Raw genomic sequence first — 72089 nt, 5'->3', positions numbered from 1 at the left:
CGGTTTACCGAACGTCTAGCATCCAGTGCATTACTATTGAAGAAGTGACCTCGAAGTACTTAGTAATACTGCATGGTCGCGTATTTAGGGAGAAATACAGCTTTCAGCTAGAGGCCCCCGTCTTCTGCTGTGACAAGAAAGGACAGTCGAGCAATTTATGTTGTAATGCCTGGTACACTAGATAGCGCTCACAGTTCAGGATGTACGCACGATTGAAAAGGTGTGAGTGGCGCCGTGTTACGGCAAAGATCAGGTGAAACCTGCGGAGCATAGGTCGGCAAAAAATGTCGAGCTCACTCAGACTCACTCATGAAATATATTTTGCCCTTTGAGCTCACTCGGACTCAGACTCACTGAAATGTTCCTTAGCCGGACTCACTCGGACTCAAACTCACCAACATGTTGCTCAGCCAGACTCACTCAGACTCACACTCACGGCTCTATCTGAGTCTGAGTGAGTCGACTCATGAGTCCGTTAGCGTATAACTGGCTTCTTCTATCATGGAGTCACTGCTCTTCAACACCAATATCTCGCAAAATTGGCGCTCGACTTAGCGCCTTTTGATCTCGTACCTTCAAATATGAGTTATGAGTGGTGGCAATCCAGTATGGACATTCTCATTGAAAGAGGTGACTCACACGAGATATTTTTGATCAAGAACTTCCTGTGAAAGAGTTTGCGGGTGCATGTTGCTCAGCCAGACTCACTCAGACTCACACTCACGGCTCTATCTGAGTCTGAGTGAGTCGACTCATGAGTCCGTTAGCGTATAACTGGCTTCTTCTATCATGGAGTCACTGCTCTTCAACACCAATATCTCGCAAAATTGGCGCTCGACTTAGCGCCTTTTGATCTCGTACCTTCAAATATGAGTTATGAGTGGTGGCAATCCAGTATGGACATTCTCATTGAAAGAGGTGACTCACACGAGATATTTTTGATCAAGAACTTCCTGTGAAAGAGTTTGCGGGTGGAGGTCAACCTGCCCCCCCCCCTTTCTACGTAACTCACGCCTCTGATTAATAAATATAGAGCTGGTGTATGAACGCTAGTGCTTTGAAGTGTAAGTCAGCGTGAGTATAAGCGTGAGCCGACATAAGGGTGCTAGTGACGCTGAAGTTGTGTACATAGAACAATAGGTCGGCAAAAAAGTGTGGAGCTCACTCAGACTCATTCAAGAAATATATTTTGCGCTTAGGGCTCACCGGACTCAGACTCACCAAAATTTTCCGCTACCGCACTCACTCGGACTCAGATTCACTAAGATTTTTCTCAACCGGACTCACGCGGACTGAAGCTCACCAAAATATTACTCATGTGGACTCAGACACAGACTCATGGCTCGATCTGTCTGAGTGAGTCTGAGTGAGTCGACTCATGAGTGAGTTTGTCGACCTATGCTGCGGAGTATACTGGCGCAGCTGCTGTTTTTTCTAGCCGGGAGGCAGAAACTCATGTCACTCTATTTCCCGTAATATTAATTAGAACTAACAGACAATAATGCCAAGGGAAGTATACAGGATGTTATTTGTAATAATTGGGATATCAATGTGAAGAAAGTAAAGTGGACGAAAAGATAACTTGCCGCCGGCAGGGACCGAACTTGCGACCTTCGAATTCCGATGCTCTACCACTGAGCTACGGCGACGGTCATCCCCCCGTCCACTTCATAGGGTACACATGTGCATTTAAACCTAAGAGTGTTAGTCAGCGCCGATCGCAGCCATGGCGGCGTGTGTGGAACACTCTTTTTCTGCCTTTTGGCGTCACGTAGCAAGTGACCTTTTTTTTACGAGCTGGCAGCTGACCAATAATCCCTCGCATACTACCTGAAGGCATCAAGTCTGCCAGAACGAGACCCTCGCTATGAATGAAGGATATAAGATTACTTTTAGGGGCTCTTTTTTCTTTGTTAGACACAATATTAATTAGAATTAACAGACAATAATGCGAAGGAAAGTATAGGGGATGTTAAGGGTGTATGACAAAGAAAAACGAGCCCCTAAAAGTCATCTTCTTTCCTTCATTCATAGCGAGGGTCTCGTTCTGGCAGACTTGGTGCCTTCAGGTAGTATGCGAGGGATTATTGGTCAGCTGCCAGCTCGTAAAAAGATCACTTGCTACGTGACGCCAAAAGGCAGAAAAGGAGTGTTCCACACTCGCCGCCATGGCTGCGATCGGCGCTAACACTCCTAGATTTAAAAATGCACACGTATACCCTATGAAGTGGACGGGGGGATGAGCGCTGCCGTAGCTCAGTGGTAGAGCATCGGACGCGTTATTCGAAGGTCGCTGGTTCGGTCCCTTCCGGCGACAAGTTATCTTTCCGTCCACTTTACTATCTTCAGATTTATATCCCAATTATTGCAGATAACACCCCCTATACTTTTTCTTGGCAATATTGTCTGTTAGTTCTAATTATTATTGTGTCTAACAAAGAAAAACGAGCCCCTAAATGTCATCTTCTTTCCTTCTATTTCCCGAAGTTGCCTGTACGGATGGTCTGTTTAAGGCCAGTATATTTCTGTGTAATCTCTGCATAGGTGACCTCAAGAAAAAGATCGCGTCAGTCCGCAATTATAGTATTATGTAGGGCTTCCACAATATCTAACCGACAAACCGAGAAAAGATGCCTTGTTTACTAGAGCGAGCGTCTTATTTAATTTCTCCTCGTCTCTCTTTTACCTTTCTCGGGATTTCCTCACCCTCCGCCACACTGCATGTTTCAGCTGCGACTTTTCAACCAGTGTGGTCCCCGAACGCGCCTCCAGTTTCGATGAGCTCGAGTAGGCAGGCTTCGAGAAAATACGACCTGCTGGCGAATAGTCCAGGGATGATGGCCGCAGATTCTTGAATCCGCGACATTAACCAACGACGACGGGCTCCTTGTGTCCAGTGTGCGAAAGTGTGAATTTTCGCACACTGGACACAAGCGGCCCGTCGTCGACACTTTCGAAACTGGGAATTTTGGATTGTCAACGCGTCTAATAAAAATATTTGGGCCCATATCAAACACGAACGATTCCTCTCAAACAAATAGATATCGGTTTTAAAGCACCCATTAAAAATGTCGATTGATCGATTAATCGATTAAAAGATTCCACTGAAAGCAATTAATCGATTGAAGGCTAAATCGATTAACCATTAACGATTAATCGATTAAAAATTTTAATCGACCATCCCTAGTATGCGTCAGTGATCAGTCGAAGGACGCAATGCTGAATGTTCTCGATGTTCGATAATGTTCTCGAATGCGCTATGAAGTCAACCTGAACACCGACTGCAAAGCTAGCGCAAACAGTCAACATTCACCAAGTGTCGAGGTAAATGGCATCTCGCACGGTCATTACGCTAATGCAACTATACAGCCCCGGTCCTTGCGAACACACCCGGCCGTGAAACGAAAAGAGACCGATGAAGCCACGAAGAGAGTTCGCGAGCACATGGCAACATTCGCCGCACGTTTCATTAGCTACACCGCTTACCCCGCAGTCAATTCATGACTGTCGATGACTCGAAATCACTTCTAATATCCTTTTGAAGAAACACACTCACACATATTGCAGTTACGCCGAGCGTAACATGGCATTGAGGCGAAAAGATCGGTCACTTCTCAACACACGCTACCAACGCGCCGGACGGTCCGGAAGGGAAATGGCCGCCGCCGCCCAATGTTGCCCGCGCGCAGCCTACCTTTGCGGTACTCTGAAATTTTCCAGTGACTCTAGACGGGCGCACTTAAATGCGTCGGCCAGCTTTCTCGCTTCTTCTCATATTTGCGCAAGGAGAACCTTGGCCTTGCGCTGTCTGCTCGCGCGGGCGCTCGAACAAGCTACCACAGTGTTCATGATTCTTAGCAAATGGAGCTACGTGGTAGCTCTCACCGCGCGGCGAGTACGTGTAGCTAAAAGCGTTTCAGATGTTGTGCACGTAATGTTTGCGTATGAGAAGTCCCTACGCGCGTGAAATTAAAACTGTCTAGTAGCTGCCGGGTAGTACAGTACGGTAGTTGCAGCGCGTCCATAACGGGCCGCTTTCTTGCGATCGCATTCATTGCTTCGCCCTTGCGGCGAAACTGTGACTTTTTTCAAGACAAGACGCAGCGATTATGGTGTCTGCGTTCGCGCGTAATCTGCAGAGAACAATATGGAGCGATGCCAACAACCAGTACGGACCGCTGCACAGAATAGACCCGACGTGTAGCTTTCATATGCCATAGGGATTAACCAGACCAGATGAAACTTGCATTCACCGGCTGAGACTTGACGTTGCCTACACAAAATACTTCAAGCACAAGATCAGGCAGTCGGACTCACCCACGTGCACCACATGTAACACTCGGGAAGACCTAAAGCACGTACTCTGCGACTGTTCCCATTACGACGCAGAACGACAGATTCTGAAGGAGGCACTTCATTTGCAACGCGGCTCGAGCTTGGAGCTGCGGCACCTTCTCGGCCCGTGGCAAGACAGCAGTTGTGCAATGCGCAGCACAAAAGCGCTGTTGGCGTTTTTGAGGAACACGCAGCTTAACCAAAGCCTGTGAAGGACTCTTCTTATGTATATATTGTGGGCAGGAATATGACTTCGACATAATTTACAAGTCTGGTAGAAAACATCAAGACGCCGACGCACTTTCTCGCTGCCCGCTTCCTACTACCCAGATCAGCGTTAGCGAGACCTCGGCCGTCACTTCTACCGCAGTTCCTACGCTCGCCTCAATAGGCCGTCTATTCTCGGACGACAATTCAACATTTCGCTCCCGCCAGATGTCCGATCCATACTGCAGGCGTATTATGGACCAACTTTCGGGAGCCTCCCATCCACCTAATGCGCGACTTCGTCGTCAACTCCTGCAATTTAAGCTGGGAAATGGCGTTCTCTACCGCCACATTTACCATCCTGACGGTCAACGCTGGGTTCCTGTGCTACCACGCGCTCTTCGACTACATGTGCTTAAAGCCTTCCACGATGATTTGACTGCTGGCCATCTTGGTTTTCGAAAAACTCTGGACCGCATTCGATGTCGTTTCTACTGGCCTGGCATTTCTACTAGTGTAGCGCGGTACGTCGGTTCCTGCTTCCCATGCCAGCGCCGTAAACTCCCGACATCTGCACCTGCCGGGCCTCTACAGCCAATTCCGTGCCCCACAATGCCATTCGAGGTTGTAGGTGTCGACCTTTACGGGCCTCTTCCCGTCACATCTACTGGCAAAAGATGGATAGTGACCGCCGTAGACCACTTGACGCGCTACGCTGAGACAACCTCTGTGATTACTGGCTCGGCTGCGGAAGTTGCGGACTTCGTTCTTCACGCCATAATACTGCGTCATGGGGCTCCTCGTATACTGCTTAGCGACCGTGGAAGGGTGTTCCTGTCACAAATGTTAAATGAAGTACTGCGCGCTTTCGGAACTACTCACAAGACAGCTTCAAGCTACCACCCTCAGACCAATGGTCTCACCGAGAGATTTCATCGTACTCTTGCTGACATGATAGCTGTCTACATCCAACCAGACCACAAAAACTGGGATACCCTGCTACCATTCCTCACCTTCGCCTACAACACGGCCGTTCAGCGCACAACCGGCTACTCGCCGTTCTACCTCGTTTACGGACGTCCCCCTGCTACCTTTCTCGACGTTTCCCTCTTCAAGAGCGAAGACTTCAAGAGTGAAGACTACATTTCTCGATTGGCCCAGTCCCGCCATCGTGCTCGCATCAACACGGAAGCGAGACAACAAGAGCGGAAGATAATTTACGACGCATCCCATCGCGTTGTATCTTTCCGACCTGGTGACGAGGTACTGCTTTTAACTCCTATTCGCACACCTGGTCTCTGTGACAAATTTCAACCACGCTTCATCGGGCCGTACATAGTTTTGGAACAGACTTCGCCTGTCAATTATCGTGTTACACCACTCGTCATCCCAACAGACCGCCGTTACCGCAGCACCGAGATTGTACACGTTGCTCGCATGAAACCCTTCACGCGACGGTCCTCGTCACCTTGACTTGCAGCGGCCAGGATGTCCGCTTACACGTGGGGGAAATTAGTGTGGGCACTAGTTATGTGCTTCTTTCTCATCTGTGCATTATCATAATCATCATCATCCGTTTGTCTCTCTGTCCTCATCATCACCGTGTGTCATTGTCATCATCATCGAGTGTGCGCGCGCTCGGCCCATTCTCTTCCGAGGACTTGAGCTGAATAAACGTCGCGTCAACCAAGACGTCATAATATGTGTGTTTGTGACTGTATGTACTATTTGTGTGTATATGGTGTATATGTGATCATTGTATATACCATAATCACCCGACACCTGGAGTAGCAAGCCAGGCGACAAACCAGGCTAACCTCTCCGGGCATTTCATTAAAGAATCTTATCTCTCTCTCTCTATCCTACCGCTGTTCACACATAGTTTGTGATACTCAGAAACATCACACACCGTGACGGCGAAAGTGCTCTCTTTAGGTTCTAAATGTCCTCCTGCATGCTGTGAGAGCGAGCTCTCATTTTCTGAGAATAATAAATCACAATATATTACGACACTGTCGTCGAGAAAAATGGTGATGAATGAATATAGCGAGAACGGTTCAAGTAACTCTTGGGTCGTGCTAAAGATGAGCAACAAAATTTTCATACTTCTCGCAGTTGGCAAAATGAGAAAAAATGATGCATCTTCTTTCCATCTTTAATCTAAACTTGGCTTCCTCGGCTTCTCCACTTCTTCGTCCAAGACACCGCTTCTAGCTCTACGATGTCAAGCTCGAGAATTTACGCTTGGCTCGGAAATGGCCATAGTCAACGTTCCAGAGCAAGCCTAGTGCCAACTCGAGACTATTTTGCATACGTCGTGAAACTTTTCCCGGGAATATTTACAAGGTATAATAAGTTCGTAGCTGCACTTGAGATGGGCACATTCATAACCATTCCTCATATGAATGTTCGGAGGTGACGTCACGCACTGGCGCCGCCCTCATTTAGCGCCAACGCATATGAGAATGACATTTACGATTTCAGACTTCTCTGCGTGATAAAAGAAAAAAAGAAAAAAAGAAACAGGAAGTGCGTGAATCAGGAAGAAGAAACCAGGAAGTGCGTGATCAAAAAAAAAAAAAACAGGAAGGGTGCAAGTGTATCCTTGCAAAAATTACGGGTAAATAAAACACGTTTTACTCCAGAATCACTGCTTGCACCCGTCGAGCTTACACGAGGTGCACAAGTTTATAATACTGTCAGTGACAGATTGAGAGAGAGAGAGAGAGAAATAATAATCTTTAATGAAAATCCCGGGAAGGTTAGCCTGATCTGTCGCCTAGCTTGCTACTCCCGGTGTCGGGGGATGACTATAGTATATACAATGAATCACATACACACATATGGTACGTATAAATAACGCTTGTGTTATTTATAATTATTTTAATTCGTGTACGCAGTCGCAGGAACAGACACTTGTTAGAGTCAAAGTGGAAGAATTTTATAGTTTCAACTAAAGAATACAAGTGAACGGAACGTCCTATAAGTGCAACAATTCCCTTCTTTTGCGTACGTTAGTTAAAAATCTAGTGCTGGCCCTTTTCGTGTGTGACCACTGTCTGTTCTTCACCTAATATGCACAAATTTCAACAGGGAAAAAAAACATTCTTTAATAGAAAGGCATTTTAAAAAATAACTTATCAAAAATGAAATAAGCCCATGCTTACCTTCCTATCATCTGATCCGTCCTTCTTAGTTGCACGTATGATGCAAATAAAAACTATGGATTCGGGCTAAAGGAGATAACGGCGCTGTAATCAAACACAGCCCGCGCTCGAAAACAACGGCTGTTTTGCATGAGATACAACTGGGAAAAAATTCCAAACATGGGTAAAATTTGAGGACATTAAGGCCACACGATGCATTTATGACAAACACGTTTCACGAGTGCCATGCGCGAACGACTTGCATTGTGAATGCAAACTTTGGAAGGTCCTGTATGTATCTGTTCCTCCAAGCAGAAGCCGTATTCGTAGCAGTGGGATGTAAAAACCATCCATCTGTTTTAAATATTTTGCAGCCTTCCCCGAATCGTGCTTGCTTAATGCCCTTGTAAACTTGAGCATGCGGGTTTTGTACTAGCAAATTTTATCGCACTTACTCGCCCTTAAAATCGAGTGTTCTAAACAAAACTGTCTGATTGAAGCATGAATCAAAGACTAGGTGGTTAAATGTGTCAGAAGAATATTCCGCTCAGACCGGCAGCAAGTTAACGCCTCGTTAAACCTAAACATATATTAAATTTTTCAACAACATTGGCGTTGAAGACGTCATTGGTTGCACCCTGTTCTTAGACGCCCTTATTAAACACTCTCGTTTACGTCTAGCCTTCATATCACATATAAAAAATTACACCATCTCCCACTAAAGGGAGCCATGTGGGGATGCGAAGCAGCGCATGGGTCGGGTTAAAGTTCCCTTTATCACGGGCACCTTGCCCGATGTTAACGCGGCCTTGCAAGTGGAGCACACCATGAATTCACTGTAGTTGCTGTTACTGTTACCCGTCCCGATTGTTGTATCACGGCAGGTGGGTTCATCGCGCGTCTCTAGAACATCGTGATAGAGTGTAAGGGGGAGAGGCCACAGCGTCTTACCCAGCCCCTTACACAGGCCCGAACGCGCTAGCGTGTGTCAGCATACATGGTTCCCGAGCGGACGGTTGCCGATGGAAGGACGGACACAGCCCCGAGCAAAAGCTGCTTCACATCTAAAAAATTTGGCAGATTTCACGTACCGTGGGAATCGACGTCATGCGAAGCATGCAAGGGATGGTGACTGTGGCGTATACTTGTTCACATTGAGCGAAACGTTACGGAACGACGCTATAGAAATATGGAAGTGGTATACGCACACTCATATGTTGAACAGTCGCACATCTATTACATAGCCAGTTGTTTACAGTTGCGTAACGATGGCAACAGCAATATGGGTGTTACCAACACCAGACGCGGTAAGCTGATATGTAGTGCTTACATTCTTGAAAACTGCATAACGCGAATCCGAAGAGGACAAAGAAGGAACACAGATGCACAGGACAGGCGTTCCTCGCAACTAAGCTTCATTCAGGAAAGTTTCCATAGATATATAAACAGCCGAGTGGCACGCGCAGGCGCACTGCACGTACGTTACAGTAACAGTTATAGTTGTTACGCTTATACTTGTCCGTTATGACGGAGAACGCACGCGCGTTTCATGGACCCGTGTGTATGTGTAGAAGGGGTTCTTAACAGTTCTTGAATAAGGTCATCATCACCGTGATCAGTGAGCACCAGCAGCTGGATCGGACTTGTTAATCGGATCCGTTCGTGATCGCAGCTATGAGGAGTCTAAGCGTAGTGAAGTGCGAGGTATATTGCAGCTGGTGGAAATCCTGGATGCCTCTTACGATGAAATGATCTGTGATGCCTCCTATCGTGAACTTGGCAGCGAACTCTTTTGATGCCCTCTCGACATTTGCGTAATCCACGTGTTCCATGTTGCGGACAACGTGGACGAGTAGGTGGTAGTTAAGCGTCTTCCACGGGTGTTCTGTCTTCAGTTTCCTCACTTTCCTTGCGTCCCCTGCGGTGGTGTATCGGTTAAGCTGCTCGGCTGCAGACACCGAAGGTCGCGGGTTCGATCCCGGCCGCGGCGGTCGCATTTTGATGGAGACAAAATGCTAGATGCCCGTGTTCTGTGCGATCTTGGTACACGTTAAAGAATACCCGATGGTCAACATTTCCGGAGCCCTTCGCTACGGCGTCTCTCATATGATATCGTGGTTTTCAGACATAAAACCCCAACAGTTAATATTATTATCACTTTCTTTGCCTGTCAACATGTGTGTTCGCAGTTCCTGTGTTGGTTGAGACTCTGTATCACCTGTCACACATACCCGCATAACATTAACTAAGGTTTACGGGTATGTGCCACACGTGACTGAGAGAAAGGGTTGCATGATGTACGCGGCAGGTATTTTGCGCTATTCATGTCATCACCAGTGAATCTTGTTCGTCATACACCGATCCCCTGCTGTGCCAATTTTGGTATACTACAAGTTATGGAGACGACTAGGAGAACGCCCAGACGTAGGCGGCTAGATGGATAGATACGTAGGTAGAAACGGCCGAAGTGGCCGAGTTTCGCTAAGAAATGCTTCACATTTAAAAGCTAACCATTACGGCAGATACGTGGGTGGCAGCTCTACACAATCCATAACTGAAAATTGTTCCTTCGTCATCTCATCGGTGAACAAAAAAAGACCGCACGTATTCTGTCTCAACATGCTCCAAGCAAAAAATAATGAGCAGAAGTGTCGCGGTGACCCCGTAGGTAAGACATGCTGGTATACTGTATACGTTCCATGTACCATGTACCAGCGTTCCATGTTTGCTCATGTCCTCAGCAAACGTGGTGCAAGAATCTGAGCACATGCTAACAAGCAAGCCGCGATGCCACCCGTGTGTATGTGAAAGACGCGACGGATGACCAACTCTGGGCAGTCCGGCTGGCCGAAGACGCCGCCACGACCCAAGGTCTGGTCGCCGCCTGAGGAAAGGGGGCTACGGTAGGGCCATTCACCCGTACCCTGCCTCCCTTGACCCCAGCAAGGACAAAAATAAGGTTATCTCTCTCTCTCTATCTCTCGAGGAAAATTTTCCGGTGTTCTGTATATGATGCCGTGGCGCCGAGTGCTATAACGTGGGCGTCGTTGATTTGGGAAATTTTCCAAAAAAAAAGCCCTCAAGAAGCATTGCGAGCAGGTTTATAACTTCAACGAACATGCCACTAACACTGACTGTCATTTCCTAGCGTTCGCACCCTCACCCAGTCATATTCGCGAACATCGCTTACATTCATACGTCGTCCCCCATTCGCTAGGGTTCACGTGCGTTCCTGCTCACGCCAAGTCGCATCCCATTGTGCTAGTTCCAATGGATGCTCACGTACATTCCCCCGTACTGACACGACTGTGAAATGAGTGAATGCCGAAGGCACTATGCCTCGAGCAAATGTTCCGGTAGTGTGTTATACATAAGTTATACACACGAGTTACGGACTAGTTATACACGACACTGAAAACCTAACCAATATTGTAACAGGATACGCAATGCAGCATTTACATCCTTATTGATTGATTGATTGAAATCACTTTAATGAGGTCCTGCGGGACGCGCCCTAGCGCGCAGTGGGCGACTCCCACTGCGCGCTTATGTCTAGCAGGATTAGGTAAACTGTACTTGGGAGCGCATCCGCTCTCAGGAGGGTCCCCTAATTGAGCTCTTGCCGTATTCATCAATAACGTAAACTGTCCGGAAGAAAACAGCGAGAGAAAACACAACCGCAACAGTAACCCTCCGAACAACGGCGCACGTCCTTATGGCGGAGGTACCAGTTGAAGCCACGGGAAACTTAGGCGTCCCGGCGGAAAAACAAAGGCGCGCTGGAACGAATATCGATCGTGCATGTGCATTCGAGCGGCGGCGTGTTTTGTATCAAAGCGCGATTACAAAAGCACGCAAGAAGGACACGCGAAACCCGGAAGGTTCAGCGTCTCAGCATACGACGTCAGCTTGGAAGCTGTTTACAAAACTCAATTAGTGAAGTTGGGAGGCACGCCAAAGTTGATAACCTGTTTTTTTTTTCTTTTGGCCATACAGTATAACTGAGTGGTCGGCCTGTTTACTGCTTTTCTAAACAATTACGGGCATGCTGTTGCGCGGTACACGATACCCTTACATTGTAACTCGCACTCAAGCTAATTAACTGCCACCGCTTTGTTACGCGGCAGGTAATTACCTGGAAATTGAGCCTCCTCCGTAACCTCGCCGCTACACCTATTGCCCCTGATTATGAACTTGAGCAAAGTTCGTGGCATTAGAAGAAAACCTGAACACAAGAGTAACTCATTATGGTAAGCGTTGGGTTCCCTTACAGCGGTGACTCCCAGCTTACAATGACAGGATTGTGTTACACTACATAATATAATAAGTGAAGAAAGACCGCTCAATGTATTGTTTAGAACGATGTATCGGGAAAGATAGATTAGCCAAAGAGAGATATGGCTAGCCACCGTCGGATTAAAAGTGACTTAAAGCTCTTTAAGAAGAAGGCAAGAAAAAAATATCTGCGCGAAAAGAAGTAAAATATGAACATTGTACTTCCATATACAGTTAAGACATCAGCATTAAAATTTAAATGTTCTGCGGCACAGAATCATAACGAACACAATTTTGCCATAGACGGTTAGCCAAAGAGAGAGAGACATTACAAACTTATGAACGTCAGTACATGCGTTACTAAGACATTACGTTGTTATAAGCGAACAGTGTAAGCCCCAACGAGTACTTTTTATGTACTTTTTTTACGTGTTGTGCTTCTGATTTTCAATGGTATGCGACAATAAGCTTACCGTAACTTTTAGATAAATATTTGTATATGTTATACCTTCGTAGTTAACTTAAATGCAAAGCATTGAGAACAAACTTGTAAAAGAAAGGAATAAAAATACAGGTGTAACTATATTCACTATATTTGCAGCCTTCATTCTTCAACTGGATGTCGCTGCATCAAAAAAAAATTCATGATAATGATTCATTCTATTTGTTCGTAGATGTTTTGTGGCTATGCAGCTGCTGAAAACTTCTAGGATGTGGTCATTGATACCTCAAATTAGAAACTAAAAACATTGGCGACAGGTACGTTTTACGCAAACACCACACCTACAGCTGGCTTCTCAGTGAGAAGAGTTGTTTTATATTTGCTCGTTCAATATCGCCCCAATACTCATTAGTTGAATGCAGCTCTCGAGACGAAATACATTAAGGTGTCCTTGCTCCCGACCCACAACCAAGAACAAGCTTGCAAAGGCCGAACTGAATCTTGGCTTCTAGGAATATTCTTTTCCTTGAAGAGCGCGACGAAATTTCTGGTAGCAGCAATATAGAGGCAAACAAAGTCTATATCAGTGTCTGCGCTGGGTAGAGAGATGTTTACCAAATTCCAGTGGCGCTAGTGATATGCAGTTTCATTAAAAAAATTTAATGAGATATTGCAGCCCCGTGAAAGCGCCTTGCGTGCAGTTTACTTTATGGTTCGCAGAAAGAATGCTAATATTTGTGCACCGACTGAGAAAATGAAGACCAAGCGCAAAGCATAGCACAGGACTGTGCCCGCTGGTCTTGCGTCGTCTCTGAGCACCGTCCTGTCCTAAGTATTGTGTTTGTCCATACTGAAAGTATGAACAAACTACGCCAGCGACACGTCCTACTAATCTAAAGAAATATGTACAAAATAATGTTTCGAGAAAATTGAATCCAGGTTTGTGGACACAGAAAAAACAAGCAAGCGGTAACATTCTCTCAGTTATTTCATGAGACTTGATGACACTCTGATATCTAACCTGGAGACGGTGTGTTGTATTCCTCTTCAATCCGAACGTCAACGACAGAAGATTACCGGTAATGTTTAGCGCCAATGTTCAACCGCAATTAAATGAACGTGTCATTTTCCACTCAGACGGGCTCCTCTAAGTTTCTTGATTTTGATGATGTATGAGGAACACAATGTCGTCTCTAGTATTCATAAAATATATTGTAGCAAGTAACATTCATCTGAGCACACTGCGCTGGCGGATACACCATCTGGAATCTATTCATTAGCCAAGCAAAACAAATAGTGCCAGGCCAAATTACTCTTTTCCCGTCTGAAGAAGCAACTTGAACCTTCCCTCCCCTATTTTTTTTTCAACGCTACCTCGACTGTTAGACTATGAAGTGTCACTATTATGCTGCATAATGTCGACCAGGACTGTCGTGTGTCCGTTGTGTGGAGGGATACAGACGCCGCACCTCCTGTCAGAGAGTGTGCCATCTGTATACGGTACACATCGTTGCCCCTACCATGTGCCTGTGTGTGCAGTAAAACCACTAAGGTACTTAAAGTGGCATGTTGGTAGTATTGCATGTTGTCAGTTGTCGGGCTGTGCATATAACAAACATTGATGAAATAAACCTTTTCCACTTCTGAATTTCGCAGGCTGGCAGTAGCCAAGTACAGCTGTGCTATGCGCCAAGCACGCTTTACAGGCCCCATGTGTGATAACTTCTTTTGCTGGCGTAAGAACGTGCCAATATATCTACTACAGTCGAAACCCGCGATAACGAAATCCCGATGGAACAAAATTCTCACCGCAACGAATTATTTTCGGAGCACTGGCGAACGCCCATAGGAGTCAATACATTTCGTATTGACTCCTACTCGCGACTACGAAAGATATTCATACCGCAGTCCCTCATTAACGAAATTTTTGAAACACGAGTGCGCAAATAATCTACTCCCGCAACATTAACTACATTCGAAAAGTGCTGAAATGCATTCATTCTACACTTAAATTGTGCGAAACTATCGCTACAGCGCACTTGAGAAGCAGCCACCATCAGTGTTTACAAAAAAACAAAGCTGGCGACAATGATGATGATTATGGCTAGCCGAAACACCTGCTCGTTATCACGAACTACGTAGCCAAATCCACATTCCTCATGGAGTTTCGTTCGTTGACTTGGGTCTGTGCTGGGCTTTGTCGGAGTTGCGCGCACATGGTTGCGTTGGAGCCATTTGTAGACCGTTTGCTTGGTCGCTTGGTGCAACGTGAACTGTGTGTTGCGATTTCTTCGTCCTTGGAAACAAGCAATAAAGCAAAAAAAAAGATTGCTTCGTCCGATTTCACTGCCTGCGAAGATGCCACCTCCAACGAAAAAGCGGAAGTTCATCACGCTGAAAGATGGAAGGAAGGAAGAAATACGAAAAGGAGAAGGCAGGGAGGTTAATCAGACAGCAGTCCGGTTGGCTACCCTACGCCGGGGGAAAGGGAAGGGGAGTGGAAAGATGGGAGAGACAGACGCTGAAAGATAAGGCTGAAATCATCAGTGAGGTGGAAAAGGGCAGGAAAAAATGGACATCGCCGAAGAATTCGGCGTGGCGTGCAGCTCGCTGTCCACGATTCTGTGCTGATCCGCGCTGATTTAGCGGAACCGAAAGAAGGTTCGCCTGTAGGCGCACTTGATGACTGTACTGGTGACAGCGCAGTGCCGCCGTCATTGACCAGTGCATGGGGCGAAATTTGTGACGTGGCAAACGAGATTCCCAATCGTGAGGCATGAAACTGCTGCATGGTAAGGCCCGCCAAAGCAACCTTACTGACTTTTGGAAATAAAATGTGTGTTTTTTTATATTTCCATGTCTTTTCTGCCGCATTCTCGCGTCAACGAAATTCTCGCAAGAGCAAAATTTTGTGCTTTCTTCGCCGATTTTGTTATTGCAGGTTTAAACTGTATTTATTCTTTAAAAATACGGAGAGAAAATGTCCGCGTCGCCTTTATTCTTTCGTTATTGCGATAGCAATCATACGGACATACTCGGTACATTTCTGTCGTCGCCGCCGTCGCCGTCGCCGCCGTGAAGTTCCGTTAAAAGCCCAAATCGATAACATCATACCGCAAGTAGAATGTTCAGTGTGCAAGGGCTGCCCTTTGAGTACGGGCGTGAAGAAGAGGGTGAGACCCGTACTCCGCACCCGTCTTGCGGCGATTCTGCCAAGCATGCACGGTCTAGACGGGGGCAGGTGCGCGAGACGAGTTCGCTGCCAGTCAGTGCCGGGCCCAATTTGGTTACTTCTTTTCGCTAGGCTACGGGTTTTTTCGCTCCTGCCTTACCTCGAAAACTCTATTGCACGATGCCTGTACGACACCGCCCGGACACGGAGCTTCATTCCACACATTTATGGGTCAAACTAGGCGTTCACCTTCACATTCATATAAAGTTGTAAGCATCCCAGGTGTTCCTTCTGTTTTCCCTGTCGGCTCTATTTCGCGCCTTTTTCCGTACTACTTGCGTCACATAGGCTCGCTGAAAGGCATTGAAGACTCAGGAACGATTTGATAATTTTAAACGAAAAGTGTAGAAAAGCCAACTCTTACACTTCTTCCCCATTGACTAACCACAGCCTTCCCACAAATTTATCCCTTTCACGTAGTGAGAACCCTATCGTCATCCCTTCCTTACCACCTCTATATCTTTTTTTTCGCATGCCTCCTCTTTGTGTCCAATGCTTTCCCCCTTTCTATTCCCCATTGTCAGCGATACAAACACAAAGTTTATCCACCGGCTTAATTCCCCGTCTTTTCTTATCTCTTCTCTCTTTCCTCTCTTTCTCTCTGCCGGAACTGTGAAGTACTTCCGCGACGGAACTCCCTTTAGGGCATATTTTGATCCTCCACACCCCAGTATCAAGATCAATAGCCATCGAGCTCTGTTGCTCCTTTTACTCAGCTCAATCCCAATACGGCCGGACAAAGCGATTCCGTTGAATGTTCCCGATAAGAAAGGCGCGCGGAGAACAAAAGGAGCCGATGGAATGAGAATAGTTCTCACCTATCGTCCCTAGATGAATGGCCTCTTGCTTTCATGCGATGAGCGAAGCTTGTTTCCTATTTTTCTTGAGCACTGCAAGCGTTATTCTTGAAATAAGTCAGTAAGAAAAAGAAGACAAACAAGCAAATCTGCCGGCTCGAGCTACTGCAGTAGACCTGCAGCAACAACGAAGAAATGAATTTTCATAGAGCGCACAATGTAGAACGAATAGCAGAAAGAAACAATGAGAATCTGGTAAACACAAAGCAAAAACAACGTGCTGACCTCTTAACAAAACAACGCAAAACAATTATGAACAACTAAAACGTAACAATGCAGAGAACAAAAGGACACTACCAAAGGGTGAGAAATGTGCTTCGGAAGGTGTAGACGGACCTTCAGGGCACACACGCTAAGAAATTCCTTTGTACTAGTATTTCCCAGGTGCAAAGCGATAAAACAGCTGAGAAGCAGCGCGCGCGTGAGCAGAGACCTCTGGGCTTTTGCGGCTCCAAGGTTTAACTGTGAGCATCTGGGGCGCTTTGTCTTCTGAGCGATTGGGTTCTTGCCGGAGCCAGTTGCAGATACGATAGAAGCTTGCTAAGTAGTGTTTCCAAATTTAGTTACACTTTTTTCCGCGTAGAAACCCTTTCCATGGCCTTCGGTAGGTCGTTTTTGTTTATTGCAAATTGAAACAGCGTAATGTGACAGAGATAGTGTAAAAGTTGATCAGTGCGAAAAAAAAAGATAGTTGATTCCTCCTTCATACGAATCGGTATAATACGAAAGTGAAACGTGTCGTCACAGAAGTAGTTTATTGTTTATAGCATAGAGTTTCCTAAAAAACTTGAGGGGACCCTGGCGCTGCGATCGTTCAGCCACCGTGGGAATGATGGGTAGTACAGGGATTTGCCTAGTCTTCGTACTTGCGGGCTTCGAACGCACTTGTGGCTTTGTTTATTACTGTGTTTTGGTTTTCTTTCGGATGAAAGAATGGACCGTTGTGAACTTCGTGACCCGATTTGAATTGGTGAGGCTAAAAAGGTCAAAGTGGTGAAGTGGAACTGTTGACTTTTGCTGAACTTCGTTTTGCGACAAAGCGCATGCAGGCGACGCGTAGCCAAACGGAGCCGAAAGAACGAAGTTTAGACAAATCCGTGTACTACCCATGATTCTCATGCTGGCTGAAGCGCCATGCGTTGCAGCTCCCATAGACACTAGCGCCAGAGTTCCCTCTAGTAAGTATTGTATGAAACTCTATGGTTTATAGTGCATTGGTATATAAGAGCTTGTACAATGTCTACTGTTGTTTGGCAGATGTAGCATCGCTTGATGTGGACACATCACACTCACGTTGACGCCTAGTGGCACATCTCCGTACCGACGACAAACGCACATGATCATGATTTAACCCCTGCGGTAGCTGAAGTTCTTAAAACATACGTGGACACCGCATATGGTGAATCCCGCGCAAAGATGGCACCAACAAGCACATAATAAACACTAGTGCTCGATATGCGCTCCTTAAAAGCGTCGTGAAACGCGAAGAGAAACGCTACGCGCGTCGTGTCTTTCCTCTAGCCTGGCCGTTACTTCTCACAGGGCGAGCAGGGAACGCGGTGCGACAGCCAGGCGAGTGTCGGAGAGCTATTTGTCGATATGGATGGATGCTATGAGCGAGGCTTGCGATAAAGCCGCCACCTCAGGGTGTGTTAAAGCGTTGACGAAATTAAACTTGTATTGAAAACGCGCCGAATGGGACGGTCGTTGCTACGGCGCGTTGCTTTTCTTGTTTCTTTTTTTCGAGCCTGCTGGCACAGATGTCGCCGCCCCGTTATACAGGGGACGCTCATAGCATCCATCCATCCAAGAGCATTGTGAGAGGCAAGTGTGAAAGATAAAAGGCGTGTTCATGTAGCCTCCGTAATGCATTTGGCGGTAGCTCAGTGGGCTAAACGCCCGCCAGCCATCGTCGCGGGCCGAGAGTTCATGGATTCGATTCCCGTCAACGGAACTTTTTCTTATAGTTTTTTTTTCTTTGTCATCTGATGGCGTTCATTTTGCTGACCTACTTCCGTTACGAAAATACGTCATGTAAGTCTTGGGGGACCTCATCACTTTCGTGTTAAAAACTTGATTTATTTCGACGCCTCACAAATAGGAGCTACGTTGTCGTCTCATGAATGGAAATATTTACACACGAAACTGGTTCACAGATTTCATCGGTTGATATCAACAATGATGATTTTTTTAACAGAATAGCTTATTCAAAAATCAGCAAGCAGTACACCAACCTCGTCTAGGGCCAAATGGTAAAGCAAAAAGAAAGCTTCAAATAAAGTCTTCATAAACGAAGCTCAGAGGGTCCTTTATGCATTCGCACGAGAGGACTCGCTGGCGAAATTCATCTTTTTCTTAGCCGTCGAAGTACTGATCCCTCCCCGCCCCCCTCCGAAGGCTGCTCTGAAATTAACGTGATTTTGCACTCCCTCCAAGAACGGAAGCATTGCAAGCTTTAAGCACTTCACCAGGTTTTGCACTGCCTCCGTGATTGGCCCTCCTTCGAACAAGCGACGATGTCCTGTGACGACGTTTCGTGTGGCGTCATAATGATGTAACAAATTTTGGTGACATGTGACGCCATGATGACGTGATAAGGTGATGTCATCCCGTGATGATTATTTCTTGCATCACTCCTGTTGACGCCGACGCCGCCTACAGTACATTATCGCGTTTATTGAGGCATTTAAGGCTGTTGCATTTAAGAGAAGGTATTCTGTTGATGCGCAGGACAAAAGCGAATTTCACGTTTACTAACAAAGAACCCACGAGATAAAGGCTCAACGTCACGCAACTATGGCGGCACGACTCTGGGTCAGCACGGGCTCTGCTTGCAAAGAGAATGCATGCCGGGCAGGCAAGCCTTATTGGTCGCACGCGTTTTGTTTTACTTATTGTCGGCAAGCTTTAACGCTCGAATAATTCGCGATAGTTCCTTCAAAGTAATTGTTTCCCGTACGCTTGCGGCTTGTGCAGCGCTTTCGCAGATGGAATAACCGTGTCTCGCCGAGACGCCCGAGTTTCGAAGTACACTTTATCGTCGTCTTCCTGTCTCCATTCGGGCAGCTCATTCATTAACAAAGCCGCGTACAGAGGGGACTTGTTCCACTGTCGAATCGCCCACGGCGTATTGCTCAGTTCGGTGAGCGCGCGCGTTTCGCAAACTTTGTGAGGATCCCGTTTCCCGCTGCAAACACTGAAACCAACGGAGGCGGAACGACCGGTCCTTTCAAATATACCGCGCAAGGAGCGCGCTGCACTTAACCAGTTTATCAAAGGTTCACTGATGCGCAACTCAGCATTTCACGTTTCGTTAAACATTATAGTTAATCTCCAAATTGCCCATGTGTGTTGCTGTTCTTTTTTTGTTATTGTTGTTGTTGTTGTTCAATGTATATAAAGATAGGTTGCTGCTTGTGTGTAGCACCGGCAACTCCTTTTGTGTTGCATGATAGTTGTCATAGTAAAGTAGTGGACCATCCCATAACTATGCATTTAGGCACATGGCCGATCACCCGCGCACTTAGACTGTATTTCAGCATTAACAAATGTTCATTCAACAGGAGAGTTCACAAAACATAAATATTCACACAACCGAAACATCGGCACTTAACGGAATAGTTAACCAAGATGTTCACACAGCAGACAATGGACACTTCCAGAGTTACTCGCAACAGCGTCGCTCATTGCCAGCGCGTCGCGGGTAGCTTCGAAGCCTTAATTAAAGCTTATCTTCAATCAATATTTCTCCAATGCTTGGCGAGGTACTGGCCTATGACAGATAAGGATTCTAGCTCACAAAGATGTAGGAAACACGCTAAAAAATATTAAAAAAGCAAAGAGATATTGTAAGGACCTCGAAAGCAACTAGTATGTCGTTGGCTGCTTAAATGTTGGAACAAAACAACCGAAACGTGACTCAAGTCGCTTACGCGCGCACCCTTCGTCAGTTGTAATCTCGGCCGGTTTAAACAGTGCGCTATGGCGCAGGTAATACGTTGAACAACAAAGGAAAGGTGGAAGGAAAGGCAAACACAGCGTTTCGCTGCACTGAAAGGACACTTCACCCACTCCGCGAACGTGTAACTGCCTCGGACAGCAACACAACAGGGAATTAAATTTATGGCGCCATTAAAACGCCTCGCGGAAGCGTGACGCACTGTTTTAGGTGCGGGGCGCCCGGTTTCCGGCAAGCGGCACGCCTTTGTGCGCGCGCACTGGAAGAGTGCAGGCGGAAAGTATGCGTCGTAAACGTTCACGCATTAAATGTTGACGTCGCAAAGAGAATGCAGAACCCAGAGGAGATTTACGGGCGCTTTGGAGAGCCGAAAGCTGTTGACAAAAACGCTTTACTCAAGCTGCCATCCCCGCTTCCTTGCCACGTTTCTTCAGCCTCAAACAACGTGAGCGTTTCTTTCCGCGACACGAGGTACCCTGGAGAATTACGGCGAGCGCGTCATAAATCAATCGACACGCGCGCTGTATCTGTTGGCGTTCGCTTTCGAGGTCCAGTCTTCAACGAGGTTACTGGGCCAGAAACTGGAGCCATCGCTGAATCCTTAGTTGTATCTCCTGGAACTTGGCGCAGCTGTAGAAATCGATAAGTTATCTGGATCTTGTTCTTGTTCGGCTAATTGCCGTGGCTCACACTAACAGTTGGAGATTGGCCAAGGATTGTTAGGTTTTACAAATTTATATAAAGCTTAAGAATAAGGTCATTTCAGGAATAGAAAAATAACGAATCCATCTAGTGCTCTTTCTTCCTAGTTTGCTCCTGAGTTGTTTGTGCTACTCAAAAACTCCTGAATTACAGTGGCATAACAAGAAACACGAACTGTGATTATAGTTCCACTCTGTGCATTCGTTTACAACTGCGGATGCGCCCTTTCACATGTTTTCCGCCATAGCTCACAGGCATAGGTCGGCAAAATCAATAGACCTCACTAAGACTTACTTAATGAATATATTTTTTGCTTGGGGCTTACAGGGACTAAGACTCACTAAAACGTTCCCCACATGGACTCAATATCACTAATATTCAGTTTGGCCAAGTTCTCTAACTCACACTCCACAAACTGTGGCTCAGCCACACTCACTGGAGCTGAAGATTAGTAATATTCTGCTGAGCACAGTCTCACTCACCAAACTTTTGTTCAGCCGGGCTCACTCTGACACAGTGATGCGCACCGACTCCACGCACAGACAACAACTGCCCTTGTTGTCCGGAAACATTCCCGGAAACCCTGCGAGCATTGCAATACCGGTTATGTGGAAGCTGCCCGTTGCGAACAAAGTCTAGCGGTCGGTGCCTCCCATGGTCATTGCGTCAGGGACTCAATGCATTATTAGCTTGTAGTTACGCGAAACACAATTTGTCGAAGAATTGTGTAACGTTGTGTCTAACAAAAAAAGGGAGCCCTCAAATCATCCTCCTTTCGTCCTTTCGTTCATTCGTTCTGGCAGACCTGATGCATTCGGATAGTATGCAAGGGATTATTGGTCAGCTGCCAGCTCGCAAAAAGATCACGGGCTACGTGACGCTAGCAGGCAAAAAGAAGAATGTTCCACACTCACCATCATGTCTACGAGCGGCGCGAACTAACAGGTTTAAATGCACATATATACCCGATAAAACGTACGGGACGACGACCACCGCCGTATCACAATTGGTAGAGCATCGGACGCGTTATTCTACGGTCGCAGATTCGGTCCCTGCCGGTGGTAGGTTGACTTTTCCTCCGCTTTAATTTCTACACATTTATATCATAATTACTATAAATATCGTCCCCTATACTTTCATTGGCTTGACTGTCTGTTGGTTCTCATTAACGCTGTGTCTAACAAAGAAAACGAGCCCTTAACTTCGCCGTCTTTCGTAAAATTTGGCGAATGTCTTACGTGTTGCGACTAGTCGCTCGCTGAATATGAACATACAAAAAATGTATAAACTGCAAGTTCTGATCTGTCACGCTACCGTTTTCCTCTTTAGTTATTAAAATATTCACCACTGTCTCGAGAACCTGGCACCTCTCCTCCACGTGCCTTTCCGTATCGAGACACGTCAGCGAAAGGTGACTGTGAGCAGTTCTTGTACATAGGCAACATAGGCATGCGTTGAGAGAGAGAGAAAGGAAAGACAGAGAGGTTAACCGGAGAAAGCCTTCGGTTGTCTACCCTGTACGTAAGGGGAAAGAGGATGTAAAAGAATGAAAAAGAAAAAGAGTTTGTGACGACAGCACGTGACAAAAAAAATTCATGACCGTAGTCCAAGTACTACACCGCCACATTTTCTGTCAACAGTCACAGTTTGTCATTCAGTCCGGTTGAATTGAAGAAACCGCAACAACTCCCTCATAGCGGCTCGTGTTGAAGACCGCGTAGGCCAGAGCCCTAGGATTTTGTTCTCCACGAGAGGGCGGGTGCACCCACAGAGAAGACTAATGCGGCTGAGAGGGCCTCTCTTTCGGAGTTGAAGCGGGTGCACTCACAGAGAAGGTGCGCGACTGTTTCGCTGCACCCGCAGACTTCACATGACGGGCTCTCAGCCATTCCAATAATAAATGAATTTTTCTGTCAGAATACAGCGCAAAATGTTCCACGCAACGTGAACTACAACTGCTGAAATAGTAGCCCTCCGTGCTGCTCTTCAGTTTGTCATAGAACAGACACCTAATTCGTGGTTAACTTCTGCGATAGCAAAGCAGCCCTCCAAAGTCTGCCCTCCGCTTTACGTCATGGCTAACATGAGCAGCTAGTCGCGGAAATCAGGCAAGTCCACCATGAAGCGATAGAAAAAGGGCACGAAGTAATATTCTAGTGGCTGCCTAGTCACTGTGGCATTCAGGGAAATAACCAAGCGGACGCGGCTGCCCGATCCGCTCACGACGTTGTCAGCAGTACCGCCATTCTACTGTCAAGATCGGACGCCGAAAAACAACTTTGTGTGCTAGCCCGTCGTCTAACGTTGGACTTGTGGAAGTCAGCCACATTTACAAGTGCACGGCTGCATACCTTGGACCTTGATCTTGAACTACGCATCCCGTCTAGCCTATCACGACGTGACTCTACCCCGCTAAGCCGTCTATGGCTTGGAGTGGCACGCGTTGAAATGTGCGAGTGGCCAGTGCTCTCTTTCTTTGTGTTTTTTTAATCAAGCATAAACATCTTGGTGCACAGCTAGACTAGAAAGATAGCTGTAGGCGCGGCTCTTAGTAGAAAGATGAAGCGACGCAGCAGCGATGACTTCAAACCTAGTTTTCCGAACTGTGTGTGTCTGCGCATTCAGGAGCCCGTGGATAACGAGATTCCCTAATGACGTGAAACGCCACAGCTGCAATGACGGTGGCTATTTTTATAAGCCAAGACAATGTGCCGGTACAGGTAAACACAGGTAGTTGTGCAGGAATCGCGTACATAGAAAATGACGATAAAAGAAGGTGTTGAGAAACCGGCTTGCCAGGCTACGCGGATTGCGTCGCTCGTTATAGGGTAGCGCATCCGCCGCTGGAGATACCGAGGCGACTAATTACACTTGTTGACAAATTGTTAGAAGGTGCGCTGTCTCGAATCGCGCTTAGAACGAGCCCATTGTTAATTCCGCGGATAGAGAAACAATGAGGCGCCGTTTGTTTAGCGTTCACAGCTGCGACAGAGAAGGACGGCGCAGAGAAAGCGCCGCCGTGCACTTCTTCCGGAGGAGCGCTTGCAAGGATCCTCGCTTAGATTTGTAGATTGCAGCTCATACTGGCGTCGGAGCATCTACAGCGATTCCGCAATATTAAGGTACTTGCGATGTACTCAGCGAAGAACATTTGCAAGGGAACGGACCATTAGGTGAATGATATTGCAAGATATATGATTCATCCGCGAATTATCGAAGCTAAACCTTCGGACTATTCTAAATCTTGAACTTGAAGAGGTGTAGGTAGAGAAAAAAATCCTACTGTAGAATCCTTTTAAGAGCAAAGTTTCCCTAACTGCGAATATCTTAAAGACAAGACTGGAAAGTGAGAACTAAATGAACAAAAAAAATGTATCGCCGCTTTTCCTAGTTAACTGGCTTTGCATAAACGTTGTGCATCTTTTACTGAAAGGCGACATGTGCGAGCACCATAAAAACCAAAAGTTTCTTAGCCAAATACTTCTATAATTCCATAATTCTTTTCGTCTTGTCTTAGTGTTGAGCCAGTGCAATGACTAAGTAACTATGCCATTCTGCTTTGTAGTACTTGACCATGGGTTCGATCAAAGGCAGTGGTTGCTGCAGTCCTGAGAAGAGCAGTGTGAAAAACTTTGTGTACAGCCGTTCAGGACATTGTGTAAAAGCTTCAATCAGACATAGTTCTCGCCTGTAGGTTTTTTTCTTTATTGTGCCAATCATATTTCTTTGACAAGCACGAGTGCTTCCGGATGGATGGGTGATCTAGATCATGCGAGATGTGACGTCACACACACACGCATACAAACACACACGCGCGCGCGAGTGATGTCAGGAGACAGCGTATGCAAACTGGATACATATACATAAAAAGGGTAATATTGTTAGAATGTCTCACCCGCAACCAAGCCCGTTCAGACGCTTGGCGCGTTTCCACAACACACCCATGCAGCCGAAATTATCCGGAGCCCCCCATTACAGCGTGTCTGATAGCTTGAGTCGCTTTGAGACGTGAAAATCACAAACCGACCAACTATAAATTGATGGAGGTGATATCCAATTAGATTGGATTAGATAAACTTTTATTTGGTCCTCCAAAACACAGATCACTGTGTCGCGGGCAGCTCCCATGTGGGAACCGAGAGGCCGAGCCCCTCAGGCGCCTCGCGGGCTTCGTGGACAGCCCAGATCCCGTACTTAGATTTAGTTACAGGTGAAGTAGCCACGTTTCGTAAAATTCTGCCGATATCACCCGTTACGCCTTGCCGTTATTATAAAGTGCGATTTTGGTCTCGTCGTTGCTTAGATTCCTTAATGCACAAGACAAAGTGCCTAAATGCGAAAAAAAAGCCTGCATTGTCAAAAAAGAAAAGCTGCGTCTTTGCCTGCGCTGGCTTTGTTACGTACTATGACCAGATGGTACGAAAAAATGTGTTGTAGATTTCTAAGCCCATTCGGGACGCGCTCTGCTCTATAGACGATATTCCGTAATACATATGGGCGTCGCCACCTTGGGCTGTTCAACGAATGTGTTCTTACTTTTGTATTTCGTGACGTGAATTGATAACGCCGTGAAACGTCGAATGCACCAACCCAATCGTTTGCATGCCGTGCGTCTACCGTGGCACTGTTGGGTTGAGTTGTTCACGATACAAAATGGCACTGTTAACCACCCAATATGGCGGCGCCGAAACCCATCCGCAAAACAGTCTACAATGACAACCGCGATAGTGCGTTGCATAGGTTTAACTAGCAAGCGCAGCAGGACAGGCGAAGCACGGTGCTTAGCCGGCCGCGAAAATAATTACCTCGAAAGTGGAGCGTTCAACCTCTTGTGTTGCTCTTCTCGTTCAGGGTTGTGCGGACGAAGCGACCACTTAACATTCTGTAGAGGTCACCTGTTGTCGCGTCGAGCTGCCACGTCGTGCGGGTGACGGTTGCCTGGTAATTAGCAGCCGCGCAATTAGTAACTAGCATTGCAGCGTGAAAACGGGCGTCTTCATTCCAACGCAATGCGCGGCACCACAAGAGGAAAATATAAAACGAAGAAGCACGCCACGTGCTTACGTTGCGCCTATCTTCCTGGCCCTAATTTATCATTCGAAATGGAGAAGTTCACCGGAGTTAAGAAAACTACGCGGATCTCGGGTAATTCTCCCGCAGTAAAGATTAAATCGTAATTATAAGGCCTTTCCTTGGCACTATAGTTCACAACATTTTTAACAGAAATTTAAGCAGCAATAAAAGCTTGAGTTCGCTCTTATTTAACAACTACTTCACTAATGCGCTCTGTGTACATTCAGACAAAAAAAAATTAAAAAAGGGCACAGTTTCTCCGTAGCGGCGAAGCAAAAAAATGCGATAGCAACAAATTGGAATTTCACACTAACCAAGGCTAGCCTCTAACTTTAGCGTCCGACGTGGTGAGTCTCAAGAAAACACTGGCGTAAGCGAAAATGGCACTTGCAACAGCTCGGTTACAAAAAATAAGCAGGGCACATTACGCTTTCTGAAAGAGCCACAGCAGTCAAGAGAAAAAAATTCGCCCTGTTCATGACAACAATATACCTTTTTCTGAACGATTGCGCGTTACACAACGGCTCCCCAACACACTGAAGAAGTTGCGCTTTCTTAAAGAAAGTGAAAACATACTTCGACGTGGATCGCGGATTTAATCTGTTACAGAGCGTTGACGCTGGTTCCTTTTCCACTACTGTGCCCGCTCAATTCGTGCAGGTGTGTCGCAGGCCGCTTACGCTGCCTCGTTCGCAGCGCACCCCCCACCCCCCACCCCTATACACCCAGGATAGCGATGCTTGCGGTGCGGTAGGCGAAGGCATCGTTCGAGATGGAGAAAAAGCCCCGTTTGAACTTGTAGGACATTTACCCAGGGAAACTTAGATACCGGAGAAAAAGCAGTGCGAATTACATTCCTTTTAGTTCATTCTCTCTTACCTCCAGTTTCGAAATTGGTTACGAGAAGAGCATAGAAATTTCTCATTCGTACGCATTAACAGGAAATCAATAACGCGGGTGTCTGTATAACACCAGATTCCCTGTACTATTCGAGGTTGCAAGAGTTGTTTAAATCTCACAGCGACCGAAAAGGTGTTCTTAACTTTGTTCCAGAAATTAACCACCAGAACATTTAACCGGCGCGAGCAAAAGACTGCACGCAGACATCGACGTACCCGCGCGTTAAGCAGACAGTGGAGGTGGAATTAATTTAAGTACTCCATGGTCGAAATCGGCTTTGTTCAAGGAATAAGTGCGTCTGTGATTGCAGTTTCTCATTACAAACCACAAAGCGAAAGTTTTACGAAATCTCCCACTTCAGTTTTCAGTAATATAAAGCAAAAGAAAAGGCAGCGTCTAAGACTCTTTTATGAAGAACTACGTGCGGCAGACAGATCATGCAGTGTTGCTGTATTTAACGCCAAATATAAGGCATTTAGCGGGAAAAGACTGATATTTTTAAGCCTGCGAAATCACGCACCGATCGCCTTCCTCCGCCGCATATATCGGCGAGCATTAATCCCGAAGGCTCTTGGAAATAGCACGTCTCTTTGTGTGTCAGTCGTGGAAGCACCAAAACTCTGGAATTCCCATGAATAATAGCAACAACAATATCTGGGGCCGTACGCCTCAAAGCCACAATACGATTATGAGGTACGCCGTAGGGAAGGGCTCCGCAGATTCCGACCATCTGGTGTTCTTTAACGTGCACTGACCGCCGTGGCAAGGATCGAAGCTGCGACCTTCGAGTCAGCAGCCGAGCATCGCAGCCACTGTACCACCAAGGCGGACGGAATTTCCGCGTAGAACTCTACGGTTGTCAGATCGTAGCAGGCAAGATGAAGAATCTGGCAAAGATAAAATAAATGTTATGTATAATATAGATGGCATTCACATACGGCATATATAAAATTAGAGTGAAGTTGAGAGTGCCTGCCAGCGCACAGACAGGTTGATATACAAGTGACAAACAATATGAGTACGAACATTTCACTTCAGCAACTTGCTTGCCTTTCTGATTAAACGCTTCCAGAGATCAGCGACGGCGCCGTTGAAATGACGGCGCCGTGACCCTTTTCTACAACGAAGGAACGAAAAATACTTTTGAAGGGCTCGTTTTATTTCTTTGTTAGACACAATATGAATAAGAATGAACAGACAATAATGCCAAGGAAAGTTTCCACAACGGTCATTCAGAAGAAATTGGCTGGATCAACTTTCGTTGTGCGAGAAAGAGAAAGAAAAACGCATCAGATTTAAACAGCTTTCGTAACTCTAGTCATTTGGATCGCCCCTTGAAAGGACAACCCATCTATAAGGCAAGGTCAGAGAAGGTAGAGAGTGGGGGTGAAAGGCGAGAGGCTGAGGAAAGCGCGTGAGGGCGACAGTGAGACAGGAACGATAAGAATAGAAAGCAAACACCTCGGAAATCGCACTATACCAATACGGTTCAACAGGACAGAAAGAGGATGGTTCGTTACAAAGACGCTCTCCTGCAAAAAAACGCCAAGCCTGCGCTGAAACCGCAGCACAGCCGCAGCGAAAGCTGGAAGAGCGGCATTTCTAGAGCCCGTTGTAAGCTCTCTGGAGGCCACTGATACAAGTACACTAGCATGGTACCCACTACGCCATAAATCACAATTTTTGTGAAGTTGGGAAGCACCTACTAAGCCATTATTCGTCATTCTGCGGAGAAGCGAGGTACCAGTTACACGTCTGTAAGGCATTATGTGCACGTTGTTGACGCGACGACTGATGACGATGAAGAATTATGGCTCAGCCATTTGTAATGGGTTGGAAGCTTGAAACGGCCCACCAGTTATGCAATTTGCATTGCGTGACGCCCGGTCGCTATTTCCCTCTCCCGCCATGCTGTATAACATACGTTGACGTGGGAGCGAGAGGCGGCGGGGGAAGGGGGTTGCCCACCAAGAACTTTACTGAGACCCCGAGGATATGGATCATGTGCGCTTATGGGCTTCCTTGGCAAACAATACAAGTGCACTTGCGAGGAACCCACTACGCTATAAATCATTGTAATTTCTGAGAAGTAGGGAAGCAGGCACTATGCCATTTTTCGTCATTCTACGGAGAGCCGTGGTACCTGCTAAACGCATGTAAGGCACTATGCGCACTTTGTTGATTCTGTGCCTGATGACAATGAAGAATTATGGCGGATCCCTTTGTTATGGGTTGGAAGCATTCAACAACCTACTCGTTGCGCAATTCGCATTGTGTAATGCCTGGTTACAGAATTCACGTTGTGCGACGCTTGGTGCTTATTTTACTCTTCTACCACGCTACAGTGCATATGTTAATGTGGTTCCTTCCCGACATGAAGCCTGTATAGGACCTTTTTGCGAAGCAGTTTCAAGCACCGGCATGGCTCAGAGGTTGAATACTGGGCTCCCGCGCAGAGGACCCAGGTTCGAACCTCGTTCCATCCTGGAACTTTTTTTTTCGAGCGATTGTGGTTACGGACACCGGCGGCGGCGGCGGCGGCGGCGGCGGAGGACAGCTACGGCCCCATAAACGGCCGCTTAAATGATCTCATAACAGCTTTCGCGGTAAAACTTAAAGGCGGTGGTTCAAAGTACCCTGCCCTCCCTCTACTGCTAACTGCAGACATTGATCATGCAGGGTAGAGCCGAGGGTGACGTTTCAAGGCATCGCCTCGAAGCTGTCGCCGCTAGAAGCCATCCCAGCGATGACTCTGCAGCCTAGCCAAATGCGTCGGTGTCCTTTATTTTCTACACTTCCATGGTTATGGGAGCCAGTGTCTTAATTTAGTTTGTCACGGTTACAAAAGCAAGAAAAATGCGTCTTCCTTCCGGACCAAGCAAGATTTGCGAATCTTCCGACATGGATCAAATGACGAAGACACTCCATGATTACGCGTTCGCTGAACAATGTTAAGGGGAGGCTATATATCAGAAATATTGTTACGGGGAGAATATATTTACAATATATATACAGGGAATAAACTCGATAGCCTTTCAAGGTGCGTCACAAAGGATGGAGAAAAAACGATTACGTCATCCAGGTAGCAGAGGCAGATGGACCACTTGAAGCCATGCAACAGGGCATCCATCATACGTTCAAACGTGGCGGGCGCATTGCACAAACCGAACGGCATCACTTTAAACTGGTAAAGGCCGTCGGGAGTGATAAAGGCCGTCTTCTCACGGTCCATCTCGTCAACGGCAATTTGCCAGTACCCGGAGCGAAGGTCGATTGAAGAAAAATATTGTGCACCGTGAAGGCAATCCAGGGCGTCGTCAATGCGTGGCAGAGGATAGACGTCCTTCTTTGTGATCTTGTTCAAATGCCGATAATCAACGCAAAATCGCCAACTGTTGTCCTTCTTCTTAACAAGTACAACAGGGGACGCCCATGGACTGCTGGAAGGCTCGATGATATTCCGAGAAAGCATTTTGTCGACTTCTTTTTGGATGATTTGTCGCTCAGTATGGGAGACGCGGTAGGGTCGCCGATGAATTGGTCTCGCATCGCCTGTGTCAATCCGATGTTTAACAACTGACGTTTGTCCGAGAGGGCGGTCGCCGTGGTCGAAGATGTCCCAAAAGGACGCAAGGAGAGCGCGCAGTTCATCAGCATGTTGGGTAGGTAAATCGGGTGCAATCATCTGAGTTAAGGCACCTTGGTCTGATGGAGTAGTAGGGGAAGGTTTCTCTGCACACGAATCTCTGTCGTAACTTAGAGTTGAAATGTGGCAGTCGGCCGCCGGCATGATTTCCGCAAGTGAAATGCCACGAGGGAGAACTTGTGGACATAGGCCAAAATTCACGAGCGGTAGACAGGAGGCGTTGTCCGTTATAGTAACGAGAGTGTGCGGAAACGCAACGTTTTGCGAAAGCAGGACTTCAAGATTTGGAGACACTATATAGTCACCGTCGGGTACAGGTGGTACAGGTGAGACGCCGACGTAAGTAACTGTCCGTGGAGGAAGGCGAAGGTGGTCTGCGGAACAGAGCCGGCTTGGAGGGCAACCGGGAGGGTCAACAGCAGTAGGTAGAGCGAGTTGCACAACGCCGGCAGAACAGTCTATCAAGGCCGAGTGTTCCGACAAGAAATCAAGTCCCAAAATTAGGTCGTGAGGGCAATGTTCTAGGACGTAAAACATAACCGATGTGTGGTGTCCGGCGACGGTCACACGAGCTGAACACACGCCAATCACGGCAGCTGTTCCACCATCGGCAGTTCGGACCGCAGGGCTTGGGGCAGGAGTAACGACTTTTTTTAGGCGTGTTCTGAGGTCAGCGTTCATAACAGACACGTGCGCGCCAGTGTCAATAAGGGCCGTAACTGGTACACCGTCAACGTCTACACTGATAAGGTTCCGATGTGCGGGCAGGGTCAGTAGAGGATTTTGGCATCGGGTCGTGATTGCAGCATCACCTCTAGGAGCTGCTCCCGTCAGTTTTCCGGAGGTGAGCGCCGGAAGGAGCTTGGGGACGGCGGTCGACGAGATGGGGGTTCGGTTCGGTGTGACAGCAACAGGTGGAGTTGGTGGAGCATATTCAGGTCGATGAATTGAGCAGATGTTGTTCAGGCCGACGTTGGCCAGTTCCTGACGCACGACGGACTGGATGAGGGAGACGGTGGCGTGATGGTTGTCGGAGTTGAGGGTTGGTGACGTGAGCGGAGCAGCGGCTTCGATTTCTCGGCGGACAATACGGACAACATCACTGGAACTTTCCGTAGAAGGCAGGCGGGGGTCTTCACAGGTGGATGTAGCAGCCGTGTTAGGTAGGCGTGTAAACTGGTGGAGAACACGGCGGCTCTTAGCTTCCTCAAAGCGCCGGCATTCGGAAATGATGTCTTGTACGGTAGACGAGTTCTTGAATACAAGCAGGTGAAAGGCATCATCTGCTATACCCTTGATGACATGGGCAACCTTATCGGCTTCCGACATCTGCGAATCCACCCTGCGGCACAAAGCAAGCACGTCCTGAATGTACGTAAGGTAGGATTCGGTGCATGTCTGAACGCGAGACGCGAGCTCTTTTTGGGCGGAGCGCTGACGTCCCAGAGGTCTGCCAAATAGCTCCCGAAGCTTTTGCTTGCATAACTCCCAGCTGGTCAGCTCTTCCTCGTGCGTTTCATACCAGACCTTCGCGGTGTCGGTTAGGTAAAAGATCACATTGGCCAGCATGAGCGTTGGGTCCCATCGCATACGTACGCCCACACGCTCGTATGTCTTTAGCCAGTCTTCTACGTCAACACTATCGGTGCCCGAAAAGGTACCTGGGTCTCTCGGGGGCTCCAAGATGAGGGTTGACGGCCCGGTTGGAGAACGCACAGTAGCCGCTGAAGGGTCGGCATTGTTGACTTCCGTCGCCATTGAAGAGGCAACTAGGCGCCCGCTGCGAAGCTTCGTCTTGCGTGAAGTTAATACCCCGCACCTCCACCAAAGATGTTACGGGGAGAATATATTTACAATATATATACAGGGAATAAACTCAGCGGCTGGCAAGAATATTAAATTGTGATGTAAAGGCAACATCAACTTTACTTTCAATACAGCTGCTCTTGCAGCGCAAGTAGAAACTTTGTGAGGTAGAACGTGCGCAGAATGTAGTGGCGAATAAGAAAGGGATATTGACAACCACCTATTTGTATAGCACGAAGTCACAAGAAAATCCAAACGGAATTTTCAGGAAGAAAGCTTCTTAGTTGCCGAAAAATACGTCCTGGTTCGGGGATCAAACTCGGGACCAGCGCTTTCCCGGGCCGGACGATCTAGCTATTGAGCTAACGAGGAAGCTAACGATTGGCAGCGCGATGGTGAATTTCTCAAACAACTCGAAGCACATGGACACGTATTGGAAATCAGTTATGCAGAATCCCGCAAGGTGGCGGATGGGATAAGAAAGAGAAGTTGACAACGACCGGTTTGTAGCACGAAGCCACAGGAAAATCCATACGGATTTTTTAAAAAGAAAGCTTCTTCGTTGCCGAAGCTTCTTAGTGGTTGTCAGTTTCCCTTTCTTAATCCTTTCGTCACCAGGCGGAATAGCGCAGAATTGACTGGCGAATGTGCGACAAAAAATGTGTGACAAGAGGAGGTCCTTATCGAAAAAATGCGTACACTCGCCAAATAAAAGTCATATAATTATCTACTGACATTTATACAGCGACAGCGATCCCCTCTGATATGTACCTTGATCAAAAAAGGCCACCATTTTATTTCTAATCTCTTAAAAGGACCGACAACTGGTCGCCACGTGTGATTAGATCCTGGCAAAAATGATACGACACTGAAATATAGTGACAGATTCCAGCATCCTTTTTGCCTTGTGAGTACGATTTATATGTTTAAATTGTGTTAAAAGTAGCAAGAACCGGTACGTGGCGCAGCCTAGCGGAAGAGCCTTGTAGCTGGTATGGAGTCGATCACTTTTTGCTGTACGTAGTCTGATGCCGTCATGCGCGCCATAATTAGTCCTGAAAATTAGAGTATGTATATTATTATCTATCCCGGCTCTATCTTGTGCTGCTTACGAGGTAAAAGGAGTTGCACGGTGAGAAGCGGCGCTGCCTTCGCAATAACCAGTGGAACATGTCGAGCCGCGGCACATGCGCGCGGAGTGCACGCATGCGCGGCAAACCGCCACGCTCGAACACGAACCGCTCTCGCGCTCACTGTTTGCAGCATGGGTTGTCACTTGTGTTTAAGACTTCATGTTCGCCGCAGATTGAAGAATTCTTATTACGAACGTTTCACAGCGTTCTCCACCTTACCGTTCCGTGATTAGACAACCTCACCGGTAAGCTTTCCGTTGCGCTAAAGAAAATGGTCACCATAAAAATTGGTTGTTGGTCCCTTTAAAAGCACGCGGAGAGTTCTATCCACCATAATTACTTTGTATAAGCGAATCAGCTACAAACAACTGTTCCGTCTGAAATTCTTAAGAATTAGACCAGTCGCTCACCTACAATGTCCTCATACGCATAGCAGCACTTGAGTAAGGACTGCAACAGATACATTTATATAGTTCAACTGTGTCAAACATGTATATCGGGGTCAGATAAGTGCAGTACTCGGCAACTGAAACACGATACTCGGAGCGCGTGGCTGCTGGTAATGAAGGCGATGGTCAGAGCGAGAGCATTGGTGACGCACGGTGACTGCATCCGGTAAACAGTCGTTCAATCTGTGATTCTCGGTGGATCTGGCGGAGCGCTGCAATCCTTCGCCCACCAGTTCCAGCCACTTCGCGCGACGCGGCACTTGAGCGCAGTGTTTTGAAGCCATTGCAAGCAGCGCTTCGCCGGCGCCTCTAATAACCACAGGCTGAGCGGTTGTCTACAAGATAAGTCACCAGGTGTCCGGAACGCTCTCACCCTCACCGTCATCAGCCACGCGCTCCGTGTACGCGCTTCAATCGCCAAGCACTGTACAAGCTGCATAACACTTGGCGTAGAAAAACTTTTTTACGCCTTCGTGTGGTTCCACGACTTCTCAGATGGCAAAGAAGGAACAGGTGCCACGCTTACACATACGCACTGTCACAAAAGGAAGAAGCAAAAGTACCGCTTTAATAGAGGTGCCAGAGACCCCGGAGAGATAAATGTGGAGATGAGGATACGGAAGGAGAAACCGTAGACACTAAACAGCGACGCGAGGACGGCAAAAGGGAACCCCGGCCCATTCATTCAGGAGGGCACCCGCTGAGCTCCACCGGAGCGTGCTTTCAAAAGAGCGGCTTTCGTGGCAGGGACAAGGAAAGCGCCGGAGAACGAACAGCAATCCGATTTCGGTACCGCTAGCAAAGGATCCGTGCGTCGTGGAGAAGCCCTCTTCCTGCTTCTGGAACGTGTCTGCCGGGCGCCGCGTTTTGTTATTGCACCCAGCTGCGTTTTTCGTTCATGCCGGTAGAATACGACGACGAGATGAATAACGCGATGTCCCGCCTTCGAGCGCGAGAACGCTGCTGGTAGTTTCGGGGCTGATACAGACAGCACCAGCTATGCGTCAGGACCACTTTTAACGTTTTTTAGTCATGCATGGGACGCCACCTATTCAAGGTACTTCTACCCTGTGTCGTTAGTTGAGACGTTAATGCATAGATTAGTGACACTCGCATGGACATTCATATCGATGAGTATCACTGCATGTCGATATCTATGAGCGCTCGTACTCATATCACGTGCTAATCGGTATACTCAGCGCCTGTGACGTGTTCTTCTCTTCGCCTGAGTGGCTGTCCTTTCTTGGCCTGTAGAAAAGGGTATAAGTAAACATGAAGTCGGCCAACGGGATTGTCGTTCATCGAAATTTCAACATCTGAATATGATTCGTGGATGCTTCGAACGCATTTATTATTATTTGTCTTTATTTATTTCTTCCTTGATATTGTCATCCTTTATTTAAAAGAGCAAGTCAGATTTTGCCAGGTTCTACAGTTTCTGTGAAGTGTTCCCGATAAACAGCTTGCCGTTGGTACGGTCAGTATCGTTGCAGCTAACAGTAAGAAAAACAAATTAAGGATTAAACATAGCTCGCAGGCTATTTTTAATCTTTGGAGTACCTGTAGTGCTAAACATGCTAAAGAATGAAAGACCTCAAGCTGCTGTAGACGATACGATAATTTTCGCAATTATCTGGCTTATTCGAAATGTTATTTAGCAGCACAACTCGCTGGCGAATGAAGGTGCGGATATCCTGATAATACTCTGGGTATAAGGTGGCACTATATAAAACTAAAGGAGGTTGTATAGCATCTTCAAGGACAAGTCATATAGCAAGCTGTTTTCGCTAGCTTTACCCTGAATTCTTTTCTGTGGTATCAGAGAAAACGTGGTAGAAAAAAAATATATAGAGCCACTGCTCGTTTTAGCCCCAGAAATGCTGCGCAGAGCTCTCGGGGGGCTTCTGAAACAAAATAAACAAACATGCGAAGGTCCCGAAAAAATGTAACACACTGCGTCCGGCGTAATCCAGGCAGCCAGACATCGAGTTCCGCTACCGACTGCGGAAAAACTTCTTGAAACCTGAACGACGAAGACCCAACTTTATACATGTTTAACGGGGTTCACATGCACACGTTTCCTATAATGCCCTGCGTATCAGAGTATAAACTTCACCTGGTGAAAGCCGGCAACTGTGTGTGAACCTTAATGTCAAGTCGACACCATCAGAAAGTTGCGTCGTTATTCTAGAAGTTTCCCTATCATCAGAGGAGGGCAATAAATCACAATTTACCGCTAGTATACCTTCAGCCAAAATGAGGGATAAAGAGAGAAGTGAACGCGACTAAAAATATATAAAGGCACATAGTTCGGAAAGGAGCTATAGAATCCCGTCTCGAACGTGCAGCTGCCAGCTATGGATAGTCCTAAAGTTGGCAAATTTTCTGAAATGAAAAGAAATTACTTTTTTTTTTAAGTGTTTATATAGTTTCCACTGTACATTCGTGCTTTCGCCTCTTTTCGTTGTTTAGGCTGGAGTCCCCATATTTATTTTTGCGTGGGCCTGTTTTTCTAAATGATCCTTCCTATATACATGACAAGTAAAACTTAGGTGTGCTCTCACAGGCGTGCCATTCATTTCCTGTCGCGTTTATTACGCTATCGTCGTGATGTCAACAAAACTTTACACTGCAGCATCGCACGAGGCTTTTGGGTTGAAAGCAAAAGCAGAAATATATTTATCAGACCAACTTTTGCAACTCAGCTTAGTGATTCGCAACCAATGTGCAAAAAAAGGAAGTTTATGTTTAAAATTGCTCTCCACAACTGTTATTGCAGTCGGGGACTTTCCGACACTCTTTATTCCATGTAGCATATGAATGTGTCCCTGTTTTTAACTGTGCCAGAGAAAGTAACACCTGATAATTATTCTCTGTGCTATGTTTACACCTAATAAAAAAACTTTTTAATGCGCTCGTACTTCGCTTCATGTCTGCAGACACGTCCGCAGATTTCAAATACAGCGGATTTATGCCTTAGGTCTGATGAGTGAGTCTTTTTCGTTGCTTTCATCTCGACAAAAGTTGCTGTGATCGTTCGTGCCTTTGGTGCGCGAGTGGCGTGTGTGGGCGTCTTGCCTTCGGGATTCCTTTACAGCGTGCATTTCTCGTCGCTAACGTGACGGGCTCGATGAAGGTGTTTTTTCGCTGTTTCCAGCGCTACATCCAATCTTACCGGGCCAGCTCCTATTTTTCGACACTTTCTATCCACGAGCGAGTGGTCCCAGAAAAAAAGCGGTTGCAGAAAAAGCAGACGATGATCGATGACTTTGCAGACTTTTTTGCCATCCTAACGCGAGTTCTAGCTACGTAGGAAAAGATCGAAACAAGAATTGGTTGATGCAAAAAAATATATACTTGTGTGAACCATTTTCGACAAAATTGAAGAAACCAACCAACCAGCAAAAAGGCAAGCGGTAACATGAGAGAAGCGTCAGAAAACATGAATTTGAAAAACGAAAAAAAGATACAGCATGAGATAAATTTAAAACTTGACCTGTTTCAACACAGTTGAATATTCGGCAGTTTAAAATAGAAAAAAAACACGCAAAAAAGAAAATATGCGCAAGTATATAAAAACATTCGCGCGTTATTTCCTGGCTTTTCCTGCTCTTACTAATCCCGAGCTGATTGAACTCGGATTGGATTGGATTGGATAAACTTTTATTTGGTCCTCCAAAACACAGATCACTGTGTCGTGGGCCGCTCCCAAGTGGGGACCGAGCGGCCGAATCCCTCAGCCACCTCGCGGGCTTGATGAACAGCCCACAGTTGTTCTGCCAAGGACGGGCTTCGGCCTCCCATCTGGCAGAGGTGATGTTAGAAAAATGAGCGAATTTGGTGCAATGCCAGTGCATATGGACTAGTGTAGCTATTTCCCCACAATATGGGCAGAGATTACTTGGGTATAGTTCAGGGTAAATAATGTTTAAGATTTTCAAAGTAGGATACGTCTTGGTTTGCAATAGCCTTGATGCTCTGGGCGTAGTGACATTTTTATGCGGTGGAGGGAAAATCCTCCTGCATAGATAACAATGCTTAGTCAGCTCGTTATATGTTGTGGGAATTTTCCAGTTATCCTCTTCACCATTAGAACGCATGCCCGGGTAGGCGCGGTTGGAGAGGTCTCGCGCCGCCTCGTGCGCTGCTTCATTGAGATTGGGAGGGGGTCCTTGATTTGTCCAAGGTGAGCCGGGAACCAACTCAGTAGGTGATGCCTGATTTCGTTGCCTTGTAATATTCGTAGCGTTTTTCCCGAGACCGTACCCTTTTCGAAGGCCCGTAGTGCTGCACTTGAATCACTGTAGATGACCTCGGTATCATCTATCGTGAGTGGGTCCTTCGTCCTGACTGTCGCTGAGTTGACGACTCAGCCAGCCCCATCGGCCACCACGGACGCAAAAGCTTTCCGATTGGCGTGGGAAACCGCGTAGACAAAGGCTCTTTGCTCGTTTGAGACCTGACAAAGTATAATATTCCTGGCCCCCGCTAGACTTCGTCCAATGTTGTGCTCCGGATGCATGTTTCGTATTATAGGAGACACCGTGATGTTTTCCCTGATCTTTTCGGGAATATCATTGTACTTGAGTCTAATCGCTATTGGGTTCTGGCCCAGCTCCTGCAGGATCTTCCTCCCCGACCTTGTTGCAGACAGCCTCGCTAAATGCGCTCTGTCTTGGCTTGTTTTTCTTCGAGCGTGTTGTGAATGCCAAGCTCTAGTAGACGCTCAGTGCTGGTGTGTATGGGTATGCCCAGGACACTCTTGGTAATTTTTCTAAGGAGTGCATTAAGGTTCTCAAACTCTGCTCTCAACTATTTGTGCATTGGTGCCTCGTACGTGAAGTGACTAAGGACGAACGCATGCATCAGCCTGATGAGGTTGTCTTCCATGAGCCCATGTCTTTTGTTGGCCACTCTACGTATAAGGTGCCCCACGCTGTCGGTTTTCCAGGTTAGCTTGGCAATAGTCTTTTTGTTAGCACGTTAGACTCCATCATCATGCCCAGGAATTTGATGACATCCCCTTTATTCGTACCTAGGTGCGTGTCTTTCTCGTTCAGCGGTTTCCATCCCCTGGGATTTAGGCCTCGATGTGTAGTCCGATACAGTAGTAGTTCTGACTTTCTCGTGGAGCACCTGAGCCCGGAAGGACGAAAGTATCCCTCTGTGATGTCAATGGCCTCTTGCATTGTGCTCTCACTCTGCCCCTCCCTTCCCGCTGTGCACCAGGTGGCAATGTCATACGCGTGGATGGTGTGCTTCAATTACTCGATGCTCGATAATCTCTTCGACAGCCCAATCATAGCAAGGTTGAACAGCATTGGTGAAATCACTGCACTTTGTGGCGTACCCCTTGCTCCAAGTTCAATTTCTGCGGTATAGATATCTGCAATCATCATCACTGTTTTCTGAACTGTTAGAAAGGACCGCACGTAGTCACTCTAAGAAAAAAGAGAGTCAAAAGAGGGTCATGGAACCGTGACTCTCTTCGGGTGTCCATCTGACCCCTTTTGGAAGGTACAGGCAGAGAAAAGGAGTTCGCATTTGGGAAGGAGTCACTGGACCCTCCTGAAGCGCGTTTCGATTGGCTTCGGTATACGGAAGAGCCGCCGTATACGCCATACATATCGCACGCTCGCCCTTTGGCGCCGTTGTGGCGCCTTGCTCGGCGACGCAGACGGGGTTGGCGCCGGGGTGGCGCGCCGCTCTCCTCTCTCAGTCGTCTCAGTGGTCTCAGTCTCCTGGTCTATTGGAATGCGATGCGTGGTTGCGTTGGTTGCGCGGAGCGCTGGTTGCGCGTCTTCGGTGGTGTTGACGCCGGCTCCGTGCACGAAGTGACGCTTGGAGGGCGGAATATTCATGGAGCTGCGGACGACAACGGGCGCCAGTTAACGGTGAGTGTACTGCTTTCGTAGGTACTAATTATACAGCTTTAGCTGGGCGTCTGCAGCAGCTCTGCGGAACCTGCCAGCCATTTCCAACAGTAGCCTGTATCCGCGGGTCTGTTGCGGATGCCCAACTAAAGCTGTCAGTTAACGAGTTGCCACCGTTATGCGCGTTGCTGTACAAGCTCCCATAAAGTGAGCGATGCAAACAATAATCGAGGGTCATTTCTTGCTGATCGCACGTCGTGTCTGCACTACTGAAAGTGCAAGATGTCGTTTTGAGATGCACTTTAGTCTACTTCATAATAACATTTCCATCGACCTTGAGTGTGCAGCGTGCTTCCACGCGTGGGAACGTGAAGAAAAAAAGCCTGTGTACAGAACGCTCAGACGCACTATATGTAATGGTTTTTGTTGGCTTAAAGACGGTAGTTTGAGGTGCAGATATAGTATGGTGGCTTCCAGAACGTACGCGGTAGTCATTCAAGTTGGACACGCCTCGCCGGTAAAGTGAAAGAGCTCTCGACTTTCGACGGCGCGCGTTGTTGCGGCCGCCGGCGTGCACTCTTTTCCCTCGTTTCTGTTTGCTGTTTTCGTGGTTTGCATACACTGCGATTACGTTGGGCGCTATAACAGAATCGAGTGAGTGTACGTGATTGTCGGAGTTATGTGCGCTAATTCTAAAATACGACATGTCTGATCTCGACGTAGACGGCGTACGCACGCCCTGGGTGTCGTTCGGGCCCTAGTACTCGCATCTGTTTATCTGCGCATTTAAGAATGGGTTACGTTTGTAAAACATGCGGTCAATAACCGCTCGCGGCATGCCCCTGGCTGCCGGAGGATGTGTTTTGCTGTTTTGTTGTTAGCCTTTATTATGTCTGTGTGAACCACTTATTGTGTAGGTTTTGCAAACCTTTACTGCAATTTCATTTTCTCATCATAGTATCACGTTCTGCTTTTCAGATACCGTTTTTCATGGTGCTCACGCTGGACAGGAGCGACAACCTAGCAAGCCACAAGTCTGATGCCTCAAGCCGTCACGACTTTTTGATTTATTCTTAATCACAAGGAATAAATATGGAAACATGATGGCGATTTCTGCTGTTCATTTAGCACCATATGACACTGTGCACATCACAGTCACACATTTTAGTTGGCTATGCTCATAGAAGCATGTAAATGAGGAATACCCAAACTTCTTAATTGGAAATCACAGACCATCTTTTCGCGCTTTCTATATAACTTTGCTGGAAAATATGTGTTGTTTTGACGAGTTTTATTAAAATAATGCTAAAACTGAACTATTCTTTTTTTACAGTCGCTGGGCAGAACGGCAAGTATTATTGGACTTGCTTAAAATGAATACTCCACTATATTCAATAGTAGTCGGGCAAAAGTAGAGCAAGGATCAAATGAGTAGCTTAAAATACTTGTGGAGTCGCTTGATGCTTCGGTGTGGGTCCCTTGACCCCCCTAGGAGCGTTACCGGCAAGAGTCGTCCGACTCCCTATAAGTGGTAACGTGATCCTCCCGACGAGAGTCTTTCCACTCTTCCTAGAGGGTCAGGGGACTCTCCTAGAGCGAGCCGACCCTGACCCACCAAGAGAGTCACCGTGACTATTTAAAGAGAGTCCTATACGTGGCAAGTCGGAACTCTCCGAAAAGAGTCACGCATACTCTTTTTTTTCTTAGAGTGTAGTCGTCGAATACTATCCCTAGACTAAGTTTGGAAATCGCTTCCAGTATGAACGAGTGGTAGATGTTATCAAACGCTCTTTCTAGATTCAGGCCCGGAATGGCCCTTACGTCTCTCGTTTTGTTGTCGATGATCTGATGTTTGATAAGCTTCATTGCGTCTTCTGTGAATAGCCCTGCCCTGAATTCAACCATATTGTGTGAATAGATGTCATTATGTTCCACGTACTTGTTTAGCCTGTGCAGTATGGCATGTTCTGTAACCTTGTTGATACATGATGTCAATAATAATGGCATCAGCTTGTCTAAGCTAGGAGGCTTCCCTGGCTTTGGAATAAGAACCGTGTTGGCCAGCTTCCACTGCTCCGGCACCTTGCCTTCTCTCCATGCTTCATTTACCATATTCTTTAGGGTCTTAACTGAATCGTCATCGACGTTACGAAGTGCCTTGTTTTATATACCGTCTGGGCCGGGGGCTGATATACCGTTAAGGTCATGCAAGGCTCTTCGTATCTCCTCGACGTTAAAGTCGCCTTCCAGACCTGGATTGGGGCGTACCAGGGTACTCTCCACTTGGTGGTGCCAATCCTGTTTTGGTTGGGAGGTACTTATGCACCAGCCGCTATACGACTTGCTTTTCCGTAGAGATCTCTATCTCTTCATGCAAGATTCTAGCGATAACATGCCTTTGATTCGTTTTGGTGTTGTTTTCGTTGAGGAGATGTTTTAACGTATTCCATGTTTTGCCGTTGCGCAGCTGACCGTCAACTGAGTTGCAGATTTCGTCGCACTGCTGCTTAGATAGTGTGCGACAATGTTCCTCTACTGATCTGTTCACCTCAGCAATCTTCTTCCTCAACCTTCGGTTCAGTCGCTGACCCTTCCATTGGTTCAGGAGCACTTGCTTTGCCTCAAGAAGGTGAGCGAGACGGCTATCCATTCTTTCAACCTGAAGATCCGTGATAATGGTCGAGGAGACGGATTGGATGTCCTCTTTAATCAGCTTGACCCACTGCTCTAAGCTTGGTCTGTGGCCGGCTTGTTCCCTTTCTGTCCTTAACTTTCTCAACTTATCCCAATATATGCAGTGGAATTCTCTCTGGTTCTTACGCTCCAAGGGTAAGGTGGTGGCAAGAATGCAGTGGTCGCTCCCGAGGTCTACAGCGAGGTTCACCCACTGAGGCTTCGTGACGTTCTTTACAAAAGAAAGGTCGGGGGTGGAGTCCCCACAGGAGGATGTACCAATCCTAGTTGAGAGGCTCAGATCTGTGATTAGGGTGAGATCCAGTTCATTGGTGCTTTGTCAAAGTCTATTTCCTTTGCCATTGTTGTCCTTGTAGCCCCATGTATGGTGAGGGGCGTTGAATTCACCAGCTATGACGTGTGAACATTTCTCGGCGATACTAACAGCTTAAACTAGTCCAGCAGTATACAGAATGACGACTGTATGTATCTAAAACAAACACCTAGTTTCTTAAAAATACACCTTGCCAAAAAATACGCAAGATGCTATGTAAGGTCACTTATTAAGACACAATCTTACGATGCCACGCGGAGAATGGACAGCTATAGTCGCATATTATTTTGCGTCTTAAGATCAGATAAGAAACCCTGACATTTGGACACAGCCGTAGATCGTAATTGCACTCTTTTTGCAAGGTTAACGGCCTCGAAAGAGTAAATGTATTTTTCTTCATTTCTAAACCTACACGGCTGGAATATGCTTGCTCAGCAATGTTGCTTTTTCGCATTCAAATATTTCGCCCGATCAGTGTTGTTCTCGTACAGCGGAACTAAGCGAGAACACAGCTCGAACAGGGCCAAGAGAAACACAGCGGCCGATTGCATTCTAAAAAAAGTCCTTTGACTATTTTATTCAATATCTTGACCTGCCGCGTGTACGGCTCTCTTTAAGGAGACACATGAACTCTCTTTGGAGATCATTACACAAAAACAGTTCACGCATCTCTTTAAAGATAGTCTTTTTTTTTTAATTTGCGACATAGACTTGCCCTTAAGGCATAATATATGTTGTGTATATTTGTGTTAAATGTGCGCCGTTAGGCCGGTGTTGTGTATGAAGTGAAGAAGTGTCTTGTGGAATGTGTTGTCATGTATCCATCGGTCATAACTGTAAAGACAGTCATATACGTGGCAATTCATTAGTTGCAAAAAAAGAGTCAAGGGACTTTTTTTTCTTAGAGTGTGCGCCTATGCGCTCCACCTGCGCTAGAGCTAGTGCAACAGCGCCAGCGACCGCTGACGTTGAAGCTTTTGCACGACATCGTAGATCGCTTGCTCATGTCATGAGTAACTTCCTTCGCGATGCCAAGATCGCCGCTATCTATTCCGCTCCGGCAAGTATACGACCCGAGGTCGAGGTGTTAATCAGCATTGAGATAAAAGAGCAGGAGCAGCCCCCCCCCCCCTCCCCGAAGGGCCCGTTCGCGTGACCCAAATTGCGTTTGTTGATTGAGGGAGTCATCCTCACTACTCTAACCTTCTATTCGCCGCCGCACTCTTACGCCACGAGAGCAGATACACGGACACACCCCGAGCGTTCGCAGCCTTTCTTCTTGGCTTTCTTTCCTTTTGCGTTATTTAGAGCTTCGTTCGGAATATTCATTTTTATTTCCCTAACAGTGGTGTAGGGCCAACGCTCGCAGATATGGGAGCTTCGTCGGCCACGACGGCATGTCGGCGTTAATGAATTGCATCGATCCCTTTGGCCGGCGGCCGCTGCCGCGTTCATGTGGGCGTGCGCCGCCTATCCGGGTGTGGAGGTCCCGAGAAATTGTGTCCGTCGACGCCTTCATTAGGGACGCCACCGTGGTCGTACGTAAAAGGAAAATGTCTCGGCGAACGGACCCGCGCTGTACGGTGAATGGATCGCTGAAACAGTTTCAGTTGGCTCTTGAAGATCGAACTTTGACCCACCGTGGTGGCCTAGTGATTGTGGAACTTGACTACTGCCCCGAAGGTCGCGGGATCGAACCCCGTCCGCGGCAACAGCATTTCGATAAAGGCGAAATGCTGCAGGAGTCCCGTGTATACTTAGATATAAGTGCAGGTTAAAGAACGCCAGATAGTCAAAATTTTCGGAACGCTCCACTACGGCGTCCCTCCTAATCACAGAATGGTTTTGGAACGTAAAACCCCAATAATTTTTACTATGAAGATAAGAACTTTCGTCGCCCATGCGTTGAAGATATCGCGTGAGCTGAATCCAGTCGTTCGCGGTGAAGCTCTCCAAATCATGCTCACGGTTAACGCACTGGCACTTCTTAGCCAAGGCACACTTACGATATGTCAAAGGTGTTTTTTGCCATAACAATTATATGGACTCTCTCAGCCGATTCTTTCCGTCGCCGTCATGTCCAGGATATGTATATGTATGTGCATATATATATATATATATATATATATATATATATATATAAGGCGCAATGAAAAATAAAACAGAAGAAAGAAATTCCGAAGCACCCGAGCAGGCATTCGAACAATCGACCCCTCGCTCCCCAGCGCGCTGCGTTAGACTACTCAACCATGCGCCATTTCTTTTTTTCTTTATTGCCACTCAACCATGTTCCACGCACGCGCCGGCGAAATAACCGAGAGATATTTATATACACCATTTACCGCTGGTGGTAAGCAAATCTCGGAGGCGCTTGAGCGTGTTTTCTATCACGCAACGCTCATATGAGTACATTTTCTTTCAACTTGAAAACTGCCCTTGAGACGCGCATGATAAAGTGGCCTCTTTCTGCTCCCACTCGTGATGTGGAAGGAAAAAAAACAAAAAACACCGGGCACACCAAAAGGCACACCTTGCGTCAGACGCCCCAGTGTGGCAGGAAACACAGAGAGGTCACTCCACGGGCCGCAGTTTAAAAGAAGAACAAATATCTAAGAGCGTCTGATTCTCTATTGTCGACACTTCCAGCGCTTTGCTCAAGTACAAGGACGTAACAACTGTGACAGTTGTTAGTTCATGCTTGCCCTGTGTATGCCGGTGCGTTCTCTTCGGGCGTCCTTCTTTGTGCTTAGGGCGGCGCGCTGCAAGTATCGAGATACTTCTCGTTCTTCGTGTGACATTCCAATTTCTTACTATCGCATTTATTGCTTCGACCTTGCGGCGAAACTGTAACTTTTCAGGACGTAGCGTACACAGGTAGGTGGATAGATAACATACTGGTAAATTTAACGTAGCGCAACGACAACGAGGACAAGAAAGGAACAGAAAAGCGCAAACACTATCAACTGAAGTTTATTTCAGGAAACACTGATACTTCCTTTCTTGTCCTCGTGTACGTTGCGCAACGTTAAATTTACCAGTATGCTTCACCAACTCGCCCACATCAAGCTCCTTTTGCTTTGGATAGATAACAATTCTTATTGATAGCCCCGGAGAAGTTAGCATGGGGTGTCTACTAGCGTGATACTCCAGGTGTCGCGTCATAACTATTATATACACAACGATCACATGTACACGCATGTAATACGTACAGTCACATGCACACATATATAGACAAGAGGGTAATCGATAATCTTTCTTCAGTTGTGTACTCTTTGAATACACCAACAGCGCTTACACCTACAGACAGTGGTTGCGTATCGCGCAGGAGCTGCGAGAACTGGACGGAAAAACAGAAAATAAGCGGAAACATTCATTTTATTAGAAAAATATCACAGAGTGTTTCAAAATTATAAATATTGATTTAGCAAGGGGATCTTTGTGTTTGATATGATGCCTGTATGGGCGTTTCTGTGCCTTCGTGAACACGAATCTCACTCTTACACGCGTAGGAAAGAAGATGTAGGAAAGAACGAGCCATTCTCGTTTTTCTTTGTTAGATAAGATGTTAATGAGAACTAACAGACAATGTAATCACATGTTATCATCTTATTGCGTCAGGATGACAGACACATATTCAAGTTGTATGCAGTCATGTACCGAATTTCACTGTACATAGGCTTAGTTTCCTCCAGCAGAATCGAAAAGTACACGGAGAAATTTAGTCTCCACATCGGAGCAAGTGCTTCATGAGACCTGCTCTTTTATCTCCTCGAATCTCTCCATAACTAAGCCGTGGCCCAAGATTTCTCGAGTTCGTTGTCTTGCAGTAGTACAGGAATGAATGTTCTGTTTTCTTTTTTTTTTACCTAAGTAGTGAACGTGACATCTGTGCTCTGGTTGTGTCTGAGGCTTGAGCTAGCGCGTCTGATGCCAGTGATCGTAGGGATCGCCTTCCTGACCTGCAAAAATTGGGTACATGGACCGCTTCAACGGTCCTTGCTAGACTTTATGCTCGAATGCAAGCTTGTTTGTATGCGTGCGACCCGTTTTTTTTTTCTTCTACGTGTCGTACATTGTATTGCGCCTATAAGGCAGCGTACCTTCTGAAAACAAACAAAAAGGTTCGACTGGAAGTGATGCTAGATACCACGAGCATTTTTTTGACTGGCTTGAGCGCTGTACAAAAGTGTACTCACCCTTGACTGCTGCCACTGTGTGTTGTGGGCGGAAAGGTTCTAGAATTTAAAAGAAATGTGCCCGCGGTGTCAACAAATACTCGCAGAGTTTGCGGATTCGAGTGCTTTTCGATGTCGGCTTGCAGGAACCAGAGAAGCTCTGCAGCAACACATTAAATAAACAACACAATCGTTTCTTTATTTTCATCGCTTACATGTCGTACGTTATCGGGATTCTCGAATGCGTACCATGGCTGCCTAAGTTTCTTATTATTATTTTCATTATTTTAGCATTGTGAATGCTGCCTCGATTTGTTTGGTAAGGCATGCCTTTTTCCATTTGCTTTTCTTCTTGCTTCCAGATCGAATGTCCGCGATTGTGTGGTTGTGCGTGTTAAGTCTGTCGACAAGAGTCAAACGTCGAAGTACAGGGTTTAGTTTTCAAGGCAATACTTGACGATCTGCTATTTCGCCCACATGTTCTCGTTTTGTCGCGAATTGGTTTTTCTCGAATATACAACGTAATATTTGTCATTCAAGTGAAAGTGGCGTTACTTTATCGTCTACATTTTTTTCTTCTGCAATCGTGGTACTTTGTGCACATCTTACTTGAAGTAAAGGAGACTGATATCTGAGGCGCGAGCAGGACCACATCACTCTAAGAAAAAAAAGAGTATGCGTGACTCTTTTCGGAGAGTTCTGACTTGCCACGTATAGGACTCTTTAAATAGTCACGGTGACTCTCTTGGTGGGTCGGGTCGCTCTAGGATAGTCCCCTGACCCTCTAGGAAGAATGGAAAGACTCTCATTCGAAGGATCACGTAACCACTTAGAGGGAGTCAGACGACTCTTGCCGGTAACACTCCTACGGGGGTCAAGTGACCCACACCGAAGCGTCAAGCGACTCCACGAGTATTTTAAGCTACTCATTTGACCCTTGCTCTACTTTTGCGCGACTACTGTACAAAAAAGTGGAGTATTCATTTTAAGCAAGTCCAATAATACTTGCCGTTCTGCTCAGCGACTGCAAAAAAAAAAAAAAGAATAGTTCAGTTTTACCATTAATTTAATAAAACTCGTCAAAACAACACATATCTTCCAGCAGTTATATAAAAAGCGCGAAAAGGTCTGTGATTTCCAATTAAGAAGTTTGGGTATTCCTCATTTGCATGCTTCTATGAGCATAGCCAACTAAAATGTGTGACTGATGTGCATAGTGTCATATGTTGCAAAATAAACTGCCGAAATGGGCATCATGTTTCAATCTTTATTCCTTATGATTAAGAATGCATCAAAAAGGGGTGACGGCTGGAGGCATCAGACTTGTGGCTTGCTAGGCTGTCGCTCCTGTTCAGCGTGAGCACCATGAAAAACGGTATCTGAAAAGCAGAACGTGATATTATGTTGAGAAAATGAAATTGCAGTAAAGGTTTTCGAAACCTACAAAATAAGTGGTTCACATAGACACAATGAAGGCTCACAACAAAACAACAAATGCAAACACGTATGGTAAAAACCCAAGTTTTTTGCCACTTCCGTGTAAAACACAACTTGCAAATAGTACCTTTTGTAACACGTCACTGGTGACAAACTTGCAGCACAAGATGATGTGAGCTGCTTTTAAACAACAAACGAAATTGGTTTAGGCTGCTTTGCGTCGGTGCCACTCACCTCTTTTCCTACGTCGTCTTGTCCAACCAAAAGAAATGTAGGACCGACTGCCTCGTTGACAGGGCGAACGCCGCTGTTGATTTTCCCATCACGAGCGGTGAGGCGCCAGACCAGAGCGGCACCTTTGTTTTCCCGAGTGTGGCTCTCAACTGGAGTGAAGAGGCGGGAGAAGTAATCCGGGATTCTGGGAATAACCAAAGTACACACATTGATTATCTGTATTTAAAACCACCCTTTGTTCAACACACCGTTATTGTGCACACATCTGCCACGAGTGTTTAGTTGAAATTTCGCAACGAAAACAAATTTTCACGTAAAAGGCAGCGAAAATCTCGTCTCGCAATAGGCACTGGCTATACACGAATAAAACACTTTTTTTCTAGGGAAATCACTTCAAAATTTGGTTTCAGAATAACCACGGTTTTGCGCCGGCATATCCCGACACCCAAGTACATCCTCCGACAGTCAGGGACACGCCGTGAGCGGTTACTGACCGCATGTTTTACAAACGTAACCCATACTCAGATAAACACATGCGAGTACGCGGGTCCGAACGACACCCAGCGCGTGCGGACGCCGTCTACGTCGAGATCAGACATGTCATATGCTATAATTAGCACGCATAACTCCCACAATCACGTACACTCACTTGATTCTGTTATTGCGTCATCGCAGATGTTGGCAAACCATGAAAAAAGCAAACAGAAACGAAGGGAAAAGGTGCACTGCGGCGGCCGCAACAACGGGCGCCGTCGAAAGTCTAGCATTTTCGCCTTACCGGCGAGGCGTGTCCAACTTGAATGACTACCGCGTACGTTCTGGAAGCCACCGTACTATATCTGCACCTCAAACTATCGTCTTTAAGCCAACAAAAAACATTATATACAGTGCGTCTGAGCGTTCTGTACGCTGTTATGACCGGCAGTCGGTGGCGAAGCGCTGACCATGAGAATCTGCGGACGAGGCGTTCTCACACTGCTAGAATACCTGCATCCTTCCACAAAACGGAATTCCTGTGACGGCGAGTGACCAACAATGGACAGAATCTCGGCCTCAAAAGTCTGGGACGGCAAAGCCGGAGACAATGGACCACCTGGGCTTGGCTTGGTACGCTGCCGAAGCCACCTGACGGGTATGTTTGGACGGGAGTCTCCGCTACCCTTTTGCTGCCGTCGGGAAAAGATCTGCATGGGCAAGCACGAGGAACCTGTTATCCTGCTTCTCCCCACCTGCGTGCCGGGACTCTTGCCGCTTCAAGTGTGCCATGACCCCTCCGCGACTGTGAAATGGACTGTGCCATGGTGGGAGGTGTCGTGTGTGTGATTGGTGGTCATCAAGAGGGAGGAGCCAAACTGAGGGGTTAAAACGACGGTGTTGAGTGAGAAATGGGGCTCTGAGCCCTCGGTAACAGGCTCATCCAATTCACTCGTCGCTGAACTCTTCCCTTGTAACGATGTAATTGAGTGTACGAAATGTGCCAGTAAACTTGTTATTGTTTTCCCATCTTGCTATAGCATCAGTTCCTCAACCCGGAGACTCGACTACGCTACCAAACGGAGTCCGGGTACGACGCTGCCCTCTCGTAGCAACAGCATGGTTGTCGAGAAGGGACGGATCCAAATACACCGGCACGACAACTGGAGTCAGCGGTGGGATTGATCCAAAAACTCGGTCGCAACAACACAGGCTTTTTAGGGGCGAAGCTCCTTAAAGCGGCGCCCGTTCGTCCCTCGTAGTGCGTAACCAGTCTTAACGCTAGTACCAGATCTTGACCTCCAAGGTGGTGCCGGTGGGAGATTTCTCCTGTGCGTTGTTGAACAATAAAAAATTCGCAGCGTTCGCGTTACCTAAAAGCCGAATTCTTCCGTCTCTCATTCCCCAGCCATTGGCATGTTCCAGTAGGAAACGTTAGTAGATGTAGAAGTGTAAGTGTTAGCTAAAAGCCGACTTCTTCTGTCTCTCATTCCCATTACCAGCCATTGTTTACCTCCAAGGTAGTGCCTGGTGAGATTTCTCCTGTGCGTGATTAAACAATAAAAATTTTGTTCAAAACGCCGTTGATTGATGAAATAAACCAACGAAAGACGCCAGATGTTTTCTAAAACCAAAACGAAAAGACGCCAGCTGCTTAACGAAAGACGACAGATGTTTTCTAAAGCAATGGTTTTCTAAACAATAAAAATTCACAGCGTACATGTAAAATTAAAGTGAGCTGCAAGTCGTCATAACTCTAATCGAACCTTTAGTATAAACGCGTCCGATCTCACGTCGGTGATGATGTACTGGGCAGAATTCACGGAAGATTCACGGTTTACCGATGAACCTCCGCAGCTTCGCCCACTCATCATCATTCACTCCGTGGATATGCTGTGATTTTTTTTCACGTTCCCACGCGCGGAACCACGCAGCACACTCAAGGTCGATGGAAATGTTATTATAAGGTAGACTAAAGTGCATCTCAAAACGACATCTTTAACCTTCAGCAGTGCATGCACAACGTGCGATCAGCAAGAAATGACCCTTGATAATTGTTCGCATCGCTCACTTTATGGGAGCTTGTACAGCAACGCGCATAACGGTGGCAATTCGTTAACTGACATCTTTAGTTGGGCATCCGCAACAGCCCCGCGGACACAGGCTGCTGTTTGAAATGGCTGGCAGATAATTTCCGCAGAGCTGCTGCAAACGCCCAGCTAAAGCTGTATAATTCGTACATACGAAAGCAGTGCACTCACCGTTAACTGGCGCCCGTTGTCCGCAGCTCCGTGAATGTCCCGCCCTCCAAGCGTCACTTCGTGCACGGTGCCGGCGTCAACACCACCGAAGACGCGCATGAACATGAAATTGATGAAACTTCAAGACACGCAACCCGCACAACCAACGCAACCACGCAACGCATTCCAATAGGCGACGATACTGAGACGACTGAGAGAGGAGGCAGAAGCGGCGCGGCGCGCCACCCCGGCGCCGACCCCGTCTCCGTCGGCGAGCAAGGCGCCACAACAGCGCCAAAGGGCAAGCGCGCGATATGTATGGCGTATACGGTGGCTCTTTTATCACGGAAGCCAATCGAAACGCGCTTCAGGAGCGTCCAGTGACTCCTTCCGAAATGCTAACTCTTTTTCTCTGCCTGTACCTTCCAAAAGCGGTCAGATGGACACCCGAAGAGAGTCACGGTTCCATGACCATCTTTTGACTCTTTTTTTTTCTTAGAGTGCAGGAGGAAAACCGCTACCTTTTGTCCTGACCGCGGGCAATGCCTCGTATTTTCCGAAAAATGAATACAGGAACTACATACACTTATATGTAAAAACCTGCACGAAGCAAACACAGAATTAAGCAGCGGATAACAAAAGATTTATTACACAGGGTTCAAACTGCAATGCAAGAACATATAAAGTAGCAAATAAATACCGATGCACCACAAAACAACCCCCACCACTTTCACGGTGACAGCCGTGCAAAATAGGAAAATGCACGATTTCTACTTAACCTTCAATGCCTTTCCTTCATTCTCAGTTTCTCTGTGTATAATATTCAACTTAATTTTCGAGATATAGGCGTTACAGCGAATTTCGCGCTGGCAATTTCACGGCGCCAAACCCCCGCCAATTTATCCGAAAAAGCCGTCCTATTGTTCTATAACGTCATTCTCTTCTCTGCGTTTGTCCTGATTGCCTCCTTCAGCCTCCCGGGCGACTGCAGTGAAAACCCATCTTCCACAAAAAAGAAAGGCGATGAGGCTGGTAATGCGAGAGATAAAAAAAATGAAACAAAAAAAAAGAACAGAGTTACCAGAAAGCTTTTTCGCCCGCGCATCTTGTAGCAAGAGGTAGATTTGCGCACTCCTCTCGGGAATTCCATCAGTTATGCTAATGCAGTCGGGGCGCCCCGCTGTACCCTCGACTTACGGCGAGCCGCCCAAGCGACTATCCCACCGGCACGGTTTCTTGTTCTTTTCCTCGCCTCTTGCCACCTGATGTTGTCTTCTGTCTTCACCCCCTCCTACCACCTTCTTCTGTTCAGCGACAGTTCCACTGGAACAAACCTGTTCCCATGCATACGAAATTTGCCTCGCCTCTCCTCACGAAATGTCAGGCGTGGAAAAGGACCTCACTACCGAACACATACAAACGAAGTACAGTTTCAAAAAAAAAAAAAACGAAAAGATAAAAGGTACGGCAGAAAAGAAGCAGCCTGGATTCAAAGGTAACAATCCCTAGAAGCGACTTCAAACACGGACCTCAGTGTTTCTCTGCGTATATTATGTACTGGCCTTTTTAATTAAATGTTTTCGCTCGCACTGAATGAATAAGCACGAACTAAGCGTCTATTAAAATGGGGCTAGCACGAAGTGTACAAAAGTGCTTTTCGAATCGGTGTTCAACAAAGGGAGGGCTGGCTCCAGTGTGCAGGCAGTCATATAAAAAAGGCGAGCTAGTCACCGAGTCCGCAAAGGCCGAGAAGTTTAGAGAAGAGTCACCCCGAGAAGCGGAGGCTGTGGATAACGGTTGTACGTAGGCATCGTGGGTACCAGTCTCTTCCAGTAAACGCAGCCGTAAGCAATATGCAAAGCATTCTCATTCATGGAAGGAGGGCTCGACACCCATCACAGAAGATCGAGGTGGAAAGAGAAGAAAAAAAGAATGTTTACTTTCGAGTCAGTCGCGAGAGACCGGCCACCGGTGATGTACCTTTTGAAAAGAGCCTCTTGACTGACACTCGAAAAGCTTTTCCTTGGAGAGAACTCTTCGAAGAAGCTGTAAAATAAATGAAACGGACGAGCAGACCGAGCTTTTCTTCAAAGGTATTGCCCGCGGTGCACTTGATGAAGACGAATTCCCGGAGGCCGTGACTTGAATATAGGCAAGCAGTCTTTATTTTCTTGCTTTCGTCGGTCTTGTCCCATTGTAAATCCATTCCTTCCTGGCACCTGACAAAAACATGCTTCCGGTTCACACTGCGAACGCCTCCACGTTTGTTGTGAGAGTTCCGGTGGTGGACTTGGATACCGACGCCCGCTTTGGTGCCAAAAAGATCGTGCGCGCTCAGAAGCAAGGTAACGCCAGTTTATGTTTTGCCATGTCCGGATGAGAAATCGAGAGAGCGAAAGTGGCACTGCTACAGTAATGAAAACGTGGCTGGCCGGACTTAGTGTTGCGGCAAGAATTTTAGGGAGCAGAGTTCTGGGAACATATGTCAAAATAGTTCAGAAATATGTGCTTTCAGCAAAAAAAAAAATAATGTTAAGGTAAGCTGCGATGGAACAAAGCACTCTATAAGTGTGAAAGAAGGAGTGCTTAGGGTTAAGAATTTTGCAATGTAGTGGTCGGTGCCCCTGTTGTAGGCATGGTTTCCACTGCGGCTCTAACCCTGACATTTATTCTTTGCGTCCATCGGGTTTTTAGGGGTGAAGCTCCTTAAGCCGCGGGTCTGTTCTTCCTCTGTGACCGGTTTGTAACCACTCGTCAACGTCATCTTCTTCTACTGCATACCAGAACACGCGCTTCTCACGAGCTAGTATGCAGTTCTGGTATGCAGTAGCAGAAGACGACAACGTTGACGAGTGACTCTCGTGCGTGTTCGCCTGTGTGGCACTCTTTCTTCTTTACTGCACGCGTTCTGTTATGCAGTAGAAGAAGGAGACGACGTTGACGAGTTATGACGAGTGACACTCTCGTGCGCGTTCGCCTGTGTGGTGTTCTTTGTTCTTTACTACGTCGTGGGTCTGTCCTTCCTCTGTGACCGGTTCGTAAACACCTAGTTGTATGACTCACTCAGCAGGTGGTGCTAGTGTGAGTGACGTCATGACGTCACTCGCACGTGACTGACGCAATTAAAGGCAATCGCTCTTGACGCGCTTCCTCTTTCGCAGCGAGTCACCGGATGGAGCAGGTGGCTGTAGACAGTAGACGAACAAAATAAAAGAACAAAATAAAAGTTGATTTGTATATACGCATACAGTCTCACGTCTTTCTTAATGATGTAATGGGCGAACTTTCACGGGAGGGTTGCGGTTTCACCGATGATCTCCCCCTCTCAAGCTTCGCCCACTTTTCATCATTCATTCCGTGGATATGGCGTGATTTTTTTGCTAACGGGATAAGCGGCCGACGCCGACAACGGATTTGCTGCGACACGGGCTTTTTAACGGTATCGCGTTAAAGTGAGGTGGGTGTGTTCAGATAAGGACAGACCAAGGGGGGTCCCGACTATTTTTTGTTTTGCACGAAATTTTTATATGAGCTGGGCAAATGTCTCTATAGAAAGGAATGAACCTTCGTTTTGCGGAAATTATCACAGATTTCTAGGAAAAAATTCGCGTTTCACAACAGGTGGAAAAAGGCAATTCTGCAACTTTCAGATTTCACAACTTTGGAGGCCTATCACTAAAAACTTAACGCATTGTGGGCATCAGTGTTAATTTTTCATAAATCTTCAGCAATAGTACGATCGGCCTACGGAAATTTAAATTTGTGTGACTGACAGTACATTTTTGAAAAATTGCCAAACTTTGATTTTTGAGCGGCTGCCTCTGGCTGACCCCGAATTCAAGGGTCTTTTTTCGCAGTTTTCTCTAAAGCGCTGAAGATGAAAATATTTCTCGCAAGTCTACGAAAGGTTTTTCGCTAATTAAGCAAAACGTTATGCGACTACACTGCATATTTATTTCGTTATAAAATCCCAAAAATGCCATAATTCCAAAACTAGCGAAAATTGCAACATTTTAGGGTCGTTTTAAAAAAAATAATCATCACCGATTTTTATGAAAATGATGGACTATACCCGGCCATGACTGCTAAATATTGTGCTGCAAAAATATGTTGCATTATTTTGTTTGAAGTGAGAAAATTGAGCTTATTTTAATACCCATGTATGGTCTTAACATCAATGTTTGGCGTTCTTATAATAAAATAAATTTAATAGACATATTTAGTTCGTAGCTCGCTTTTCTGGTTTTAATAATGACGATTGACCCAGCTTGTGTCTTTTTGACCGCTTTGAGTCACAGAAAAGCTGAGCTTGAATTTTCAGAGCTCCCCTGTCAGTACATTGAGGCAGCCGGCGCCCGAGAGCGCGTACAAATGAGAGCTCGTGGTGTAGAGTGCAAATTTTTCTGCACGTCAACCATTTTAGTTCACATCATACCACCTGTCTAACGCAAAAGAGATTTAACTAGTATTTCCCTAACAGTACGGGAAAATGTTATTGTTGCGTTAGTGTGCCTAGACCCAATTGCTCGCTGCTGGGTGGTAGAGAAAGGGGGCCCGAAATGTGAGGTTCGCGTTTGTTTCTTTAAGGAATATGATTATAACTTGCCCTAAGACTACTTGAGGGCCATATTTCGATGAAAATCCTGCAAAAATATCTTCCTATACTTTATTAATAATAAAAGCCTTCGTGTTACCATCTTCAACTGCGTACTTACCCTGATTTTCTTCCATCAAGCAACGAAATTTATGGACTAGAGTTGGTTACAATAATGTACAGGTGGCTCGAGCATTACCATTGTATGGGAATATTAAGACCGTTGCGGTCTTAATATTTCAATGAATTTATCATTCGCAGAAACGGGTTGAGATGGTGGGAATGAGGGAGTTATGAATCTACAAGAAGCACGTTCATGTTCCGCATTAAATAGTTTATTCACATCACCTAGAATAAGTAATATCCATTCGGGCAATCAAATTTTGCACACTGCAGATTCACAACTCCTTCCACTCAGTGTCTGCGCACCGCGCTACGTACAGGGAATTTCCTTGGTCCGATTTCATGTGTTTGCACATGTGGGTTGCCTGAATACCTTGAACCCGTCTGGCAAGTTTCCATTCCTCCTTCTTCAGTTCTCTGAAGGCTTCCACTTCACTCTCGCTTTTTTGGTTTTAATAATGACGATAGACCCAGCTTGTGTCTTTTTGACCGTTTTGAGTCACAGAAAAGCTGAGCTTAAATTTTCAGAGCTCCTCTTTCTGTATCCATACTACGGCACATTGAGGCAGCAGGCACGCGAGAGCGCGTACAACAAGACCAGAGCGTAATTGAATGCCACCCGCAAGAGAGGGAAACAAAAGTACGTATAACAGCCAAGCACTCCGAGAACATGTGACGGAGAACACGTGACCGTCGTGAAATGCGAGACGCACCGCGGTGCGCCTGCAGCGGTCGGACCCAGACAGGAGAGAGCGTTCCCCTCACCCCTGAAAAGCAGTTTTTTGGGTGTCATTATTAAAACCAAAAAAGCGAGAGTGAAGTGGAAGCCTTCAGAGAACTGAAGAAGGAGGAATGGAAACTTGCCAGACGGGTTCAAGGTATTCAGGCAACCCACATGTGCAAACACATGAAATCGGACCAAGGGAATTTCCTGTACGTAGCGCGGTGCGCAGACACAGAGTGGAAGGAGTTGTGAATCTGCAGTGTGCAAAATTTGATTGCCCGAATGGATATTACTCATTCTAGGTGACGTGAATAAACTATTTAATGCGGAACATGAACGTGCTTCTTGTAGATTCATAACTCCCTCATTCCCACCATCTCAACCCGTTTCTGCGAATGATAAATTCATTGAAATATTAAGACCGCAACGGTCTTAATATTCCCATACAATGGTAATGCTCGAGCCACCTGTACATTATTGTAACCAACTCTAGTCCATAAATTTCGTTGCTTGATGGAAGAAAATCAGGGTAAGTACGCAGTTGAAGATGGTAACACGAAGGCTTTTATTATTAATAAAGTATAGGAAGATATTTTTGCAGGATTTTCATCGAAATATGGCCCTCAAGTAGTCTTAGGGCAAGTTATAATCATATTCCTTAAAGAAACAAACGCGAACCTCACATTTCGGGCCCCCTTTCTCTACCACCCAGCAGCGAGCAATTGGGTCTAGGCACACTAACGCAACAATAACATTTTCCCGTACTGTTAGGGAAATACTAGTTAAATCTCTTTTGCGTTAGACAGGTGGTATGATGTGAACTAAAATGGTTGACGTGCAGAAAAATTTGCACTCTACACCACGAGCTCTCATTTGTACGCGCTCTCGGGCGCCGGCTGCCTGAATGTACTGACAGGGGAGCTCTGAAAATTCAAGCTCAGCTTTTCTGTGACTCAAAGCGGTCAAAAAGACACAAGCTGGGTCAATCGTCATTATTAAAACCAGAAAAGCGAGCTACGAACTAAATATGTCTATTAAATTTATTTTATTATAAGAACGCCACACATTGATGTTAAGACCATACATGGGTATTAAAATAAGCTCAATTTTCTCACTTCAAACAAAATAATGCAACATATTTTTGCAGCACAATATTTAGCAGTCATGGCCGGGTATAGTCCATCATTTTCATAAAAATCGGTGATGATTATTTTTTTTAAAACGACCCTAAAATGTTGCAATTTTCGCTAGTTTTGGAATTATGGCATTTTTGGGATTTTATAACGAAATAAATATGCAGTGTAGTCGCATAACGTTTTGCTTAATTTGCGAAAAACCTTTCGTAGACTTGCGAGAAATATTTTCAGCTTCAGCGCTTTAGCGAAAACTGCGAAAAAAGACCCTTGAATTTGGGGTCAGCCAGAGGCAGCCGCTCAAAAATCAAAGTTTGGCAATTTTTCAAAAATGTACTGTCAGTCACACAAATTTAAATTTCCGTAGGCCGATCGTACTATTGCTGAAGATTTACGAAAAATTAACACTGATGTCCACAATGCGTTAAGTTTTTAGTGATAGGCCTCCAAAGTTGTGAAATCTGAAAGTTGCAGAATTGCCTTTTTCCACCTGTCGTGAAACGCGAATTTTTTCCTAAAATCCGTGATAATTTCCGCAAAACGAAGGTTCATTCCTTTCTATAGAGACATTTGCCCAGCTCATATAAAAATTTCGTGCAAAACAAAAAATAGTCGGGACCCCCCTTGGTCTGTCCTTATCTGAACACACCCAGGTTACGTTACGTAAATCTCACTGGAACATAAATACATAGTTAAGCAAACACTGCCTACTGGAAAGTTGTTCTGATCAAGTTATAACGCGACGTCACAAGCAAGAATAACAAATTACCAGTGAATGGCAACCCGGAGGCTGTGAGTAGTGGTTGCTCAAAAAAGATGTATTAAAGGTAACCTTAATATTATTTATCCTTTATTAATACGCTTCGAAGCTAATTACCGGGACTTCGACGAACGTTCAGTTGTATTTTATTCTTGATATTACGCCAGCACATGCCGGCCTTCACGGCGACGCTAAAACTGTTGCAGAACTTGCCATGAACACTTTGGCCGTAAAAACAAAGTTTGTGCAATCTTGTATACGTAATGTGTGGTAACAGCGTTGCGTGCGGGTGGAGTATAGCATATCGAATAATATTGCCATAGATCGCAAAATAATCGCAACAACAAATAGCTCTTATTCCACGTAAGCTGTCGCAAGGACACTGCCAGTTGCTTTCCTAGCGGTGATGCCAAGCTCAAATATTCAGTGGAGAAGGTTTCCCAAGAGCTGCATATGTTACGGGACGATATATGACCATGTTAACGAGAGGCATGCAGCGACATGAATCGCTTATGTAAAGCAAGTCGACAGAGTAAGTATTCAATACTCGTCTGTCCCAGCATGCTGGTTGCTTCACATGCACCGACTGTATTCATGAATTCGAAACACAACTTATTTTTACGGAGGCGCGACTCGCGGAAGATATTGATTTTCTTCGTTTTAACGATAGACAAACTAACAGCATTGAATGGACGTCGATGGACAGTCATTTTGCATTATTATTGCTTTTCCGCATTCCGGTCTTGCTGTACAATGTCTCACGTGAGACAAGGAGCGTATACAGCGTTAAACACAAGGTAATGTCTATACGACTATCTTCCCTCTCAAACAACTCAGCAGCAGCTCGAGTAATCTGCCTACAAGAAAAACTGAGGAACTTACCGTGACACCAGGATTTCAGCCTCCTTCTTCCAACAAGGATAAAAGAAAACAGTAACCGATATGCACCTTACGGCATTCGTAACAGGGGCGTAGCCAGAATTTTTTTTCGGGGGGGGGGGGTTCAACCATACTTTATGTATGTTCGTGCGTGCGTTTGTATGTGTGCGTGCCTATATACGCAAGCCAAATTGAAAAATTTCGGGGGAGGTTTGAACCCCCCCCAACCCCCCCCCTTGGCTACGCCCCTGATTCGTAACATTCGCTGCAATTTTTGCACAACGTTGCACTGTACCCGCCACGGTGGCTTTGCGGTTGTGGCGTTGCGCTGCTAAGTAGGAGGACCCGAGTTCGATTGCCGGCATTGGCAGCTACATTTCAGGCAGTGACCAAGAAACGCCCATGTAATCGCAAGTGTATAGCGCTAATCCGGATTCTTCTACCGCAGCGTGCCTCGTTATCATACCGTCCATGCGGTTCTGTCATGTGAAACCACAGAATTATATTTTTAACACGAAAGTGTTTTATGCCGGGGTCCACCAAGAGTTTCATGACGTATTTCCGGCACGAAGATACGTCAGAAAAGTGCACACGATCAGACGACAAAGAAAAAAAATACAGAAGAAAACAGGAGTCGAACCCATGACCTCTCGGTCCGCGACGGTAGATGGCGGGCGCTCTATCCAGTGAGCTGCAGTCTTTTCTTTTTCTTTTTATTGCCACACACATAAGGATGTCCACACACTAATTGTAAACCAGGGAACAGTACAAGTACAGTGATTCAGTGCAATGATGCACCATCAGCTGTTAGCTGACTGGATGCGCAACCGTTGCACATGCAGGAGGCTTCATGAATGCGCCTTTTATATCTCCCACTTTCCTCTCACAGTAACGTTGGCTCGCAGGGTGGTGTCGCCGTCTGGGTGCGGTGAAGTGAAGTAATGCGTGGCCTCCGCGATTAGCTGAGCCAAAGCGCCTTTATTACGGCCGTCTCATTCGGCGCGTTTCCCAAAGGAGGAGTCTACTTAGGGAGTTTTACAATAGCGAACGCAAAACTTTGCGTTAGCGTTTGCTCTCACTGCGCATGCGTCGTACGCATGCACAGCCGCACGGAAATAGCGGGCGACCGCAGCGAACACCATCTTAGCGTACGCTATTCTAAAACTGCCTATTTTGTTAACGCCTTAACACCACGAGGTGGTGACTTTAGCCTAAGGCTCGCTCATAGCATCCATCCATATTTAAAAATAGCTCTGCGACGCTCGCCTGGCTGTGACACCACGTTTCCCGCTCCGACCATGTGAAGTCACGGCCAGTCTATAAACGCGGAGACACAGCGCGCGTAGCGTCCAGTCAGTGACGCTCTTCTGCCTGTCACACCGCTTTCTCTGATTACGCTCTCCCCATGCGAATCGAACGGGCTGAGCAACAGTAGCAACGGAGCGTTGCCGGTGCCAACCTGAGAGACCACGAGTAATGCATCATGACACTGACGAACGCTCACTAAGAGCGTTTTCGCAGTCTCAGCGTGGCGGAGGCTTTCGTTGCAATATTGTAGGAAACTCTATGGTCGGTGAAATTCGGCGTGCACGGTGATTCGACTCGGTGACGACGTAGTTACGTGATTCGCCCTTCACGTCAGCGTGTGACGCCTCTTCGACAGCGTACTACTTCAAAATGGACCATCGCTGTTTCTCCGCCGCCTACTGCTTCGAGTGCACCAGCAACGACTAATAAAACCGCTGTAAGAAGCGGCGCTGAAAAGCAACGACGTCGACGGTCGATTGTCGATCATGTGGGTGCTTTGTTGCCGCGAGGGCCACGTGAGCGGGAAGCGGAACGCCTCCGCGCGTTCTCGGTTCAAGCTACGAAATCTGCCTTTCGCGTTCCTGAAGCGCTCTATGGTAGTGCATGAATGAGCACATGCGTAGGTTTCAGTACTACTACAGAGCGCACACGTTGTCATTTCTCTTCTCGAATGACGATGCTTTGAAAGAGTACATGTCGCCTAACAGTTTTTATTATGCGAATGCTGACGCCATTTTTCCGTGGGATTTACCGAATGCTGTGTCTAGGTGTATATTAACTACTACAGCTACCACAAAGGTTTAATCACGTTCACGGTCGTTAGTCGTGGGGATGGAGATGAGCCACCAAGCGTCAACGTGGGTTCATCCACGTCAACGGTACTATGGCTGCCAAATGCCAATAGGCATTGTGGAAACTCTCGTGTATCAATGTACAATAAACATTCAACTACTTCTGTGAGGAAATCGTGTTATACCGATTCGTATGACAGAGTGACCAACCATGTTTTTTATATAATTTTAATAACGTCGAACTTGATGACTGAAAGGTTGATGTCAGGCGGCAGCAAATTCTTAGTCGTTAATGCTACCACACATGAGGCATACATTTTGAAAATACTGTAGTGATAAGACATCAAGTGATTTGTACTTGTCCTAAAAGGGGACAACTATGCACTCTTCCGAAACGAATCCAGAAATGAGCGTATAACCTTGAGTGATTCGAAAAGAAGATTATTCTATTAGAAAGTTATGTGTTCTGTTGAGCCAGCGGTGAACACATGAAGCTACCAGTATTTCACCAAGAGAGTTTCAAGCGTGCTGTTGCAAGTTGCAATCATTGAGATGCCGCGCAAGAGCAGCAAGCGCATGACGTGATTCGTGCATAGGCTTGTACATACACCACCCTGGTTTAGTCGCACTTGAGGAGCAGTTAGGCGCATTTAGCAGAGGATGCAGTAGCTTGGGATGCAGCAGACAAGGGAATTCAAGCGCTAAAGCTTCTTCTTATGCTATGCACGTTGCTATGGGGAAAAGCCATACTGTGGCTGACTTTTTTTTTTCTTTCTTTCTTTCTTTCTTTCTTTCTTTCTTTCTTTCTTTCTTCTTTCTTTCTTCTTTGCTTCTTTCTTCTTTCTTTCTTTCTTTCTTTCTTTCTTCTTTCTTTCTTTTCTTTTTTCCTTTCTTTCTTTTCTTTCTTGTCTTCTTTCTTTCACATCGGTCCTCAAATGCGAGGAGTGACAAGAATGGACATTATATGGTTCACGCTCATAGAGAAGAAATCGTAGAGAAGGAAAGGCAGGGAGGTTAACCAGTATAGGACAACCGTTTGCTACCCTACACATGGGGACAGGGTGGGGGAGATTTAAAGATGAGAGGAAAGAGAGAGAGAGAGAAAGATAAAAGATAGCACGACACAGCACACATAGAATCAGTCGGTCACTCTTGCGTGGTAGCATAGCACACATAGAAACAGTCGGTCACTCTTGCGTGGTAGTTGGTCACTCTGCGTGGTACGCGACATTTCTGTCACAGGCGCTTGGCCAAGTTAGTCGCTCTCAAAAACCTCAGCAGTGCCTTCGTCGCCTTCAGTTGTGATGTCTTCTGTTGACAACATTGCAAGTATTGTTTGAACAGACATTGGTCTACTATCAAGGCGCGCTAGAACGGACGCCAATGACTGTCTCTGAGCATTATATACCGGACAGTCGCACAGGACGTGGTGTAGCGTCTCCTCGCAACGACAGGCATCGCAGAGAGCGTTGTCGGCCATTCCAATTCGAAAGGAATAGGATTTCGTAAATGCCACCCCTAGCCACAAGCGATAAAGCAGTGTGGCCTCTCTTCGGCGGAGTCCAGTTGGCATACAGATATGCATCAAAGAGGACAGGTGGCGTTGACGATTAGTCCGGTTGGTTTGGCTGCTTGGTGGCACCATAGAGCGAGCGTGATCTCCTGTGCAAGGCCTCGAAGACTGCTGGCAGCGTCAGACCTTGAAAGTGGGATGGTATCTTCCTGTGTGCTTTCATGAGCTGTCCGAGCGGCATTATCGGCCTGTTCGTTCCCTATGACGCCGCAGTGACTTGGCAGCCATTGAAACGTCACGTGGTGCCCTTTCTCATATGAAGTGTGGAGAAGACCTCGAATTTCAAAAACGAGCTGTTCATATGGCCCGCGACGCAGAGCAGATAGCACAGATTGTAGGGCTGCCTTTGAGTCGCTGAAGATAGACCAATGTTGAGGTGGTTCCCGATTAACAAAACAAAGTGCAGCGCGCAGAGCAGCTAGTTCCGCAGCTGTCGACGTCGTGGAGTGGTCGGTCCTAAAGCTGATGGTAATAGCTCTTGCTGGGACAACCACCGCACCGGACGAACACTGGATGTTTGTGGAACCATCTGTATATATATGTACACTGTCCGCATACTTCTCGTACAAAAGAAGCAGAGACAGTTGTTTCAACACAGGTGACGACAGCTCAGATTTTTTTCCGGATCCCTGGTACACTGAGTTGAACTGTGGGTCGAATAAAACACCAAGGGGGCATCGGTGGTTTAGATGCAGTGTGAAGCCCGAGGGAAGTTGTCGTTGTACTTGACGATAGTTTTAGAAAATGATGCGTGGCGCCTCTCTGAAGGCAGTGTTGCAAGGTGATGACAGGGAGCACGTGCAAAATGTCTGATGTGCGTTCTCAGGACTTCCACCGTAATGTGAGTTTGCATTGGATGGTCACGAGCAATCGCAATAGTTGCCTCTATTGACGTACATCTGGGCAAACCAAGGCACGCTCTGAGTGCCTGAGCTTGTACTGCCTGCAGAACACGAATATTGGTCTTACAAGTATTACTCAGCACGGGCAGGCTATATCTAAGGAAAACCGAGAAAGAGCGCTCTGTAGAGTTCCAGCATTGCGTCCACTGACATCCCCCACGTCTTTCCTGCCAAGAACTTGAATAACTGGGAAATTGCTGTCAGGCGCTGCTTCAGGTAGGCCACGTGCGGGCTCCAACATAGGTCCCTGTCGATGATTACGCCAAGAAACCTGTGAGTTCTGGCATAAGGAATGGGCCGCCCGTTGATTGAGATGACATAAGGTTCATTAGTTTCCGAGTGAATGCCACCAGTGCGCATTTTTCTGGTGATATGCTGAGACCTTGTTTACACAAGTACCTAGCTGTCAAAGTTGCTGCTCTTTGAAGCCGCGCACGTATCTGAGGACGTGTGACTGCCGAAGTCCAGACACAGATGTCGTCTGCGTATATTGAAACCTTGATGGTAGTTGGCAAGTAGTCAGCAAGCCCAATAAGTGCGAGGTTGAATAGCGTCGGCTGAGAACTCCGCCTTGAGGAACGCCCCTGGAGGTATAGCGTCGTGTAGTTGGGCCATCGTCTGTTAACACAAAGAATGACCTTGCAGCCAGGTAACTTGCAATCCACGAAAAAAATTCGACCACCGAGGCCAACCGCCGCAAGTGCATCGAGAATGGCCTCATGTAATACGTTATCGTATGCACCTTTCACATCTAGGAACAAAGCTGCAGATAGTCGCTTACGGGACTTTTCGTGCTGAACATACGAAACGAGATCAACTACATTGTCGATGGAAGAGCGGTCACGTCGGAAACCAGCATGGAATTCGGGTAAATCTTGTAGTGTTCAAGATACCACTCAGGCGGCCAAGGATCATTCTTTCCATCATCTTTCCTACGCAGCTGGCTAGTGCATTGGGCGGTATGAGGCGAGTTCGAGGGGCGATTTACCCTGCTTCAAGAGAGGCACCAAACGGCTTACTTTCCAGTCGTCGGGAACATTGCCATCCTGCCATGAGGAGTTGTAGAGGCTCAGCAATTCTCTCCTTGCGGCTCCTCCCAGGTTGCACAAGGCTCGATAGGGAATACCATCTGGACCCGGAGTGGTAGAACGCCTGCAGAGAGCTAGTGCCGCCTCGAGCTCCTCCATTGTGAAAGGGAGGTCCATGCGGCAGTCACGGGATATGGGGGACGTCACCTCGGGCTGGAGAATCTGGACGAGTCGTTTGGTTGGCGATCCGCGCACAAAAATCTTCTGCGACATCGATGTCTTGCCGCCCTTCAAAGAGTGCGAGCGCTTTGAATGGAAAACGTTGCTCCGGAAGGCAACGCAGACCTTGCACAGTTTTCCAAATGTGGGAAAGTGGCTTGCGGGGGTCTAGCGTCTGGCAAAACCTTGTCCAACGTTCCGACGCTAATTTATCCATGCGACGCTGAATCTTCTTTTGCATCCTCCTGGCTGCCCTAAGGTCGTGAATTGATTTCGTGCGCCGATATCGACGCTCCGCCCGGCGCCGCAGTGCTCGAAGTCGTTCCAACTCTATGTCGAAATCGTTTCGCGTGGAAGAGATTGTCAACGTGCGAGTGGCCTTTTGCATTGTACTCTTAATTGTTTGCTGTAACCCAGATTGTAGGCCTCGCTGCAAGCATCTTCCATGTCAGATTTGAAGGTGGTCCATTGAGGTCGCTCGAATGGTCCTCCGTAGACCAGCTCTTGACAAGCCTTTGATGCTAAGGTAGATGGGAATGTGATCACCTCCCGTGTGTCTCAACATCTGGAAACCACTTGACACGTCTGGCGAGAGAGTTAGAGACAAAAGCAAGGTCGAGGCAGCTTCCGTATGTCACGCCTCGAAGAAAAGTGGGGCAACCATCATTCAGTAGAGTAAGGCCATAGTGGTAGGCGGCGCTTGCTAATCTTCGTCCTCTTGCATTTGTCCTTGGACTTCCCATGCAGGGTGGTGCGCATTGAAATCTCCTATGATAACCCATGGAGGAGGACAAACACTCAAGATATCCGCTAATCTTCGTGAATCGAAATTGCTTGAAGGCGATATATACACGCCTATGAGAGTAAACAGGAGTTTGTGCTTTTTAACGGTGATGCATACATATTGATTGTCATCGTGAGGCGCAATTGGTTGCACCACATAGGTGAGTTCACGACGAACAAAAACGATGATCTTGCTAGCACGCACCGTTGTTTGAAGACATGACAGCTTCGTACCCTGACAATCTGGTTGGTTTCGACAAATTGGGCTCACAAATGACGATCAGTGGAAACACATTACTATACACAAACTGACGAAAATCTGAAAGGCGTGATTTAAGCCCTCTGGCGTTCCATTGGATGATGGACGCTGATTTGACTTCTTGACGGAAGGATGAGGTGTGGGTAGCCATCTTTCTAGTCGAGAGATTCAAGCACTGGGCTTAAGGCGTCCAGCACTCTAAGTGCGCTTCGAGCTGATGTTTTCCCATGTCCTCTAATATCGCGCGGATAGCTCCCATGAGGGAACGCAGCACCGAAATGACTTGACGATCTGTTTTAGGTATACCATCCATGACCGGAGATGGCTCCGGTGGAGCGGCGACCTTCCGAGGTTCCTTGTCAAGGGGCCGGGTCGGAAGCGTAGGCCATTCCTCTGGAGGAAGATGCTTATTCCGCTGCCTTCGTGGAACTGGTGGGCACTTTCGCGGCGCGACTGAGTGGTGCCGCCACGGAGTGGGCACTGTCATATCGGGCATGCGCGTTCTTAGAAGACGTACGATGACGCCGACGTCGACGCCGACGCTTGACAACTTCGGCTGCCTCCCTGTGGGTCGAGTTGTCTCGAACCATTTGCTTGAGAACCTCACGCTCCTTCTTGATGCGAGGACAGTCTTTCGACGAGGCAGCGTGAGGACCGCTGCAGTTGGCACATTTCAGAGTAGTGGCACGGCAGGTGTCTTCTGCATGAGGTTCAGCGCAACGGGGACAGAGTAACGAGTTGGGGCACACGCCTCTGACGTGTCCTAGCCTGAAGCACTGATGACACTGAAGCGGCTTCTGTATGAATGGCCGAACCGGATGGCGGAAATGTCCGACTTTCACGTGGATGGTATGCAATCCCCCTTGAAGATCAATTTTACGCAGCGCGTATTCCCAAGGCGACGCACTTGCGTAATGACAATGCCCTCGTTTGCCGGCTTGATGAGGGTAGGTAAGTCAGCACTGGAATGGCAATGTCGATGTCGTAAATTACACCGGCTATAGATGTATCATCCATCGGGATAAAGGGGCGCATTTTAATGCCGCCTAGCTCCGTCATTTGTTGAAGCTGCCCCAGAGCAACTCACGTTGTTCACGTCTATGGCAAGGATGTTCTTCCGTGGAGTAATTCTGATGTCTTTAATTGATCCGGCACCGCACGTTCCAGAATAACGGATAGGGCTTGCCTGTTCAGCAGTCGTAGGTTGCTTGAGGGATCCTCCGGCATGAAGATGATGACATGCGGCCAGCGCGCAGGCCTTGACTGCATAGTCGCTGTACTCGCAGGCGTCGAAGGCGGTGCGTTGATGATCTTCCTCTTCGCCCTCTTACCCCGGACGGGTATGAAGCTGTCGTCTGATGTGTCGTCTTCTGACATAGAGTACAGCTCGGTGTCCTCAGTGTCACTGGGAGAGCCAACTCGCTTCCTTGCGATTGACGGCCGCGGTGACTTCTGCCAGACGGGCCTCTGGCCTGCTCCGCGTCCATGGCCGCAAGACGGGGAGGCGAGGCACCTCGAAAAAGCGAAGGTTTCACTAAAAATTCAGAGAGCACAGAAACAAGCGTTCTGCCAAGAAGACACTTCGTCGTCTTCTTCGGTTCACTCTCATATTGGCCATTGACTAAAGCGGGCTAGCGTAGTTGACAGTGATTTTCTCTTCATATTATATCAATGTTCTGATGAGCGAAAGTGCAGGAACATAACACTGAACTGGGAAAAAATTTTCAGCTTATATCATTATTGCCGCCATGTATTGATTTCTTGGCATAGCATGTAGGAAATTGCTTGTGGTGGGGAGTGGAATGAAATAACTACGTTTATTATGTTTCTCTTGGCGTGCTTTTGGACTGTTATGCGTACCCTACGTTGGGACGGTATCACGCTACGTTCTCATAAAGGCTGCAGGAGGATCTTTCCCACAATATCGCTATTGTCTGTTTCAGCTACGTCCTTAAATGGACCTTGCTATGACATCGAGTGAACTTGGTCCAAGGTAAAAACAACTCGTGAATGACACACGGGTTACCAATTCGGTAAACTTTAATAACAAGCGTAAACCCGCAAACCATTACACGTACCATACTGGAGTCGCGGCGAGCTCGGTTTCCATTTCTAAAAAAAGAAGAAAAAACACCACGCAGTACTTTGGATCGTTAAGGTTATCTCCTAATTTGTCTAAGTGGCCAATAAAAACAATGTATCACTAAGAAACTTAAGAAACACAGAAAGAAAATACAAACATTGACCATGAGCTCTCATCGTTACAACCACCATTTACTCAGCGACCGTCTTCGGGTATTGCTCGGTCCTCACTATGAAGCGGTTCGCTTAGCGTTACGGTCGGTCGTAAAAACGAAGGAAGCCACGAATCGGACTCTTGCCTGGTAGAGCAAGAATCCCTGTCGAAGACAGCGTAGATAAAGCCGTACAGTGAAACGTTGGGCTTTCTGCGGCCATCACTCAAATGCCTCGCCGTCTCCAAGTTGTGGGAGTGTCAGCAATGCTAGACTAAGGCACGGTTCGGAATTGAACAGTACGATGATGGAAAGAAAACGTGATATTATATGAACACAGCACAAGGGCACAAAGAATCAAGCTAATGAGGCTCAATTTAGGGTGTTTGTACTTACCCAACCTAAAAATTGCGATTGGGTGAACTCGGATCAGTAAGACCATAACGGTCTAAATAAAAACCGCACAAATCGGTAGAAATGAATATAATAGGGAAATTTCATTCTCTAAATCGATTAATATACCCAGGTTCTTTTAGCTAAAAGTGCACTTTTACAGCATATCTGAGTACGCAGTTTGTAAAGTGATTGAAAATGCACAGTAAATGCTGGACGTTGAAGAAACGAAGCCTAAAATCCGTTTTATTATTCTCCGAAATAACCTTCAGCGATCAACCCATACTAGTGATGCAGAACTATCGGTAAATTGACTATCGATAGTATCGATAGCTTTTTTTAAACTATCGATAGTGTAAACAAACTATCGACAGTGCGATCGGTAGTGCCATCGTAATATTACTAGCAATATTACTGCCACGCGTGTTTATTGCTTTGTTTTGATGTATTCGGGTTTCACCCACAAGGACTGTTAGCAACGTTTGACGCAGACCGCGCCGTAATGTTTTAGAAGCTTCACAATTGTTTGAGATCATTCTGTTAAGATTACGCGCCGGACGAGAATCGTCAAGTTTACTCGAGAGCTTACGCGAGCGCCAGCGATAACGCTGGAAGGTTTGATGACTGATGTATAAAGGACGACGCGTTCCACCAATGATCAGATTACTCAACGGCTGACGACTGCTCCCGCCGCAATCAGTGCGCAGCACGTATCGCTTGTATCTTGAGCTTTGATTTTCTGGGCACAAGTTCGCCCAAATAAAGAGCTCCGTATTTCCCAGGCTTGCTGCAGCATTCTTCACCGTCACAACCACGTGACGGTACTATCGATTGTGGTGTGAATAATGATGCGGTTGCTGGCAGGCCATATTGCGAAGATATTTGCGATAGCCTACTACCAGCTTCGTTTAATTTATGAGCAATTTTTGGCACAGAAATTAATTATTTCCGTAGTGAAAATGGCCCAATATATCCATCAATAAATTCGCATCCAAAAGCAACCAGTTACTCCTTACAATAAACTTCTTGATATTTTTTTTATTTTGAAATCACAAAATGCAATATCAATTTGAAGCCGCGCAGTCCCACCACATGTAAAGGTTTCCTTTCCGCTACAGCTGAAGAGTTTGACTTTATAATCATGTGTCAGCAAAACACTGGCGAAGAACTCAATCATGTCAACTTTCTTGCCCTTCAGCCTGCTCCTCCGGCTCCCCTATGTACCACGAGAGCGGGGAACCAAGTTTACTCTGCAGTGAGTGCGCGCTGTTGATTTTATACTATCGATAATACCATAGAATTTTTTACTGTCGATAGCGCTATCGATAGTATTTTTCACCATCGATAGTTCGATAGTGACTCAGCTATGGATAGTATCGATAGTACCATCGATAGTTCTGCATCACTAACCCATACACGACGATATATTCTACCTCGAGCTCCTCGCTTGCGAGAATAGTTACAACTCTAAATGAGAACTCTACTCACGGTGACCAGAAAGTTCGACCTCGCGATAGGCTAAATCAATGAGTGATCAAACTTTGGATTAGCTTTAGACAAGAGAGATTTAGAACGAGGCTTATAAAGAGAATGTTACAAGCGCCTCATTAAAACCAAATATGTTAAAATCCCAATTTCATTGATTGATTGATTGATTGATTGATTGATTGATTGATTGATTGATTGATTGATTGATTGATTGATTGATTGATTGATTGATTGATTGATTGATTGATTGATCTCGGCAAGCTTGGGACCTTTGTCCGACAACTGCGTAGAGCTGGACGAAGCGACGAGACCAATGACAGTAAGTATTAGCTCCCGTTTTCTTTCAGGAACAAAGACAGCAAGAAATATACCACACCACGCATCCCGCATAACCTTTCCTCCCTTGCTTGCTCTTGGTGGAATAGGCTGCCTGCTTGCTCGATATAAGATGCCCGACTTCTTATACATATATTTTTTTCGCTTGGGACTTCCCAGGACGATGACAACTAAGCGTAACGAAGACGGCATGCAGCAGGGCTGAGAAAACGGATATCGCCACGTAAATAAGGCGCCGCTTCCGGTGCGAATCTCGCAATGACTCGGCTGCACCTACGCGCCCGCAGCTCAGCGTCCCCTCCAGCACCCAATAGCGGTTCTTTCCTCGCTTGATAGAGCGTCTTGTCACAAGCGCATTATTTCTTTGCAGATAAAAAGGAAAGTATTAGAGGGAAAGCTGTCATCTAGCCTTAGTGCTAGCTATAGCTGGCAATAAGTAATCAAGGTCCTAACGAGAAACAAACATCTGTGCTTTTTAGACATAGCCCCTCTTTTATAAGCGAACTGGCTACTGTTGCGAATATAATGTTAGCTTAGAGCTAACAGAAACAGATTCTGCGCGTTTGCATTCTCTTTCCATCACAAGTACACCTCTCGGAAAAAAAAAAATCTCATTGTAACTTTTGTTTCTGAAGCCTGCCTTTGGCCTTTTCGTAGGCCTAAATTTTAGTCAGTAGAGTGAATGACCTGTGGTGTGCTGCGTGTGTAATGCAATGACAAAACTAACTCAGTTAGATTATTAAGGTTAAGCCTACATTTTTCCCAGGAATATGTTATATTTAATATAAGGAGGTGGAACAGTCTGGCTGATGCAGTTGCGTGCTACTCTAGGTGTTGGACGAGAATTAGGATATAGAAGCTAGGCCATGCAAACGCGGGAGTGGCAACCTCCTCACACGGACCCGTACACGAACGTTACCGTTATTCACATGTGTGAATAAATGAAGCCTGTGACTTCCCA

The sequence above is a fragment of the Rhipicephalus sanguineus genome, chromosome 2, assembly GCF_013339695.2.
Source record: "Rhipicephalus sanguineus isolate Rsan-2018 chromosome 2, BIME_Rsan_1.4, whole genome shotgun sequence".
Lineage (NCBI taxonomy): Eukaryota > Metazoa > Arthropoda > Arachnida > Ixodida > Ixodidae > Rhipicephalus > Rhipicephalus sanguineus.
Note: the sequence above shows the minus strand (reverse complement) of the source record.